General features: G+C 43.8%; 1 protein-coding gene across 2 annotated transcripts; it reads left to right on the top strand.

The window, feature by feature from the left end:
* Positions 1-30437: 30437 nt before the first annotated feature.
* Positions 30438-70715, top strand: LOC137335742 (receptor expression-enhancing protein 1-like). 2 transcript variants are annotated; one of them, XM_068001071.1, is made up of 8 exons: positions 30438-31009; positions 52813-52885; positions 58523-58599; positions 59711-59831; positions 62510-62623; positions 65287-65440; positions 67096-67286; positions 68289-70715. In XM_068001071.1, the coding sequence occupies exons 1-8, from the start codon at positions 30978-30980 to the stop codon at positions 68355-68357; spliced, it is 831 nt and encodes a 276-aa protein (XP_067857172.1). In that variant the 5' UTR covers positions 30438-30977; the 3' UTR covers positions 68358-70715. The 2 variants fall into 2 exon arrangements, with proteins under 2 accessions (XP_067857172.1, XP_067857173.1); XM_068001072.1 differs by lacking the exon at positions 52813-52885 and having other exon boundaries at positions 30439-31009.
* The last annotated feature ends 1374 nt before the right edge of the window (positions 70716-72089 follow it).

Below are 72089 nucleotides of genomic sequence, written 5' to 3'. Positions count from 1 at the left end.
CTTATCCTGCGACTATGACCCCTAGTTCTAGACTCTCCAGCCAGGGGAAACATCCTCTCCACATCTACTCTGTCAAGCCCTCTAAGAATTTTATACATTTCAATGCGATCACTTCTCATTCTTCTAAACTCCAGAGAGTATAGACCCATTTTACTTCGTCTCTCATCATAAGACAACCCTCTCATCCCAGGAATCAATCTAGTGAACCTCCGTTACGCCACCTCTAAAGCAAGTGTATCCTTCCTTCGGAAAGGAGACCAAAACTGTACACAGTGCTCCAGGTGTGGTCTCACCAAAGCACTGTACAATTGCAGCAAAACTTCCTTTCTCTTATACTCCAACCCCCTTGCAATAAAGGCCAACACACCATTTGCCTTCCTAATTGCTTGCTGTACCTGCATGTTAACTTTCTGTGTTTCTTGTACCAGGACAAACAGATCTCTCTGTACACCGACACTTAATAGATTCTCACCATTTAAAAATATTCTGTTTTTCTATTCTTCAAGTCACAAATAAATGGAAAGCACATGTTTCTTACTGAGCGGTCATATTTATCCAGATCTCAGCCATCCCTGAGGAGTTGTTCTAAACCTGTATCTAATAATCACAGCATTGTGTGCTGTGGTAACTGTGACATCTGAGGATAGGTATTAAATGTTCCAGAATCTCATTAGGGGAAAGGAAGTTGCAGAAGAACTGAAGATTCCAGCTCCTCGACTGATAGTGCTGTACTAAATTTGACACATTCATTTTTCTCTGACAATGCATTACGTTGCTGATACAGCAGCAGCTCGGAGGGACTCCTGTCATCGGTAACCTAATTCACCAGCAACTAATTGTTGTCGCACCTCAGCAAGGACAGTCTCATGATCTGAACCAATCTTCTCTTTTCTTGCCTCTTGCTGCCTTTCAGTTCCTGGCCCAACTGGCCATTCTTTCCATGTGAGCCTTGATGGGGAAGTCATTACAAATAAGTACGATCCTGTCCTCCAACCCCCTTAGACCCATACATTTTCTACCAGGGGAACTGAGGCCCATTAAGATGCTCCAACTGTCAACCGTTGCTCAGTTGGTAGCACTCCCCACTCTGAGGCAGAAGATTGTGGGTTCAAGTTCCACTCCAGAGACTTGAGCGTAAAAATCTAGGCTGACACTCCAGTGCAGTACCGAGGGAGTGCTGCACTGTCGGAGGTACCGTCTTTCAGATGAGTCGTTAAACCAAGGCCCCAACTGCCCTCTCAGGTGGACGTAAAAGATCCCATGGCACTATTTCGAAGAAGAACAGGAAAGTTCTGTCCGGTGTCCTGGCCAATATTTATCCTTTAACCAACATCACTCAAAAACAGATTATCTGGTCATTATTTGTGCACAAATTGGCTGCCGCATTTCCTACATTACAACAGTGACTACGCTTTCATTGGCTGTAAAGCGCTTTGGGACGTCCTGAGGTTGTGAAAGGTGCTTTATAAATGCAAGTCTTTCTCCTTTAACTGCAGTTCCAGTTGAGATAAGTACAGGCCAGGAATGAAAGCTGGGACCTTCCTGGTCTGTATAGCTCGATAGCACATCAGGCGATGCATTTGGTGGCACAGCTGTGGGGTGAGCCATGTAGATCCAAACATGTCAGTGATAATCAGTGATTATCTTGGAAATAGTCGGAGCAACCAAGCTCAACTCACTGCACAGGTAAAATGTAAGTAACTAACTAGGAATATCAGAACAAAGTTTACAGAGATATGACTGGAGAGGCCAGTGATTGCTTCCCAAAGGAACTGGCATATCTTCAGAAAGGACAAATAACCAAGACAGTTGGAAAACAATCTGTTCACCTCTGTGAAATGCCTTGGTGCATGTATCCCACGACTTCTATTCGATTGTAGCAACATTAAGAACACTGACCTTTCAACTCTAGGACCAGGGACTGGTGGGAATCTCTGCCAGCTTTCGGGGTTATAGTGAGATGACTTTGGAGCAGTCTCAGTACAGTTTCAAACAGATATCTGTGCAGAGCACAGAAGTGCCTCCAGTTTAGCACTACATTGGCCATCTCAGTCAGAGAGAGACGACAGGGTGGCAGCTGTGGGAAATGGAAAAATGTCACTCTGGTGCAGTCCATGGTACTAATCAGAGGTTGAGATTGACGTTCATTGTTGGATCAGAACAGACACTTTCAATCTGCATCTAACCCGTGCTTTACCTCACCTGGGAGTAATTGATGGAATAGTGTAGAGATAGATTTACTCCGCATGTCACCTGAACTGTAACTGATCTGGGAGTGCTCGTTGGGGTAGCGTAGAAGTAGCTTCACCCTACGTCTAACCCGTGCTGTAACAGACCTGGGAGTGTTTGATGGGACAGTGTAGAGGGAGCTTCACTCTGTATCTAACCCATGCTGTACCTGACCTGGGAGTGTTTGATGGGACAGTGTAGAGGGAGCTTCACTCTGTATCTCACCTGTGCTGTCCCTGACCTGGGAGTGTTTGATGGGACAGTGTAGAGGGAGCTTTACTCTGTATCTAATCCGTGCTGTACCTGACCTGGGAGTGTTTGGTGGGACAGTGTAGAGGGAGCTTCACTCTGTATCTCACCTGTGCTGTACCTGACCTGGGAGTGTTTGATGGGACAGTGTAGAGGGAGCTTCACTCTGTATCTCACCTGTGCTGTACCTGACCTGGGAGTGTTTGATGGGACAGTGTAGAGGGAGCTTTACTCTGTATCTAACCCATGCTGTACCTGACCTGGGAGTGTTTGATGGGCAGTGTAGAGGGAGCTTTACTCTGTATCAAATCCGTGCTGTACCTGCCCTGAGAGTGGTGGGGCAGTGTAGAGAGAGCTTTACTCTGTATCTAACCCATGCTGTACCTGACCTGGGAGTGTTTGGTGGGGCAGTGCAGAGGGAGCTTTACTCTGTATCTAATCCGTGCTGTACCTGACCTGGGAGTGTTTGGTTGTTCAGTGCAGAGGGAGCTTTACCACAGTAAGAGAAAAACCAAGAAAACATTTGCAAATCCCACTGCCAACCAGGCTATGAAGTGAGAAAGAGAAATGCAGAAAAAAAGTGAGGTAAAATGAAATTGAAACAAAAAGAGAGTAGGAATGAGAGAAAAAGAATATATTCTTGCCACTTAGTGCCCCTTGCAGCCCAAGGAGATGCAGCTTTTTTATTTTGTTTTTATCTCCATAGGCACACAATCCACGGCTGAAAATATCAGCCCTTGGATTTGCCCAATGGTGACGAGCTGTAATTCAGGCTCCCCATCACTCTGCTGAGTCACACACCTGTCTTTCATGAGTCAAGTCATTGGCTCGTGTCTCACTATCCTGCTCCCAGTTAATGCCCAAAAAACAGAGAGAGCCCCTTTCAGGACCTACTTGCAAATTTATTCTGCTCACCTGTTGAGGAAGCAGTATTAAATTAGTTTCTTTCCAATTGCGGTTCAAGAACGGAAACTGAGCCTCGTCTCAATTTAGTATTTAAAGAACATCTTTTGATTCCGATTAACATATTTTATCCTCTTTATTTTTTTATGAAAGTAATAGTTTTTTTGTGAATTTTATGTTCATCAAGTGTTGGGTATTGGTACACTTTCCACTGCCGCCATCAAACTCTCCAAGCTCAGTACAGAAAGGCTTAAATACAGAGTGAAGCTCCCTCTGCACTGACCCATCAAACACTCTCAGGTCAGGTACAGCACGGGTTAGATTCAGAGTAAAACTCCCTCTACACTGTCCCATCAAACACTCCCAGGTCAGGTACAGCACGGGTTAAATACAGAGTGAAGATCCCTCCACGCTGTCCCATCAAACACTCCCAGATCAGGAACAGCACGGGTTAGATTCAGAGTGAAACTCCCTCTACACTGTCCCATCAAACACTCTCAGGTCAGGTACACTGCGGGTTAGATACAGAGTAAAGTTTCCTCTACACTGTCCCATCAAACACTCCCAGGGCAGGTACAGCACGGGTTAGATACAGAGTGAAGCTCCCTCGATACTGTCCCATCAAATACTCACAGGGTAGGTACGGCATGGGTTAGATACAGAGTAAAGCTCCCCCCACACTGTCCCATCAAACACTCCCAGATCAGGAACAGCACGGGTTAGATACAGAGTAAAGCTCCCTCTACACTGTCACATCAAACACTCCCAGGTCAGGTACAGCACGGGTTAGATACAGAGTTAAGCTCCCTCCACACTGTCCCATCAAACACTCCCAGGTCAGGTACAGTGCGGGTTAGATACAGAGTAAAACTCCCTTTACACTGTCCCATCAAACACTCCCAGGGCAGGTACAGCATGGGTTAGATACAGAGTAAAGCTCCCTCTACACTGTCCCGTCAAACACTCCCAGGGCAGGTACAGCACGGGTTAGATACAGAGTAAAGCTCCCTCTACACTGTCCCGTCAAACACTCCCAGGGCAGGTACAGCACGGGTTAGATACAGAGTGAAGCTCCCTCTACACTGTCCCATCAAACACTCCCAGGGCAGGTACAGCACGGGTTAGATACAGAGTAAAGCTCCCTCTACACTGTCCCATCAAACACTCCCAGATCAGGTACAGCACGGGTTAGATACAGAGTAAAGCTCCCTCTACACTGTCACATCAAACACTCCCAGATCAGGTACAGCACGGGTTAGATACAGAGTAAAGCTCCCTCTACACTGTCCCATCAAACACTCCCAGATCAGGTACAGCATGGGTTAGATACAGAGTAAAGCTCCCTCTACATTGTCCCATCAAACACTCCCAGATCAGGTACAGCACGGGTTAGATACAGAGTAAAGCTCCCTCTACACTGTCCCATCAAGCACTCCTAGGTCAGGTACTGTGCGGCTAATATTTAGCTCTGTCTGCTTGCTGATCCTCTCGCCTCTGAGTCGGGGGACTGTGGATTCGAGTCCACTCCAGAGACTTGAACACAGAGTTTACATTGACATTCCAGTGTAGTGCTGAGGGAGTGCTGCACTGTCAGAGATGCTTTCCTTTGTATGAGGCATTAAACCAGGGTCCTGTCTGCTTGTTCTGCAGTTCCTGTGGGTGTTAAAAGAAATCATATCACCTGCTGTCCTGGCCAATATTCCTTCCTCCGCCAACACCACCAGAGGCAGATGAACTGCTGGTTGTGCTGTGCACAAATTGACTGCCATGTTTGCCTATGGAACAAAAGCCCCCGCAATTAGAGGTGATTGATTGTAAGTGCAGTATAACTCAAGTCTTTCAAAGTATATGGGACAAGAATTCCAAGTGAGGACACTTGCTGGGAGAGAGGGCCGTGGAAGTGGTGCATGAATACAAAAGTGTGTGATGCCCTCTGTAGAGGAGTAGCCAGCTTTCACTTACTAACTCGGAGCCACACATGAAGAATAACCACTTGAGTTGGATGTTGGATACATGGAATTATGCTCAGCAAAGGGAGAAAAAGAAAAAGGTTAAACCAATTTGGGAGCAGATTTTGGAAATGAATAACACATCACGAAGTGGGCCACAAGAAATAGCAGTGGAGAAAAAGATTTCTTGCCTCAATTTTGCAATCAGATGAATCATGCAAGTCCTGAATAAGCAGGACTTGTCAAAACACTGTCAGTGCGTCCCACCTGTGATGTTTGACCGTTGCAACGCTGATTTGGTAACACGCTGTGAGACACTGGTGACGCTGGCAAATTTCATTCAGTTCGCAGGGCCAGACTGCAACTGCCCGCAGACAGCTCCGCATTAAATATTCATCAAACTGAGTATAGTTTGCCTGCCATTGAGCTTTGGGAAATTAAACAGGTTTCTCATTTTTGTTTGAAGCTTGACAATTTAATTATAACAAAGCCTTTAAGCGTGCTGCTCACAATTCTAAATTTATTCTATCTTTTCATTCTCATTCAGAAAATGATGACGGCACGATTTTTTCCCCCCTTCTAAGGTGTCATGACTATTTGTGGGATCTTGCTGTGTGCAAGTTGCCCGCCACAGTTCCCTACATTACAACGATGACGACACTTCAAAAGTACTCCATTGGCTGTGTAGCGCTTTAGGGGTGTCCTGAGGTTGTAAAAACCTCAATGAAGTATTTTCTATTTTCTTTGCAATTGTCCTCTGCTCCTGAAGACGCTGACACTTGCTGTATGACTGTTCCTCGCCCAAGTGATTACGCTTCATGTATAAGCGTAGACAGCGAGTGCTCGCAGGCATTTCCCCCATGGAAGTCATTATAGCCAAGCCAGTTTGCCCGTGGAAGCCATTATTTCCCTGTGAATATACTCAATGATTATTTCGTTGGGAGCTGTCTGCAAGTGCCCTCCAGCCTGGCCCTTTGTTATAACTTTCCCCTGCCCAGCAATGTTGAGGAATTCCATGATTTCCCATGGAATTTTAGGCCATTCACTCTGGATCGGAGAGAATTTTAATCAATCAACCTGTGCCTTTACTTAAGTTTGCCTTTTCCATTCCATACTGTTGTCATTGCCTTATACATGGGCCAATTAAATAATGCCACCCCTCAGCCTGATTTACCAAATTACACCTTACAGCAGCCAGCTGGGGAGTTCCAGAGATAAAGAAACAAGTTACACTTGTGGGTGTGGCACTTTTCGAGACCAAAGCACATTTCCAGATTTGGCGTTCACTCACTGTCTTCCTCGATCTTCCTGCGTTGGTCAGCATCTCTTTCTAGTTTGCCTTCTTTCTTCCTCTTTTTCTCTCAGTCTTGGTTTCACTCTATCCATCTGCCCTTCTTTGTCCTTTTCTCTGTCTCTGTCTTTCTCTCTCTCTATCTCTCACTCTCGCTTTGTTTCTTTGTCTCCCTCTGTCTTTTTATTCTTTCTTTATGTGCTCTCCTGTCTCCCTGTGGGTCATTCTCCCTATCACGGTTTTTTGTCTGTCCATTTTTGTTTTGCCTCTTTCTCTGTGCCATTTGCAAATGCCAAGGACTGGGGTGTCTGTAGAAATTGGGAGTCAGAGGAGCAAGTATACATCTTCATAATGATGATCCGGATTCTTTCCCCTCAGTCTGGTTCAGTAAAAACTGAAGTCGAATACATTTTAAAGTTCATCACAACTTTAATAATGTGGAGATGCCGGTGATGGACTGGGGTTGACAATTGTAAACAATTTTACAACACCAGGTTATAGTCCAGCAATTTTATTTTAAATTCACAAGCTTTCGGAGGCTTCCTCCTTCCTCAGGTGAACGTTGTTGGAAACTTTAATAGCAGGGTTCTTAGTCTGCAGCATTGATTTGGACTCCTGATAGAGTCCCTCTATGCTGGCAAAGCAAGAACAAAAACATACAGAAATCCACACGTTTTTATACAAATCAATAGGGGTTGGAACATACTTAACGAGGGTCAACACCAATCATAAGCCGGGCATAGGTTGCCATGCGAGGTTACATTATTGCCGGCCAATCATAAATCGTCCATGTGCTGACCATGTTGCTGTTAGACATCAAAGGGGATACTTCCTCACCTTCCAACCTGGAATGTTCTTCCCTGTTCCTTCTGTTCCTTATCTCCCAACCTGGAATGTCTTTCAACTTTGGCTAAGCTCGTTACCTATATTGATCTGCCATAAACTTGGAGACATTCAGACCAGTCCTTGAATCACATCAAAGACTCTACATTGATAAGACCATGCAAACCTGCTGACTACGCAAACATATGGCCCAGCAGGAGGCCAGGCCACCTGTACCAATCTCAGTTACTAACTAATTAACCCTTTCTAACCATTTTGCATTCTGCTTCTTTGCCATGTAGGCATTTTAATATTTTACCAAAAACTGACCACGTAGGGATTCTCATTGCCTGATCCTGAGTCTCTTCAGTTTATACTTTGCAGCGGAGTGATATGGGTTACATTTCTCCATCTGATGACGGGATGACAGAGAATACAGGGATGATGAACGAATGTCACCACATACACTTTAGGCTTGATTTAGTCTGCTGATAGCATTTGGTGGAAATAAAATTCACTGTTTGATGATGCCATGCATAGAGCAATGACTCAGACATAATATAGTATTTTTGCTGCAAAATATAATCTCCACAACTGAGTGGGCCAATGCATTTCTCAATGGTGAACCATTGGATTAACCAGGCTTGGTGGATTAACCATCCAGTTTGGCCAGTTACATCCCAATTACTAGTGGGCATGGGCCTAATACATCTGTCCCTTAGTATGGCACTAAATTAGTAATCATGCTCAGAGAGGCCGCAGAATGGCTGGTGTGGGAAATGGACAAATGTTTCACTGTAGTTTGGGGCATGCTTCTGAGATTATGGTTGAGGTTTAGGTGTCAGCCTTGGCTCAGTCGGTAGCACTCCCCACTCTGAGTCACAAGGACGTGGGTTCATCGTCCTACTCCAGGGACTTGAGCACCAAAATCTAGGCTAACACTCCAGTGCAGTACTGGGGGAGTGCTGCACTCTTGGAGGTGCCGACTTTCGGATGAGACATTAAACCGAGGCCCCATCTGCCCTCTCAGGTGGATGTAAAAGATCCCATGGCACTATTCGAATTAGAACAGCGGAATTCTCCCGGTGTTCTGGCCAATATTTATCCCTCAACTAACACCGAAAACAGATTATCTGGTCATTATCACATTGCTGTTTGTGGGATCCTGCTATGCACAAATTTGGCTGCCATGTTTCCTACATTACAACAGTGACTGCACTTCAGAAGTACTTAATTGGCGCTTTGGGATGTCCTGAAGTCATGAAAGGTTCTATATAAATGCAAGTCTTTCTTTTCTGAGAGTTTTATTCTGACTCATGTTGTACCTGATCTGGGAGTACTTGGTGTCTGAAATGGAAAGCTTACCATTCCCCAGTATTCACAGCTCTCATCTTGATCGGCACAAAAAGTAGTTTTTAAAGGAGGAAAAATGTGTACGTGCATCAAAGTAAAACACAGCCTGTACCCAGAAAGAACTGGGCTGTGATTTCGAACTGTTTCACTTCGGATCCTCACCAGGCCATCATTCTGGCCCGGATTCAAACCCAGGTCCCAGAGATGAAATGATGACCTCTGACCTACTGCATTGACCAATCCACACAATTCTCAGTCTTTCATTGGTTTGTTATACTGTCAGTTACCAGCGAAAGTCCAATGACTATTGAGATCTCAAGATGACGATAAAGTGATGAACATACATATGTATGATATATTGTTCATTTATACACTCGAGTTTTGTTGTTAAGTGTACTGAGAGAGAGCTCTGACCCATTATATAGTAGTCTTCAATCCATCGCAAAATAGCATTTGCAGAATCAATGGTATTTATCAACAGGGAGACATACTTCACAACAGAGGTTAGCTTCTTTCTGTCTGTCTTGCTAACAGTTGAACTGTCCTGATTGGGATAGGCTTTCCAGAGACAGTTCTTCACACAATCTTCAGTTCTACTGACTTCCGAAGAAGATGGGGTCCTGTGGCAGTACAGTACAATTTGCACGATCCAACATGGTGTCGAATGGGTACAGACCATTCTTCAAACTATACACTTCCTTGTAAGTAGAGTCTCTTCCGAAAAAAAATATAAGGACGCAAGATGTTTTTGGAACAGGAAAAGGCTGTTCAACCCTTTTTGGTAAATGTCAACCCCACCTACTTAACTTCCGCTCTGGAGAAAGAAATCCAGTTGTCTTTTGAATCAAGTTGCACTGTCTCCTTCAAAGGCCTTCTGATGTGACTTATTCCACAACTCTACTGACCTCTGGATGAAGAACTTCTTACTCCGAACTCTCTAATGTTCAGCTTGTGCTCCCAGTATTTAAAATTTTCATCACAGTCAACAGTTTACCTGGGTCAATTTTCTTTATTCCTTTCATAATCTTGAAGATTTCAATTAGGTCACCTCAAAGCCTTCTCTTTTCCCAAGAAGTGCAATCTCCTTAACCGTTCCTCATAAGTTAAATTCCTGATATCTTTTTATGTGTCTCAGTACCCTCTGAAAGACAGTGTATGTTGGCTTCTTAGTTTGAACGATGTCATAGCAGAGAACGCCAAGGGATGTAACTGTAGAACTTAATGGTCTCAGTTATATTCCCACGGAATTCCAGGTCAGGGTGCAGAGCAAATGTTGAAGAATGACCAGCAGGGTTAGAGTTGGCTGTGATGCCCTGTGTCGTGGAATAGCCTGCTGACACTCGCTGTCTGGGCATGAGCATGAAGAATGGTCAGTAGGCGAGGTAGCTGGGAAACTGAATATCAACACGACTTGGGAGAGCAAGGACGAAGATTGAGGAATAAAGAGAAGCTGATGTCTTCATTTATCGGCGAGTTTTGTGACTGATGTCTGTGCTTTGAAATGATATGCATCATTACAGAACCAATCTTTGAACATGCCCACTCAGAGTCAAGAATCCCTGTTCATCCATCCTGTTGGACAATGCGCTTGTGATTGTCTTGTGTCCCATTGGAGCTGACCTGTGTTCAATTCTGTAAAGCACACAGTTTCTTTATAAATCATCTGAGTCACCAGCATTTTGTACTTCATTGCATGATCAAATATTGGCCCTCTGCTGTGCAAACTGTGGGAATGTCCCCATGGAAAGCAAATGACCAGGCTTGAAGAACAGAGATGTTCTATGGATACCACCTGTTTTGCACTACCCCAAGACAAATTTACATCCCATTATGTTTCTTGACTCCCCTTCCCTCCCCTCCATGGCTCAGTGAGTAAACGCACCACATGTTGTGAACCCTGAGGCACACACACACAGCCAGAAGACCCTTGATCTCCACCAGGATGGTAACGCTGGTTCTATGACCATCACCAATGCCCCACACCTGTGGCTTTCAAATTGATGTGTGTGGGAGACCCCCTGCGAATAATGGCACACTCCCAGAGCCCTCCGCCCACCCTGAAAATATTCACACATTCCCAGGAACCCCTGCAAATCTTAACACGCTCCTAAGTACCCTCCACAAATATCAACACATAGCCAGGGATCTCCTGCAGACAGTAACACACCTCGGTACCAGCGGCAAATGTTGACACACTGCTGGGAACCCCCTGTTAACACTGGCACACTCCCCTGTCCTGAAATCAGTATTATTATAGGATATAGCAACAGAAATGAAGTGCTAGTAAGTCCATCAATATTGAAATCTGATCCCCATGGCAAGCCACGTAGCACCCCCCCCTCCCCCCATCACCCCCAGTTTGAAAACCTATGTCCTGGGCCAAAGAGGAGGGGGAATACTCATCCAGGGTTTCTGCTCCTAATTGCGAACCAGTCGCTGTTACTGAGGAAGTGTGTGGAGACTGTGTGAGCTCGGGGTAGAGCTCGCCTGTAATGGCCCACACGGCCTGCTAGCCTGCCGACACTCATCGTCCAGATTTACACATGAAGCATGTGAGAAAATCTTTGCCCTGATTTGCGCCCCTCCTGCCTAAATGATGCATCTCGTTGAATCACACGTAACTCCAGATCCACACAACTTGGTGTAGACTTGAACCAGAGGCAGTAACAGTCAGAAATTAATTTACAAAACTCTGAGAGAGCCTTTAAATATTAAAATGACTCCAGTGTTTCAACGCATTACTTTGTGTAAATCATCGCTGAATCATCAAATATTAAAAAGCCAATTATAAAATATTCCGCTTGTTATTACATTTAAAAGCAAACTAATTTTATGAGTGTTTGTCAAACCAATCTCCCCTCTGCTCATTTTCTAAGCAGGTGAAGCGATATGTAAATTGTATCAGAACACATCGCCGCATCACACCATTATGGCGAAAATTGAATTTTCTGCTTCTTCTGAAGAAAATCAAAATCTTGGGAATGGATAAAGGCCAATAGACCCAACGAGTGCCTCACTTTCTCAAAGATCAATCCCATGTACTCATTCTCTCACATGTCCCTCCATCCCTTCTCTCTCTCTTGAACCTATTTATATTGTTGGCTTCAATGACCTTCCCTGGAAATGTATTCCACAACTCTGTTCTCCTTTGGGTGAAAATTTTCTCGCAAGCTTCCCTCCCTACTCCCAACCTCTGAATTCTTAACTTGTGTCCCATCATATTTGACCCCTTCACAATAGGGAACCATTTGCCTGGGTCAGCATTGTGAATTCCTTTTCATCAACTTAAAGACTTCAATTAAGTCACCTAAAATCTCCCTTTTGCCAAATAAAATAAGCCCAACTTCATTAGTCTATTCTCGCCTCTGACTCAGCAGGTTGTGGGTTCAAGTCCCGCTCCAGAGACTTGAGAACATACTCCAGGCTGACACTCCCAGTGCAGTACTGAGGGGGTGCTGCACTGTCGGAGGTGCCGTCTTTTGGATGAGACGTTAAACCGAGGCCCTACCTGGCCTCTCAAGTGGACACAAAAGATCCCATGGCACTATTTTGAAGAAGGGCAGGGGAGTTCAATATTTATCCCTCAAACCGACATCACTAAAAAAACAGATTATTTGGTCATTATCACATTGCAGTCTGTGGGACCTTGCTATGTGCAAATTGGCTGTCGCCTTTCCTACATTGTTACAGTAGCTAAACTTCAAACGTACTTAATTGGCTGAAAAGCACTTTGGGATGCCCAGAGGTTGTGAAAGGCGCTATATAAATGCAAATTTTTCTTCTAATTTTCCTCATAAGTTAAATGCCCGATTCCGGGAATCATCTTTATTGCTTACCTCAGTAACCCTCTGGAGGGTAAAATCCTCAATATTATTCCCCTTCCCTCCCTCTCTCCCAGAAAAAGGTTTCCCAAACATTACATGAAGATGGTGTCCCTTTAAAAGTTAGCATGGTGAAAGTGAGAGTAATTGGGCAATTCAGAGCTTTACTATTATTCCTGAACCTTTGGTGAAGACAAGGCACGTACACCATGATTGCCACTTAATGTCAGGAATGCAACTTTATTTTTTAACCTCAATTACTCAGCGAGATATTCACCTCACAGCTTGAGCATTCTGTTGAGAGAAGGAAAAGACTATTTGTCTTCAGTCGAATAGTCTGTGACCAGAAATTAATTTTTATTTCTGGGGAAGGGGGCCGATGTCTTTCTGTCAGAGAATCTAGCAATCTAGCCTTTAAATATAATGAAGACAAATCCATCAGGAGTTGTTTAATGAAAGACGATGTCATTGTAAATTAATTGGTTCAGTCTCGGTATTATATTCTTAACCACCATTATATTCTTAACCACCGTTATTAATTACTGGCTATTGCATCTATCTGACGTTATTGCAATACAAAGTTGTCAGCTTGGCTTAATTGCTAGCGCTCTCGACTCTGAGCTGGAAGGTTGTGCGATCTAGCCCCACTCTGGGACTTGTGCACATTATCTGGACTAACACTTGAGCTGAGGGGCTGCTGCACCATCAGAGATGCTGTCTTTTGCATGAGGCCCTGTCTGCCTATTCAGATGGATGTCAGAGATCCCATGGCCTTTTTTTTTGAAGGAGAGTAGGAAGTTCTCGTGGCCAACACCTGTCCCTCAACCAGTACCGGCGAAAATGGACAAACTGGTCATTTATCTCATTTGCTTTATGTGGGACCTTGCTCTGCACATATTGGCCGTTGCGTTTGTCTACGTAACACCAATGACTACATTTCAAAAGTCATTAATTGACTGAAGCGCTTTGGGACGTCCTGAGGTTGTGAAAGGCGCAATGTACATGCAAGTTCTTTCCTTTCTTTTTGCTTTCTTTAGTTCTGCGTCCATTTTTTTTTCTGATTACACCTTGGGACGTTTTTCTACATTAAAGGTGCTCGATGAATGTGAGTCATTGGTGCCTTACTTCATGAAATTCAACATCTGGTAGGCGGGCGCCAGCAAAGTCAGTTTCTTGGTGATTTCCTTCACCTTGTCCCCTATGGATAGTCATCATCACTGTCCTGTGATAGGATGGTGGTGTATCTTACAGGCACTAGTGGGTCTCCCGTGGCATTGCTCACAGTGAGTCAAAGGAAACGCTGTTTCACAAGGACAAGATCTGATGAAGGGGCCACAGGCCAAACATTATAAACTTGTCTTTCCTCTTCAAAAATGCAGGCCGACTTGCTGTAGATTTCCAGAATTTGTAGGTTTTCTTATTATTTTCCCAAATGTATCATTCTGCTGCCGAGGTGGTTCTGTCTCTAATTGGTCCATCTCTTGAAGGCCACAAGGTCTAGTTACTGTCCATGGGAAGGTCCTGGGGGTAATTGCTTCTCTGCAGATTGGCAGCTGGTTCTAAATCCCTGGCTTTTTACCCCGAGGTCAGAAAAACCAACAGGAAATGATTGGATTCCTTTCTCTTTTCTTAAAAAATTATTATTTTGCCGCTGTCACAATGTGATGGCGTCTGGAGTGAGAGAGGCTGTAAAATTCATATGTAAATCTGCTCTCGCCATTGCCTCTCCCCCTGCCTTACTTTCTCTAGAGCTCACCCTCCCTTGGCTCCCTCCCTCCTTTCTCTCTGTCACTCTCAACTTTCCTCATTGAGAGAGTGGCAGCAAAGAAGGAGACCATCCAACAATAAACTTGCATTTGTATAGCACTTGTAACGTGGAAAAGTGTTCCATAGTGCTTCTCAGAAAGCAAAATGGACGCCAAGTGGCGGTATATGGCTGTTCAACTGGACCCATCTACTCTAATCCAAATTCTTCGCTTATTCTTCCTAAAGACCTGCAACGTTTGAGAACGAGAAGCCTTTCGAAGCGATAGGTCTTCAGAGTGAGCCTTCAGGCCCGTGGGCTGCACCAGACTGAAATTGAGAAAGCCTTGCAGTGAAGTTAAGAGAGAAGGTACTTGGGCTTAAAATGAAAAAACACCTCATCTTGTTACAACAGCGCCTTAGGAGTCATTCAAGAGGCAGTTCGGTGCTGCGACAGAGGGAGCAGAGGTTTCTGTAAAATGGTGCACCGAATCCCCTCCCTCAGCTGTATTTGTCTTTGTGGTCGGTTTGCATTTTTAGCACACTGGGTGATCCATTTACCAGCTGAGGCACTGGGGACTACCCTCTGAGTGCTTTAAAATGAATTATTAAGATTTATGACCTTACATTTGTAAACCTATTAGGTTGGAAATGTCCCATTGTGTTTCTCCTCAGCGGAGTATTCATATCTGAGCAAATATTTATTGGACAGAAAGAGATGCAAATATTTGGAGACTGATTGCAATTCTGCATTTAACCCCCGTTGTTGCAGAGACTCCCTGGTACATTTGTGAAGATTATCATTTCACTGTTCTGCACCTCAGGCGGCAGCTGGATTTGTGATATAACCAACGCTTTTAAAGGAAGCGCTGCCGTTTGTGAACAGATGTTTGCCAAAAGCTGGTTTTCCTCTGTCGGCGGGTGTCCTTCTTCTCAAGTATGTTGACCCTGACTGACTTTGCATTTTGGGTTTGAACTGAGAAAACAAGGAGTTGCAAACAGGAACGCAGCTGTTGACCTTGGACCCGGGGCCGGCTGAGGGTTGCCAACTCTGGGTGGACGTATTCCTGGTAGCTTCATCACATGACACCCCCGACCCCTCCTGCTCCCAACTCGGTCAAACAGCCTTTTTTTCCCCCCTTCTCCGATATTTTTATAACTAATAAACAAAAGTGTTAAATGAAAATGAAAAATAAACACACCATTTTTTTTAATGCCTCTGTGCTTTTTCTCCCGCGATGTCCAGGAGACTAATCTTTCATTCCTGGTGATCTGAGGACGATCCTGGAGGGTTGGCAACCCTAGGCCTGATGGTGTGCTGGGATCCTGAAACAAAGACGAGGCCCCTCACTTTATGCTGCTTGCTGCCTGGCCCCTTGGTCTCAGAGGCCTCCACATGCAAGGCCCAGCACCAGTTTCCTGGGGTACCCCTGGAAATCAGCACCTCACGGACATGAACAGCCCCTCCCGTCTCATTACCATAGCAACGCTGGGCCCGCACTTACGGTAGATGCAGGCTCACCCTTCGAGGGAGCAATAGAAAGAGGGGGAAAACCTGGCATCACGCGCTCACCCCCTCTTTGATGTTGAGGGAATTGGCATTCATGGGGCAAAGGTGAAGTGAACTGGCCATATTATTTTTTTAAACATACTACCTGGTTTGCCACGGTGTTGCACATGGGCCGTGTGGAGCATGGTTGCATTGTTTAGCTACTAACCTGGCCTGTCCCCTTTAAACCACTCTTTAGTTACTGCATGTGGTCCATACAGGTCCTGAAGTTAGTTAGAGGCTAATTATCATTGATAGTTTCTCTACGTTGGCAGCTGCCTGGTTCCTCTCCTCATCTCAGCAATCTCGCCAGGTTATCTCAAGATCAGAGCAAGTAGCAAGAAATAACTGGGGTTCTTTTGCTTGTTTAGTTCATGGTTTGTTGGTGCTTCACACAGAGTTCGAAACCTTTATACTAATATAGGCGAGTGGATCTCCTGTGCTGTTGCTGACTATGAGTTACAGGTTGTGTTTGTTGCAGGTTCATTTTGTGTTTTATAGGAGAGCTCAGAAGTCGCAAACAGACTGTAGGATTTGGAAAATATTTTGTGAGAGATGTGTTCAGATGTAGTAGGCGTTAAAAGTATTTTTGGACTAGTTCCTAGGAAATCTGAGCCAATTGGAAAAATATGACACATTTTTTGCGCTACAGACACATTTAAAGGTCGACATTTCATCTGCAAAGACTTTTATTATATTAATACTGGACCTTCGATGGCATTGCTCACAGGTGGGCTGGGAATCTGCAGCACAGTTGTGATTCTCAGCTCCTAACCTTGTCTGTCACTTTAATGGCAGCACTGGTCAGATCCTCCCTGTGGGGAATTGCTCTAAATAGGCACTTCATGAGGTCAGTTAGAGGCTGATTTGTGTTGCTGTTGGAAGTTTCTCCAGAATGGCAGCTGCTTAGTTCTTCATGTTTGGGAAGGAAATGTTATCTCAAGGTGAGAAAAACCCAGTAGGGAATAACTGGCTTCAGTATATTCTTTCTCAGATTGTTCGGTTGTGACTTGCTGGTATTACTGTACAAACTGCGACATCTGAAGTGTGACGCCTGAAGTATGCATTAGCAGCAAGACTTTTTAAACGGATGGATAGATAGATATGAATTGTACTATGAATGGCTAACTAACTTGGGTCAAAAGGGCCTGCGCCCTGCAGTGGTGTGTGTAATACATAGAAATCGAGCATGTCGGAGGAAAACCCAACCAAAACCACTTTCTTGTGACTTCCTAGGCAGTTGAAAGAATATATCATGTGCGTTCACGCTCTCTGTCAGCGAATGGCAGCTGTTACCAATGGTGAGAGCTTCTCCCACATGCTTGATGCTCGCTGCACAGCTGATGCACATAAATAGCTTACACTGCGTGAGGCTATCTGGCAAGGATAGACCGCGATTTCACCCCCACTCCCCCCACTATAGCCTGGCAACACTCACTTGTCAGGCTCGCACCTGACAACCTGGGTGAGGTACTGGAAAAAAACAATAGGACCAGGCTGCAGTTTGGAGTCAGCACCTTCAGCACAGACAATTGGGTTGGTGGAACCCACGCACAGCGTTGGAAGTGTGGTGGCACATGTGCGGTTTCTCACCGTTGCACATTGCCTGAGGCGGCCAAGTGGCAATTTGAGCAGCAGGTTCAGCTTCAGTGCTGACGCCGACAGGACATTCCTTGTATTAACAGCAGGTGGCCGTAGGAAAGCACTTTAACATCCGCTAAACGTCAATGGGCGGGGGGGGGGGGGGGTCGAGTTTCCGCCGGGTTGCGTTGGTTTTATCAGCGCAATGCGCCCGAGCCCGCGGTAAAACAAGCGTAAGTTACATCAAGCGTAAATCGAGTTTCCGCGATGTTTCGCGCTGGGTCAAAAAATCATTGCGCCTGAAGCTGGCCCCGCCCACAAAACTGGCCAATCCCCCAGATTGAAATAACGAGGATGGCGAGTTTCTACGATTGCGCCCGTTCGAGGTGGGTCTTCAAATCAAGCTCGTTTCCTTAGATGCACAGGGACTAGTGGGAACGTTAACAGGAGGAAAGCTGTAGACTGCAGGAAGATATCAGTGGACTGGTCAGATGGGCAGAAAAGTGACAAATGGAATTCAACCCGGAGAAGTGTGAGGTAATGCATTTGGGGAGGGCAAACAAGGTAAGGGAGTACACAATAAACGGGAGGATACTGAGAGGTGTAGAGGAACAGAGGGAGCTTGGAGTACATGTTCACAGATCCCTGAAGGTAGCAGAACAGGTAGGTAAGGTGGTTAAAAAGGCATACGGGATACTTTCCTTTATTAGCCGAGGCATAGGATAAAAGAGCAGGGAGTTTATGCTGGAACTGTATGAAACATTGGTTAGGCCACAGCTTGAGTATTGTGTACAGTTCTGGTCACCACATTACAGGAAAGATGTGATTGCACTAGGGAGAGTACAGAGGAGATTTACGAAGATGTTGCCAGGGCTGGAGAATTTTAGCAATGAGAAAAGATTGGATAGGCTGGGGTTGTTTTCTTTGGAACAAAGGAGGCTGAGGGGAGATTTAATTGATTTAATTGAGGTATGACTGGACTAGATAGAGTGGATAGGGAGGACCTATTTCCTTGAGTGATTAGGGGGCATAGATTTGAAGTAATTGTTTGAAAGATTAGAGGGGAGTTGAGGAGAATTTTTTTCACCCAGAGGGTGGGGGTCTGGAACTCACTGCCTGAAAGGGTGGTAGAGGCAGAAACCCTCAACTCATTTAAAAAGTATTTGGATGTGCACTTGAAGTGCTGTAACCTACAGGGCTACGGACCAAGTGCTGGAAAGTGGGATTAAGCTGGATACATCTTCTTCAGCCGGCACGGACACGATGGGCCGAAAGGCCTCCTTCTGTGCTGTAACGTTCTATGATTTTTACATATTGAAAAATATTTAATTTACTAAGAAACTGACTAGTGTACATCAGTGAAACTAGTAAATGGTTCAGTCTAGTTCTTTAAGTCATTTTCAGTGGTTTAAAATCAGGTTGGTCACAGGTGGAGGACTGGACACCTTTATTAAAAATGCTTATTGTTTGTGATAAATCCATTTTCGGCTGTATTAATAAATACATCAAAGAATATTTTTTTAAAGCAAAAGCAAAAAGAAACAATTACATTCTACTACACTGCCTGATTGCGCTGGTTCATGGAAGATTTAACGGGCGCTAAATTGGGCCGTGTCGCGCCCGTTGTTTCAGCGCTACACGGCCTCTCCAACGTCCAAGATGGCATCTTGGATGCGCACGCACGTTTCCAGCGTGACGTGCGTGAGACGCCATTTTGGTATAGGGGTTAGCGCAGACGCAGTTAACGACCACTGAGATCATGAAAAGTAGGGAGAAAATGGCTTCAATCAGTGTGCAACGCTGATTTAAAGTGATAGACCCCATTTTGGGACTTAACGCTCAACTCAACGCACAGTCTTAACCCTGACCATCTGAACATGTCTTAGAGTGCCAGGAGGACCCCCACCAGCGGAATTTAAAGGGACCATGCAGGATTTACAGATTAGTGGCTGGATTATTGCTTCTGGCTGCCTAGACATTTGTAACTGTTTTTGGAGGTCTCCTAGACTTGAATACTAGGACGCGGGGACATAGCCTAACATTTAGAGCCAGGACGTGCAGGAATGAAGTTAGATAATGCTTCTACACGCGAAGGGTGAGAGATGTTTGGAACGCTCTTCTGCAGATGGCAGTTGATGCGAGCTCACTTGTGAAAGTTAAATCTGAGATTGATAGATTTCTGTGAACCAAAGGTATTAAGGGATATGGGGCTAATATGGGTATATGGAGTTTGGTCACAGGTCCACCATGATCTGATTGAATGGTGGAACAGGCTCGAGGAGCTAAATGCCACTGCCACTTGCTGCCTCTTGATATGCGCTACCTTCTCCTGCAAGAAAGCAGGACGTGTGTCTGGGTGATGTGCCTGTCATGGTTGAATAGCTGCCAGTGTGTGTGTGTCCTGTGAGTTGTGGGTGGGTAGCTTGAAACAGTGGTAATGTGTAAGGGGGAGAGGAAGCATCTGATTGGAAGAGTTGAGTACTGATGTAAAGAGTTTGTTGGTAAGTGGGGTTTGGGGGGTGCAGTGTGTGGTGCAGTTGGTCGGAGACGACACTTGACAGTTGACCTCACTCATCTTGACCAGTCATGGCAAAGCATTGAACTTCTTCCTGCACTGCACCATGTTCATGATGCTGTGCTCCTGGCATTGACTTCATCCCCTACTGCCTCCCACTGCCTTTTCAGTATATGTCTGGAGGGTCTCTTGCCCCCCTCCCCACTCTGGATATAGGATGTCCCCCTTTCTGTCCAGCTCTTGCACCAAGGCCCCTGGTGTATCAGCAGAGAGCCTTGCTGCACACACTCTCACAGGCCTGGTACAAGCTCAGATCGGCAGATTGGTGAGGTCTGGCGTGCAGACTGGAGGATGTGGGATTTAATGGTGTGCAACCTTTATTCAATGTTTTAACATAACTCATCAGTGTGTAAACATAGGGATGGGACCTGCATCTGTGCTTTACGTGTGCGATTTCTGATCTCCGTTCAGACTCTGTGCAGACAGCAGACTGTTACTTTCAGCAAATAACAGGTACCAGCTACCTTTAAGAGATTTCGAACAGACAGCCTGCCTTTAAGAGATTGGAGCTCCCCCTGCTGGTGGAAAGTGTGAATTGCATTGAATCCGAGTTCAACGCTGATTTCCAACGCAGATTGCAGGTAAGTCCTCAGGTGTGACGAAAGTCTCGTCCTGCTTGCGCAGGGGCCATTGGGCGCGGGGTAATAGCGGATCGTGCTACCCCCGCCCAAAAACAGGCCCGATCCAAATTTCCCCCCCAACGGTTGTGATTATGCAGATCATTTGTGATTCTGCAAATGCATTTTAGTGGAAACTTGAACTTTAACCTAACCAGTGCAATTTGCACCCAATTTCCTGATTGTGCCCAAAGCGGAATTCTACCTCCATGCGGTTTCTCCGCAAGATGCTTTACACTCTAGCACCACCTGCTGGTTGTCAGTGCACTTTGCTCTTTTTCTCACTCAGTGACAAAGCTCCATGTCTGGATGTGGCCTGAAGACAGGATCAGGCTGTGTTGTGGTGCACTCACAGTCTCAAATCTGTGATCGATTTTTGTTCGGCACAGGCATTAGGGTTACGATACCAAGGCGAGTAGATGGAGTTAAGATACAGATCAGCCATGATTAAATTGAATGGCGGATCAGGCTCCTGTTCTTATGTTCCTAAAAGCCCGTTCTGGTCCTTTGTGGTAAGTGGCTGCATCAAGGTATTCTGCCATCATTATTGCTGGCATCATCCCCTCGTCACATCATCAGGAAGTTGCAAGCCCGCTATGATTACCACATGACGTGGCTCGATATCTCAAACGACTGCTGAAGACAAAAAAAAAAGAACTTCAAAAGTAAAAGCTGGAAACACTCAGCAGGTCTGGTAACATCTGTGGAGAGAACAGGCAGGTTAACGTTTCAGGCTGTGACCTTTCATCAGAACTGTGGGGGGAAAAAAAGAGAAATGAACAAGCCTTTCAATAGAATCAGAACTAAGAGGAGACAAAAGAAAAAAAAGCAGCAGAGAGGAAGTGGAACGACCTGTAATTGGCTGAAAAGAGGAACGGGAGCTTGTTAGCTCGCTGAGAATATCCTTACCTCCGGCAAAGGAAAGAAGCATGTGAGAGAAACCAAGGACTAGGGCAGTAGGAGGCAACCCAAGGAAAAGATGGATACAAAGCCTATACGTTGGGTCTGGAAATTAGGAACAGAGGAAGGAACATTGGAACAGGAATAGGCCATTCAGCCCCTTGAGCCTGTTCTGCCATTGCTGATATCTATGTTAACTCCGTCTGCCCGCATTGGTTCCGTTTTAATTAAAACAGGAGGAGCTGGCAAAATGGAGTGGGGTCCGACGGCCCACAAGAGCAAAGCAGGCCGACAACACGGACACAGACTCGTCTACCAACACCGTGTTCCGACCTAGAGTCTCCACCCCAGGCCTCTGAAGACAGTCGGTGGTTCGAAGTACCTTACAGGGCACTCCTATTAAAAGCACTAACAGGCCAACCAACCCCTGCGGCCCACGTGAAAGACAGATTTGTTAAAGACGTCACTCTTACTGGCACGAGGTAGTCGGGACACGACTGCCAATCTCCCGACCTGGGATTGCCTGACGGTGACGGCCCTGTTCACACCAGCTGTAGTCAATTATATTTTGGAAGCTTGTTTGTCAGAATATCGCAACAGTTTCATGAGTGATGTTGAGTTGTGTTAGAGGCACACGGGGAAATGGTGAAAAGCCAGCATGAGGTGCGGGGAAATATGCATTATGGAAGGAAGGGCGATCTGGGGGGAGGGGGACGCGGGGGGGTGCTGGTGAGGAAAAGAAAAGAAGCCAAACGTTGTGAGGCATTTTTGGACACGGTTCCAAAAGGAATCCAATCCAATTGCACTTGATTCCAACACCTCCCAAGGAAATTCCTGATCCCTTTCCCAACATTGCAGTACTGTCTCCTGACCACAGCACCACCCATCCACATAAATATGATCTGTGTCAGCAAAATATGTGCCGCTGAGGGTTTGGAGATATCAGCAGCTGCAGAGCACATCATCCTTGTGCTCCCTCCCAACCATCACGAAACTGATGATGATGATGATCTTCCCCGAGTCTAACTCTCCTTGGTGGATAGATACCAGGTGGTGTTGGGGGGGTGTCGCAGATGGCGATCACTTACCAATTCTGTATACACCACAGAATGATCTTAACCTGTAACTTAGCGGTGGGAAAGTGCCGGTAATCCAGTCAGAAGCCTAGACTGCACTTTACACCCCTACAGTATCTGCATTAGGCGGGTAGTTTTATTTTATTATTTGTTCTTGGGATGTGGGTGACACTGGTAAGGCAGCCCATCCCTAGATGCCCTGAGGGCATTAAGAGTCAACCACATAGTGTGGGACTGAGGTCCCGTGTAGGCCGGACCAGATAGGGTTGGCAGGTTCCGTTCCCTAAAAGGCGTTCGTTAATCAGTTGGGTCTCCGTGACAATCAGGTACATTGTCCACTCCATCCACCACCTTAAACATTCACTCCTTCCACCAACGGCGCACCGTGGCTGCAGTGTGTACCATCTACAGGATGCACTGCAACAACTCGCCAAGGCTTCTTCGGCAGCACCTCCCAAATCCACGACCCCTACCACCTAGAAGGACAAGGGCAGCAGGCACATGGGAACAACACCACCTCCAAGTTCCCAAGCCACCGACTCCATCCCCCTCCCTCTTCCCAGCCACTGCCTGAGGCTGATCCAGACAGTTCACAACCTTGGCATCCTATTTGACCCTGAGATGAGCTTCCGACCTCTATAGCCTCTCCATCACCCTGACCACCTACTTCCACCTCCGTAACATTGTCCATCTCCGCCCCGCCTCAGCTCATCTGCTGAAACCCTCAACCATGCCACTGTTAACTCCAGACTCGACTATTCCAATGCTCTCCTGGCCGACCTCCCGTCTTCCGCCCTCCGTAAAGTTGAGCTCATCCAAAACTCTCCTGCCTTCGCAAATATACCTTCGTCGACAGTGCTTTAAATCTGTCAAGTAACTGCATAGCACCTGATGAACCATGCTCCCAAATCTTTGCAAGAACAGTTTTAATGTAAAGCCATATATGTGTGTGTAACTTTGTCTCGTGTGTGTTTCTGTGCTCTACGAGTTAACTGAGGAAGCGTGTATATGTAAATTATATCGTAACTCGCACCAAGTCCCATTCACCCATTACCCCTGTGCTCGATGACCTACATTGGCTTCTGGCCCGGCTAACTCTTTGACCAAGCTTTTGGTCACCTGTCTTAAAAGCTCCTTACGTGGCTCAGTGTCAAATTTTGTTTGACAATTGCTCCTGTTAAGTGCCTTGGGACGTTTTACTCCGTTAAAGTTGCTGTATAAATGCAAGTTGTTGTTGTTCAGAACTAGCAGAATGGAAGCATACACAAGGACAACTATTCAGAGCAGAGCAGTGAGTTCCCTTGGTGTCTTGTCAACATTTCTTTCTCAACGACCAGAAGCTGGCCATTCATTTCATTTGCTGTTTGTGGGATCTTGCTGGGCACAAATTGGCCGCTGCATTTAAATATATAACAACAGTGACTACACTTCAAAAGTAATTCATTGGCAGTGAAGCAGTTAAGAACAGCCTGAGGACTTGGTAAGACACTTTATAAATGCTAGTTCTTTCTTTACTAATCACCTTTGCAAAGTGCAAAACGATGTAGAAGGCAGGATAGGAGTGAGATGGGGGTGGGGAAGATGCGGCTCGAGCTCTGCGATTTTTCTTTCCTCCTGGAAAAACATCACTGAAAATTCCAAAACCTTTAATAATTAATGTCCCATGAGAGACAGATGTGAATAGGGGAAAAAAATGGACATTTTATTTTAAAATCCAATCTTTTTGGTTTACCTTCCAGAAATGTTGAAATAGCAGGCTCAAGAACTGGAGTACCCGGTCCAAAATTGGACAGGTCACCCTGGGCCCATGTGTTGCAGTGACATTTTGGGAATGGTTGATCTACCTGCTATCTTAGGCTTCATCAGGGTGGCAGATGATGTTGGATGTTGGATGCTGGACTGATAATCCAGAGAACGCAAGTTCAAATCCCGCTATGGCCGTTTGTGAATTTGAGTTCAGTTATGAAATTTGGAATAAAAAGCTGATAGCAGGAGTGACCATGAAGCTGTTAGGGTGTTGTGAATATCTAACTGGTTCACTTATGTCCTTTAGGAAAGGAAACCTGCTGTCCTTACCCGGTCTGGCTTATATGTGACTCCAGTTCCATGCCAATGTCCTCTGACCTCTGAAATGGCCTAGCAAGACGTTCAGGTCACCGTCACATTTTCATGGCAACTAGGGATGGGCAATAAATGCCGGCCTAACCAGCGACACCCACATCCAGAGAATGAATTTTTAAAAAAGATAGGGCAGATAATATAACGGTGGACGTCTGAGACGCTTCAATGCACCGGGCGCCTGCTGCCCATATTAACAGCGTAAAGGCCTAGTGTGCCCCAATGCAAGCAGGGCACAGGTTGTAAGCTTGGCTCTTTTGGGCCCCAGTTTTGATTTAAATTAAGCGACCACCCCATAATGTGTAGTGGTGCAGCCAGACAGCACCTGTTGGGAACGGACACTGAAGGGGACACTGAGTTTTTTGCGTCCAGCAGTTCCTCAACACATATGCTGCTTACCCAGTGCCCTCCGACTGTTGCCACCTTCATGTCTTGAGGCAGAATGAGCAGCCAGTAGCTTTTCAGCTGCTGGTGCCTGACATTGTGGTTGTGGTCAAAGATGTAATTTGTACAAAGCAATTAATGGGACCTGTGCTGTGTGCAAATTGGCTGTCATGTTTCCTACATTACAGTAGTGAATTTAATTCAAAAGTACTCCATTGGCCGTAAGTTGCTTTGGGACGGCCTGAAGTCCTAAAATATAAATCCAAGTTCTTTCTGCTTGCTCAGAGTATTGTGTGCAGTTTTGGACACACACAGGTGAGGTGCCTGAAGATTGGAGGGTAGCAAATGTTGCGCCTTTGTTTAAGAAGGGCGGCAGGGAAAAGCCTGGGAACTACAGACCGGTGAGCCTGACATCTGTAGTGGGTAAGTTGTTAGAGGGTATTCTGAGAGACAGGATCTACAGGCATTTGGAGAGGCAGGGACTGATTAGGAACAGTCAGCATGGTTTTGTGAGTGGAAAATCATGTCTCACGAATTTGATTGAGTTTTTTGAAGGGGTAACCAAGAAGATAGATGAGGGCTGCGCAGTAGACGTGGTCTACATGGACTTTAGCAAAGCCTTTGACAAGGTACCGCATGGTAGGTTGTTACATAAGGTTAAATCTCACGGGATCCAAGGTGAAGTAGCCAATTGGATACAAAATTGGATTGACGACAGAAGACAGAGGGTGGTTGTAGAGGGTTGTTTTTCAAACTGGAGGCCTGTGACCAGCGGTGTGCCTCAGGGATCGGTGCTGGGTCCACTGTTATTTGTTATTTATATTAATGATTTGGATGAGAATTTAGGAGGCATGGTTAGTAAGTTTGCAGATGACACCAAGATTGGTGGCATTGTGGACAGTGAAGAAGGTTATCCAGGATTGCAACGGGATCTTGATAAATTGGGCCAGTGGGCCGATGAATGGCAGATGGAGTTTAATTTAGATAAATGTGAGGTGATGCATTTTGATAGATCGAATCAGGCCAGGACCTACTCCATTAATGGTAGGGCGTTGGGGAGAGTTATAGAACAAAGAGATCTAGGAGTACAGGTTCATAGCTCCTTGAAAGTGGAGTCACAGGTGGATAGGGTGGTGAAGAAGGCATTCGGCATGCTTGGTTTCATTGGTCAGAACATTGAATACAGGAGTTGGGATGTCTTGTTGAAGTTGTACAAGACATTAGTAAGGCCACATTTGGAATACTGTGTACAGTTCTGGTCACCCTATTATAGAAAGGATATTAATAAACTAGAAAGAGTGCAGAAAAGATTTACTAGGATGCTACTGGGACTTGATGGTTTGACTTATAGGGAGAGGTTGGATAGACTGAGACTTTTTTCCCTGGAGAGTAGGAGGTTTAGGGGTGATCTTATAGAAGTCTATAAAATAATGAGGGGCATAGATAAGGTAGATAGTCAAAATCTTTTCCCAAAGGTAGGGGAGTCTATAACGAGGGGGCATAGATTTAAGGTGAGAGGGGAGAGATACAAAAGGGTCCAGAGGGGCAATTTTTTCACTCAAAGGGTGGTGAGTGTCTGGAACGAGCTGCCAGAGGCAGTAGTAGAGACGGGTACAATTTTGTCTTTTAAAAAGCATTTGGACAGTTACATGGGTAAGATGGGTATAGAGGGATATGGGCCAAGTGCAGGCAATTGGGACTAGCTTAGTGGTATAAACTGGGTGACATGGACATGTTGGGCCAAAGGGCCTGTTTCCATGTTGTTAACTTCTATGATTCTACCATTGTAGAACATTAAAGCCAGAGAGAGCATATGGTGTAGATTGACCAGGATAATACAAGTGTTGAGAAACTATAGTTATCTGTAAAGACTTGAGATATTGGGACTTTTTCTGCTAAAGCAAAGGAGGAGGAGATTTAATAGAGGTTTTTTAAATTGCAACGGGTCAATGGGGAAAGACTATTTTCCCTGTTTGGGGAGTCAGTGATGAGGGATCACCAACTTAAAATTACGATCAGAAGACTAAAGAGGCAAGCTAAGAGAAATGTTTTTACTCAGTGTGCAAGTTCAGTTATTTCCTTCAGGGAGCAACTGAGGCAGCGACCATGGCAATATTTAAGGGAAAAGCAGATAAATATATGAAGCACAAGGTGATCCAGGGCTAAGGGGCGAGAACAGGGCAGTGGGGTAAGTATTTGATTGTTCAAGTAAAGAACTAGCACACTCGCAGTGGGCTGACTGTAAACTAACAACGGTTCTGTTTGAACAACCTGGGCTAAGTTGCCTTAAAACCAAGAGCAGGAAGCTTGAGAAACTCGGCATCACCACCAGCAACGACCAAGCTTCCCCTGGTACCACGGTTGCAACCACAGGGAAGTCTATTGTCAATTTATCCGACCACACCCTTCAACCAGACGAAATCGAAGTTCTCAGCCGAGGGCTCAATTTCTGCCCCACTACCAAAATGGACCCCACTAGTCTCGCGGCGGACACAGAGGAATTCATCAGGAGAATGAGGCTCCGGGAATTCTACCACAAACCCCAAGATTTCAGCAGCGAACCCAATGAGACAATCGACGATCCGGAACAGCAGACAGAGGGATCCGCGGTACAGCAACCGAAGAGGAAAGAGTCAAACTGGACTCCTCCGGAGGGTCGCTGCCCTCAGCTGGACATGTATGCTCAAGCTGTCAGGAAATGCGTCAATGCCAGATTCATCAGCCGCACTCAGAAGACAGTCCAGAATGTCACCCGAGCACAACGCAACGCCATCAACGCTCTCAAGACCAACCGCAACATCGTCATCAAACCAGCGGACAAAGGAGGAGCCATAGTCATACAGAACAGAACAGACTATTGCAAAGAAGCATACCGACAACTGGACAACCAGGAACACTACAGACGGTTACCCGCAGATCCGACCAAAGAACACACCCACCAGCTCAACAAACTGATCAAGACCTTCGATCCAGACCTTCAAAGCATCCTACGCATTCTCATCCCACGTAATCCCCGCGTGGGAGACTTCTACTGCCTCCCAAAGATACACAAAGCCAACACACCCGGACGTCCCATCGTATCAGGCAACGGAACCCTGTGTGAGAACCTCTCTGGATACATCGAGGGCATCCTGAAACCCATCGTACAGGGAACCCCCAGCTTCTGTCGTGACACTACAGACTTCCTACAAAAACTCAGTACCCACGGACCGGTTGAACCAGGAACACTTCTCACCACGATGGACGTCTCGGCACTATACACCAGTATCCCCCACGATGACGGCATCGCTGCGACAGCATCAATACTCAACACCAACAACAGCCAATCTCCGGAAGCCATCCTACAACTCATCCGCTTCATCCTGGATCACAATGTCTTCACCTTCGATAACCAGTTCTTTACCCAAACACACGGAACAGCCATGGGGACCAAATTCGCACCCCAATACGCCAACATTTTCATGCACAAGTTCGAGCAGGACTTCTTCACTGCACAAGACCTCCAACCAACACTATACACCAGATACATCGACGACATTTTCTTTCTATGGACCCACGGCAAGGAATCACTAAAGAGACTACACGATAACATCAACAAGTTCCATCCCACCATCAAGCTCACCATGGACTACTCCTCAGAATCAGTTTCTTTCTTGGACACACGAATCTCCATCAAAGACGGGCACCTCAGCACCTCACTCTACCGCAAGCCCACGGACAACCTCACGATGCTCCACTTTTCCAGCTTCCACCCTAACCACGTCAAAGAGGCCATCCCCTATGGACAGGCCCTGCGAATACACAGGGTCTGCTCAGACGAGGAGGAACGCGATGGACACCTACAGACGCTGAAAGACGCCCTAGTAAGAACGGGATATGACGCTCGACTCATCGATCGACAGTTCCGACGGGCCACAGCAAAAAATCGCATAGACCTCCTCAGGAGACTAACACGGGACGCAACCAACAGAGTACCCTTTGTCGTCCAGTACTTCCCCGGAGCGGAGAAACTACGCCATGTTCTCCGCAGCCTTCAACATGTCATCAATGAGGACAAACACCTCGCTATGGCCATCCCCACACCTCCACTACTCGCCTTTAAACAGCCACCCAACCTCAAACAGACCATCGTTCGCAGCAAACTACCTAGCTTTCAAGAGAACAGCGTCCACGACGCCACACAACCCTGCCACGGTAACCTCTGCAAGACATGCCAGATCATCGACACAGATACCACCATCACACGAGATGACACCACCCACCAGGTGCATGGTTCATACTCCTGTGACTCAGCCAACGTTGTCTACCTCATACGTTGCAGGAAAGGATGCCCCAGAGCATGGTACATTGGCGAGACCATGCAGACGCTGCGACAACGGATGAACGGACACCGCGCAACAATCGCCAAACAGGAGGGTTCCCTCCCAGTCGGGGAACACTTCAGCAGTCATGGACATTCATCCACCGACCTTCGGGTAAGCGTACTCCAAGGCGGCCTTCGAGACACACGACAACGCAAAATTGTCGAGCAGAAATTGATAGCCAAGTTCCGCACCCATGAGGACGGCCTCAACCGGGATCTTGGGTTCATGTCACGCTACACGTTACCCCACCAGCGAACAAATGTTATCTGTTTTTAATATAATGGGTCATTTGCTGGCTCTCTCTGCCTTCCGGATGTTTCTGCCTCTCTCTGTGTTTTTTTTTCTCTGTTTTTTTTCCCTGTTTGTTTTTTTGTTGAATGTGTATTCGGAGGTTCTGCAGGTAACACCTCTCTGTCTGAACACGGTGATTGCCTTGGCAACGGGCAGTTGCAGGGGCAGTCTGTAAACACCATGTATTATTCAATATGTATAAATGCGTAGGCTTCAAGGAGATCTTGAAACATTTGCCTGAGGAAGGAGAAAATCTCCGAAAGCTTGTGAATTTAAAATAAAATTGCTGGACTATAACTTGGTGTTGTAAAATTGTTTACAATTGTCAACCCCAGTCCATCACCGGCATCTCCACATTAAGGAAGGGGCAAAGAGATGCTGCTTCATTCAGTACTTCACTGCTAATTCCAGTTTGCAGCAAAAAAAACCGCTCAATTTTCAGCCCAACTTGTTTGCCTGGCGCCGGGATCAGGTGCAGTTTAAAAACCTGATCAGAAAAGTCAACTTTTGCAACACGTCACTGTTCATTTTGAAGACAGAACAAACAACGCTTCCGATCACGTGCTCCCCAGCGCGCAGGCGCAGACAGGTGTTCGTCCCTGAAACAGTGTAAAAAAAATCAAAAGACAAAGCGGACCTGGTGGAAACAAGCGGGAGACGTGCGTTGGGTTGTGAGGAACGCGGACCGGTTAGAGGCAATTGGGGATAAACCTGCGCGCGCACACACCACGATCCCCCCCCCCCCCACCACCAAATCCAGAGAAAGCGGACGGGGGAGGAACAATCGGGAGGGTACTTTCTCCCTGCAGAAAGCGGACCGATTAGGGGAACTCGGGACACAACAACCGGCCCCATCCCCAAGAAAAAAAGTAATTGGGAGGCACAGTTCGTAGGGAAAGTGGTCAGAGACCACACCGTCTCCAAGAGGCGAGCGGGCGAAGAAAAAAAAGACAGCCCGCGTAAGCAGCTGCTGGGGGGGGGGGTGGAGGAAACTTTCCGGCAAAGCGGACCGGGTAGAACCAACCAATGCACTCATTCCCCCTTTGGTGAATGCGGACCGGGTAGAGGCGGCTGGGCCCGGGGATCCGCCTGGCGCGCGCCGTTTTCAAACTGCCGGGACGGTTGGTTTGCATTTTCAAAAATCACAAGAGACGGTGCAAGCATGGTGTCGTGGCTCATCTCCAGGCTGGTGGTGTGAGTATGGAGCTGTTCTTTTGTCATTGTGCTTTAAATTGTGAGGCAATGAGTGCAACCCCTGTCACTTTTTTAAAAATTAATAATAATAAAGTTATCACTTCCTATAAACTCTCAAGTTTGCTGTGGGGTTGAAATTGTTGAGGAAGTTGGGTGACAGACTTTTTTTTTAAAAAAACAATATATAATGTTAATTTGTTTCAATTATTATAAAACCAAATGCTTAAATGTTAAAAGTTTAATCACTTTCAAATCAATAAACTTGGTTTCACTGATATTTTTCCAGCACATTTGTCAGCCGTTATCCTTTTTTGCAGCTGCCACATGCTGGACACCAATCGAGTGGCTATCGACTTTAGAAATAACAAAAAAAACACCGTCTGAAAAATGTCTTTAACTTATTTAAAATGTTCAGCGGGAACTGGAACGTTGTGGTACCGGGTTAAGTACTTTCTGAGTAGCAGTGTTTCTGAAGTGCACTTGTCCTTCGAGGTCTCCATGTCAGTGGCGTCTGCCCACTTCATCAGAACTATTTTCTTTTAAATCGCCCCTTTTTTTTGCATTAAAATCCTCAATGGGCCTGTGCTTTTAGTTTTTTTTAAAGGGACCGACTGGTAACACCGTGCGGATTCAGTGGTTAGGGTTGTCACTCGACGCGTCCGGTTGAAATGTACAACCCTAATGCACTGCCCATAATGCAGGTCACCTCCAATATCCAAAAGCAGGTGAGAAAGATCAGATAAACCTGGAAGTTAGGCGAGACCTCGGGTTTTTGAAGGCCTGCGCTTTCTAGGAAGAAGCAAACAGCGTTGGTATGAACGAGAATGAGGCAAGTTTTTACATGGACGCATCTAGTGAATGTAGAGGCTTTCAAAAACCCCCACGCTTTGTGTCCCTTTACTTCCAGATTTATCGTGTCCTCTCACCAATTGGATATGGGCACATTGGCCACTTCTTTATTTCAAGAGTAATGTTGTGCTTGTTCTGTCAGACTTGATATCAGCACACCATGTCACAAGTCAATAAGTGGGCTAGTAAATGAATTACAGCCAGTGTTTATTGTGCAAGCTCAAAGCTGCATCTACAAACAGCTGTTTGTGTAAGGTCCCAGGAAAGCAACTTTGTTCATTTGAGTTACAGCACCTTTTTATTGCAGACCAGTGACATTTTTTAGGTTACTCATTCTGTTGAGTTGTTCTGCAACCCTGGGCCCTGGAGTATGACTTTTAAACTTGGTGTGCAATAGGGATCAAGTTGTAATTTCCAACATGAATGAACATTGCCTGATTAGCAGTGTCTTGACTCAGTGTTGATGAATTCAGCCAACAGTTCAAGGATAAACCCAGTAACTACAGGCCAATCAGTTTAACCTCAGTAGTGGAGAAACTTTTAGAAACGATAATCCGGGACAAAATTAACAGTCACTTGGACAAGTGTGGATTAATGAAGGAAAGCCGGCACGAATTTGTTAAAGGCAACGCGTGTTTAACCAACTTGATTGTGTTTTTTGATGAGGTAACAGAGGGTTGATAAGGGCATTGCGGTTGATGTGTATAAGGGTGTCCAAAAGTCATTTGATAAAGTGCCGTATAATAGGCTTGTCATGAATGTTGAAGCCTGTGAATTAAAGGGCGGAGCATGGATATGAAATTAGCTAAGTGATAGGAACCAGAGAGTAGTAGTGAATGGTTGGTTTTTTTTTTCAGACTGGAGGGAGGTATACAATGGTGTTCTCCAGGGGTCGGTACTAGGACTATTGCTTTTTCTGATATATATTAATGACTTAGACTTGGGTGTACAGGGCACAATTTCAAAATTTGCAGGTGACACAAAACTTGGAAGGGTAGTGAACAGTGAGGAGGATAGTGATAGACTTCGAGGATATAGACAGGCTGGCGGAATGGGCGGACGTGTGGCAGATGAAATTCAATGCAGAAAAGTGTGAAGTGATACATTAGGAAGAATGAGAGGCAATATAAACTAAAGGGTACAATTCTAAAAGGGGTGCAGGAACAAAGAGATCTGGGGGTATATGCGCATAAATCGTTAAAGGTGGCAGGCCACGTTAAGAAAGCATACAGGATCCTGGGCTTAATAAATAGAGGCATAAGAGTACAAAAGCAAGGAAGTTATGTTGAACCTTTATAAAACACAGTTCGGCCACAACTAGAGTATTGTGTTCCGTTCTGGGCTCCGCACTTTAGGAAGGATGTGAAGGCCTTGGAGAGGGTGCAGAAAAGATTTACTAGAATGATTCCAGAGATGGAGGGACTTCAGTTATGGGCATCAACTTTGAAGCTGGGTTGTTCTCCTTAGCGCAGAGAAGGTTGAGAGGAGATTTGAAAGAGGTATTCAAAATCATGAAGGGTCTGGACAGAGTAGGTGGAGAGAAACTGTTCCCAATGGCGGAAAGGTCAAGACCCAGAGGACATAGATTTATGATTGGCAAAAGAACCAAAGGCGACATGAGAAAAAACTTTGTTACACAGTGAGTGGTTGTGATCTGGAATGTACTGCCAGAGTGGGTGGTGGAGGCAGATTCAATCGTGGCTTTCAAAAGGGAATTGGATAAGTATGTGAAGGGAAAAAATTTGCGGGGCTGAGGGGATAGGGCAGGCAAGTGGGACTGACTGGATTGCTCTGCAGAGAGCTGGCATGGACTCGACGGGCCGAATGGCCTCCTTCCGTGCTGTAACCATTGTATAATTCTATTCTATGATTCACTGGGACCTATCAGTTTTGTTAAACTTTCAGCTGATCGATGAGTCATAGATTGTAAAAAGGTGATCTGGTCTCACCAGGTCCACGCTGCTTTTGTATTTGATAAAATATCAGCCAGTAAGTTTTTGTTTTTATCGCCTTCACAGTTAAACCTCCATTATCAAACTCCTGTCACTTGCTATTCTGGTGAAATCTACTATAATTTTTGCAGAACAGACCCTTTTTGTGAGACACTGCCTCATTGCACAGCTTTTGTTAGGTGTTGCACTTGCCTTCATTCCAATTTTTAGACTATTGATGTACCATATTGAGGGATCCTTGATCATCCACCAATTTTCATTATCCACTGTTGGCGAAGGGGAAATGAGGGAAGTGCCCTCTCGTAGTGTGTAACAGATGTTCCACCAAACCGTGAATGTGTTCAATCAGTAGATTTGAACTACTTGTATATATGAAACACCATGTTGTCACACAATTTGACAGTGGAGGCTCTGTCAATCATATACTCAGTCGTTAACAGTTGTGTGTTGATAAAAGAAAAGCTGCCTGATGGCAATCAGAAGAAAAACTACTTGCATTTATATAACTCCTTTTAACAACCTCAGGATAACCCAAAGCACTTTACATCCCATTAAGTACTTTTGCGGTAGGGTATAGGGCTAGAGGAGATTAGAGCTAGGAAGAGGTGAGTCCATAAAGCAATCTAAACATGGGGATGAGGATTTAAAATTTGAGGTGTTGAGTCTGGGAGCCAGTGTAGTTCAGACAGGGGTGGTGAGTGAGCAGCAGGGGCAGTTAAACTGATTGTGGATTTGGCACCAAGATTTAAAAAAAACAAACTCCTAACACGTCGGTGGTGAGTGGAGAGGGCTGCGAAGAGGGATTTAAGGACAAAGTGGAGAAAATAAACTGGTACTTTAGCTGTGCAGGATGATCCTAGAATAGTAGGTGGTTTTTGCAGAGGAGAATAAGTCCTTGTAGCGTTTGCCTGATCTGGCTGGACCAAATCAATGGATGGCTAAGCCAGTTACACTCAAGTCTGCACCTCTTGGACTTGAGGGAGCAAAATGGGTGCCATACCACTGGAATCGACAGTGATAGGATCCACTGACGGTTTTGCTGAGGATGAGGGCATCAAAGGTGGAAGTCAGGGTGTGGTTGAGCAAATGAATGGCTACAGAGTTGTTGTGGTGAATGGAGAGCCAAAGGCTGGGCAGTTGGGAGTTTGAAAGTGTGGTTGTAAATCAATTGGAGGAAAAGGTGTGTTCTTTTTTTTTTCCCCCTCCTCTTCCCTCTCACTTCCCCCCCCCCCCCCCCAGAAGTGGATGCAGAAGGAAATGGGGTTGGAAGGGGCTAGAGGGGTGAGCTTGGTGAGGGATACAAGAGTGGTCAGAAATGGCTGCACCAGTGAGTGAGACCACAGGAGATGGCCAGGTTGAGAGGGTGGCCATAAATATATGCATTTTTTTCTACAGAATATAGGTGTCAATACGGTACAGCATCTGTAAAGATTGTATGATCAGTGAACTTTTTGTTGCACTGGTGAGATATTTGCTTTCCCAACTTGCTTCTTTCTGCAGTCAAAAGCAAAGCACTGTGGATGTTGGAAATCTGAAATCAAAACAGAAAATGCTGCAAAGCCTCAGTATGACAGGCAGCATCGATGGAGAAAGAAACAGAGTTAACGTTTCAGGTCGAAGACCTTTCGGCAGAACCTTTGGCATTTCTGACGAAAGGTCTTTGACCTGAAACGTTAACTCTGTTGCTTTCTCCACAGATGCTGCCTGACTTGCTGAACTTTTCCAGCATTTTCTGTGTATTTCTTCAGTGCCTATTTTAAATAATTAGCTTGTACTGAAGGAGAAAACCAGCCATGTAAGTCCAAAAGTACTAAAATAATTCTCTAGCTTTCACAATGCAGACAGCTTTCAAGTGACAGTACACCTCCTCTAAATGTCATTTGGGCTATTATAATGTAAAATTATTTTGAATCAATAAATATCTTATCAACCGAAAAACTGCAGCTTGAACAATCTCCTGAAATAATTTGAATTGCTCAGACTAAGGTCATGCAGAATCTGGCTAAATAACATGTTAGAACTTTTTTTGTTCTCAGGGTTTTAACAGATCTGTTTCATTGGCCTCAGTCCTTCCCAAAAAACCCATTTTGTAACAGAAATCACTAAGATTATTAAAGGTTAAGTGTAGCTTCCAGCCCTGGTCTGTGCTGAGTTAGCTGATCTCAACTGGGACACCATTTTGGACATTTAAATCGGCCTGTGTGTCCCTGCACCAAAGAAGAGAAGAATCAGCCAAGGTTCTCAGTTCTGATGACTGTCCAGTTACACCTGCGGGTGTGGACATTGCTTGAGAACTCGCAATGGCATCCGCCATAGATGGTGACCTGGTGACAGTTAACTGAGCTCCCACATGAAGAATTGTTACTCGAGTGAGGTGCTGGAGGGCTGAGTATTGCACTGATTTGATGTTATGGGGAGAGATAATTCTAACTTCATCAGACTGCCTTATTTGGTTTGCTAGTGGACATGTTGTGTTCCTCTACCTGCTGAGAAATAAAGTTATGTCCCATTGTGAAAGAGGCGTGTTGCATGCAGCTTTCTGTAAGTAATCATGTTAGAGCATAATTTCATAAAAAGGGAGAACTGTAGAAAATGTCCCTCTGTCTTCCTCCAACCAGTAGTCCTAAAGTATAAATCTTGGCTGCAAAGTGGTGACCGAAATATGGTGTGACGTATTAAATACAACAAAACGATTGTGATCACCAAGTACCTTATGCCTTCCTCTGTTCAAGGTTGCTAAATAAATTTATTAACAGTGAGAATAAGTGCTCTGGTGCTATTTTTCATACTACATTCATTCTATGCAGTGGGAGTTGTTCTGTAATGTGAGACAGTCTCCCTAGTGCCAAATTTCCCCTTTTTATAATGCAACACTAATTTGACATGTTTGTTTCGTATAGTCACCTTTGCAACTTGATTCTGCTCTTGGAAGTTCTCCAATATCAAAGGAAGGTCCGTACAGGTGTACAATGTGGAAATTGCATTGCTGGCCTGTACAGGTGCGTTGACAGCTTAAGGAGCATCCAGTTCTACTATTGTGGGTCTGTGCCTTGATCATCTCCTTTTAAATCCAGCACTGCAATGCAAGGAGGCTGTTAGTTTCCAATGGTCTGGATGAAAAGTAAACTTTTCTCTTTCTGTAGTACAATTTTGAGCAATTTGCTGTAGGAAGAGTGTATATATGTAAACTGTCAACAACAACTTGCATCTGTAGAGCACTCTTCACATGAAAGGTTGCAAAGCACTATACAAAGCTGAAGGACAAAAGGGAGCAAAATTATGAGGCTTTTGAAGGCAAGGACAGGGGTAGTGACGAAAAGGGAATTGTTCTGAGGCTGGCTTCCCGGTAACGTTAATAAAAGACAACAGTCACAAAGCAACTCTTTATTTGAGGTCAGCACATTTTAACATTGTGGAGTAATGTTTATAGTCATTTGCCAGGAACCTATCTAGAGAATAATTTGGTAAATAGTTGCCAAAGCCATAACCAACATTGATATCCCCATGGGGCTTACTAGGCCTGTCTCCAAGCGTGAAAGATGCACCGGAAATGCACAGGTTGTGCAACTGTCACCAACAATATCCATCCCCTCATGGCTGAACTCCAGTGAATACACACACAGCCCAGCTGTATCAAGAGTAACACAATCCAAATGTACATTCTGGAGAGGGTGACATAGCTCCTCTTGGGCTGTGCTGCTAAATACTATACAATTAGACAGGTTTACCCACCTAAGAATGAGCCATGAAAATATTCACCGGTACTATATCAGTGTAATAATATACCCTGGTATTGTGTGACAATCTTTTTTATTGTTAAAATATTTTTTATGGCATTTTAAAAATAGTTTTACGTGCACCATTTAATTGTTAAATGTTTGCCAGCCACTTTTCTTGGTTGAAAACAGGTTGCAAGTTCAATGTTTGGTTTCTTGAAATAAAATGTGGCAGGGCGAGGGTGGAAAAGCCAATTAAGAAGCAAAATGTGTAGTTGCTTTTTTTGGCACAGCCTGTTGGTGTATCTGTGCACAAGTGGCAGGATTTAGATGTTTGCTTTTGTTGCTGATGTCAGCTGCACGGTTAGGATAATGCTGTTCAACGTAGTGTATCCTGAAGGAGTGAGAAAGTTGGCTGAGTTGCTGCCTCAAGTGGCATTGGGAGAAGCTTTGAAGCCAGTCCTTTACCCATTTTCTCGCTTGAAATGTTGCATGGTTTAGCAAAGAATGAATATTTGGTATCATCCACAAATCCCTAATCGTGGATCTCTGAATTATATCTTGACTTTAAAAAAAAATCCGGGCTTTTTAGTTGCCCTACAGTCTTCAGTTCCGTTCCTCACCATCAGGAAGTATGAAGTTTTTTTAAATCGGAGTTTGCAGTGTAATCAAGTTGATGGACATAGTGATAATGGGGCTGTAGTTGAGGATGCAAAATGCTGACACAAATAGAAAAATGTATAGAGTGGATCTTCCAGGTGATTTTTTTGCCAAAAAGCCTATTTTTATTCCTCACTATCGTAAAAGTGCTGACTTTTGCTGGGATATGGTTCTAGAAGTAGTGCTTGCCCTGGCACCTTGCCTGATTGGCCATTTTTCATGCTTTGACAGGCTAGTTTACTGGGAGAGCATCACAACTGAGCCTGATCAACCTCGCTTCCCAGCAAAAGCGAAAGTGATTTTTTTTAAACTATGGGAGGTTTAATTACATAGCTTTGTGGTATGAAGGTCGAATGGAAATCCAAGAGTATTAACAGCCTTTTTGAATGGTGAAATAAATGTTTGCACCTTGGAGTCATACTTCACTGAAAACAGGCCTGTAATATATGTGGTATAGATCACAGTGCGATTGGAATTGATATGGTCATACCTTAGCCGAGCCAATAGAAATTCTGTTTAGATTCAAAGTATCCAATTGAGCCGCCAAGTTTGTTCACAGGATATCCAAATCTAAACTGTCAGGCCATTAAGTTTCACCTCCTGTTTGATTTAATTGTTAACAACAGATCTCTCTTAAAATGCCTGGCTTAATGTCGCTTTGAGGTGGCCAAGTTGGTTGTATTCAAAAAGCTTACTCTGCATTAAAGACTATTGCACAGTTTAGCCCCCATGTTTCAGATGCCATTTAATTTTTGTGTATTCTGAGCCTGAAAATTAAGGCTGGTTTAAATCCAGGCGATTACTGACACTGCATTTCATATTTTGATTTTGAATAATGCTTTTTCTGTCCCCGCCACCGACTCCATTCCTCTCCCTGGCCACTGTCTGAGGCTGAACCAGACTGTTCGCAACCTCGGTGTCCTATTTGACTCTGATCTGAGCTGCTGACCCTGTATCCTCTAACATCAACATCACCAAGGCCGCCTACTTCCACCTCTGTAACATAGCTCATCTCTACCCCTGTTTCAGCTCATCTGCTGAAATCCTCATTCATGCCTTGGTTACCTCCAGACTCGACTATTCCAATGCTCTCATGGCCGGCCTGCCCCCTTACACCCTCTGTAAACTTGAATTCGTCCAAAACTCTGCCTGTATCCTAACTCACACCAAGTCCCATTCTGCTCGCTAAACTACATTGGCCCCTGGTCTGGGAACGTGTTGATTTAAAAAATTCTCATCCTTGTTTTCGAATCCTTCCATGGCTTTGCCCCTTCCTATCTTTGTAACTTCCTACAACCCTCTGAGTTCTCTGTGCTCCTTCAATTCTGGCCTCTTGCGCATCCCAGATTTTCATCGCTCCACCCTGGTGCCCGTGCCTTCAGCTGACTTGGCCCTTAGCTCTGGAATTCCCTCTCTAAACCTCACTGCCTCTCTCTACCTATCTCTCCTCATTTAAAACACTCCTTAAAACCTACCTCTTCGACCGAGCTTTTGGTCACCTGACCTAATACCTCCTTATGTGTCTCTCAAATTTTGTTTGATAACTCTCCTGTGAAGTTTCTTGAGACATTTTACTGAGTTAAGATGGTGTCTGAATTCAAGTTGCTTTTGTTTTATTTTGGTTAATTATTCCTTCTTCAAGTAAAAGTGGATTTCATAACTTTTTTGGTTGCATTTGAAGCCATTTCCTGTTTTATACACTGATGGAGCTGTAGCAGGGACTTCTTAGAATTATGAGAATATATTGGTACTAATGTGATTGCTGGATAAGTGATCATACAGGACCTAGCATTTAATGAAAAGTGACCTTGTTTCAGTGATGTTAAATGTTTTTTTTATGATTAGATTTTCTGTCTACTCAAATCAGTAAAGTTCTTGAACATTTGAGGCTAGCAGTCTGGCCACGTGACCTCTGCAAATGTTATTGCATTTATGTTGTAAATATTGGGACCCTGTTGTTGAGTATCTTTTCTTGTGGTTTTGCGCCAGCAGCTATTGTGTGAGAAGTTTCCACAACCAGGAGGACAGCCGTGAGCAGGCGAAGAAGGGAAATGGAGGGTGGGAAGAGGGAAAACTGGAGGTGGGAGGAACTTTGATTCCACCAGTTAGTAATTGGTGCAATTTCAGTGAGTTACAATAACTCATAATATAGCCAACAGTTTTTTTTTAAATGTTTTATTTGTTCATGGGATGTGGGCGTCCCTGGCAAGGCCAGCATTGTTGCCCATCCCTAATTGCCCTTGAGGAGGTGGTGGTGAGCTGCAATCCATGTGGTGAAGGTTCTCACATATTGTAATACAATAACTCGGTAATAATTTATATGTAACTGGTAGTAATAGATGTAATGCTCTGATATCCAAACTGTAACTGGTAGTAATTGTATAACCTGTTGATATTTCCCTCCAAAACTACAAGCAGAATCCCCCTGCACTGTACAAGCTGCAGTCAGGCTCTGCAGTCGATGCCACTTTCAACAGGCCTAATCTCTCTCCCTATCTGTTTGGACTTAGTTTCTGTGTGGAAAAAGTAAAAATAAAAAAAGACTTGCATTTATCGAGTGCCCTTAATGCTTGGCTTGGTGGGTAAGGGGAAAGGGGGGGTTGCAGCAGAGACAGCTGAATGCAGGGTCTCAATCTTGGTTACAAAGATGTCCATGAGCTCCTTGCACTTGTTGGAAGTGAGGGTGGAGGGGGTAAAAGAGACAGTTGGTACTGGAGAAAAGAAGCCGGGAGGTTATCTTTGCATTCCAGGATGATCCTGGAATAGTGAGCCGTTTTGGCAGAGGAGAACAGGGCTTGATGTGGTCCAAATCTGGTGGTGAATGGCGAAACCAGTTGTGCACTATAAACCTTCCATTCTGCATCCCTTGGACTTAAGGGAGCAAAGATGGGGGCCGTATCAAGGCGAACGCGCAGGCTTGGAGAGTAGGGTTTTACTGAGGACAGGGGCGTTAAAGGTGAGGGTGTGATTGAGCAGATCAATAGCTGCAGAAGTATTGTGGTGAATGGAGGGTCAAAGGCTCGACGGTTGGAAGTGGTGAGGGATGCAAGGAAATGGTCAGAGATAGCAAAAGATGGAACTTTTTCCCTTCACCTAGTATCACTAGTTACAGCTTCCTGAAACTTAGGACCCAAAATGCGACGGCAGGTATTTCAGTTGTCTCATTACTCAGGTGCTGACTTAATCCTGAAACTGACCGTAGCTGTTGGGTCAGCATTGGTTCAACAGTTCAGTGGTCACTACTTGAAAATTGACTTGTACTTCAGTGACTAAAGGTTAATATTACTACACTATAAAGAGAAATCAATAGCAATATATGTTGTTAGACTTCAGGACAGTCTGATTAACCCTTTCCTTACTGTGACCTTTAAGCAGGTCCAGAGAATATAAAGAGAAGCACTGTCTTTTTCCCCTCCGTGATGTGGAAATGCCAGTGATGGACTGGGGTGAACAAATGTAAGGAGTCGCACAACACCAGGTTATAGTCCAACAGCTCTATTTGAATTTCAAATAAAGCTGTTGGACTATAACCTGGTGTTGTGTGACTCCTTACATATATCCCCTCCAGCATACTCAAACCCTTTGCATTCCTCTTGTAATACATTGTTGGGATAATTATTCATGAGGAATGAGGATTAATGTTGATTGTGTTTGCTGTTAATTGGTCTCCTCATTTGAAGTTCTCCTCTTTCCACCGTCCAAAAATGAGGATGTTTTAAAGCTGGTTTCTGTACTGTGCTTAATCCTAATGACGACAATGGACTATCGTAGAATCATAGAAGTTTACAACATGGAAACAGGCCCTTCAGCCCAACATGTCCATGTCGCCCAGTTTATACCACTAAGCTAGTCCCAATTGCCTGCATTTGGCCCATATCCCTCTATACCCATATTACCCATGTAACTGTCCAAATGCTTTTTAAAAGACAAAATTGTACCCGCCTCTACTACTGCCTCTGGCAGCTCGTTCCAGACACTCACCACCCTTTGAGTGAAAAAATTGCCCCTCTGGACCCTTTTGTATCTCTCCCCTCTCACCTTAAATCTATGCCCCCTCGTTATAGTCTCCCCTACCTTTGGGAAAAGATTTTAACTATCTACCTTATCTATGCCCCTCATTATTTTATAGACTTCTATCAGATCACCCCTAAACCTCCTACTCTCCAGGGAAAAAAGTCTCCGTCTATCCAACCTCTCCCTATAAGTCAAACCTATATTAAAATTGGAACTTAACCTGATGCTGTAATGTGAGAATCCATTGCCTCCAATTGCTCCAATCACTACTACCACCAGTACATCACCCTAGTGTTAAAAGGCTGAAAATGCTTAGTGTGCACACAACCCAAGTTTAGGACAAAATGTATAATTTTACTGCTGGTTGTTTTTCCACAGTTGAAATGAGGAAGGTATGAAAACTGCACCTCCCACCATGACACATGACTGAAAAACTCATGGCAGTGCTGTGTAAATGTACCAGTTGTCCAAGTATGGCTGTTATATTTAAGTTTTAGAGCTGAAGTGTGGGACTCCGTCCAGTCCTGTCACCATATATCATGCTTGTGGCAATGCTGTTAATGTATGGCTTGTGACTAGCCTTGCTGAGCTCTAATTGTTGGCTGCAGGATTGTGTTTTGTAGGAAGGGTCCAGTTGTTCAGCCGCTGAATCCATAGAGTGCGCCCCTGCCGTTTGAGCGTACACCACAGTGACCTCCTTGGGCTTGGCATGCTCAGCGTCTGTGACCGCATTACCTGATCACATTCTCCGGGAAAACCTTCAGCATCCCGTGGGTCTCCTCGTAGATCAGACCCGAGATCCGCTTGATGCTGCCGCAGTGAGCCAGGTGGCAGATGGCTGGTTTGGTGATGTCCTGGATGTTATCACAAAGCACTCAAATCGCTGCTCAATTGCAGGATTGTGAATCTTGTGATTCTGCTGTTTAAGGTATTGTGGCTGCTTATGCAACACTGGGATTTCAGTGCAGACAGGCTGAAAGGAGCAGCAGCTACCAGTTTCCATCTACTTGCTGTCTGTTCCCTGTGTTGAAGGGAAAGGCTCAATAGGTTCACTGTTGTAACCTGTTACTTTAATTGACCTGGATAAAACTGGGCCGAGGCCAGGTTCAATGATTTTATTAAAGGAAAAAGAAGTATCAAAAAATGTAATTTGGTGGTAATTAGATTAGCACGACTCTCTAAGAATGAGAATTTGTGTGGACCAGGTGGTCACTGTAATAGTGTCCAAGGCTGTCTAGTGCTCTAATAGATGTAGTGTTCAAATTCTCTCTCTATTACAGCAGAAAGCTAAACTGACCTCAACACTGTTTTATTTCGGTTAACGTAATAAACAAGATACAAGTGAATTTATTGTGCCTCCCTGTCACCTGGAATTCAAGCAGTTTGATCAACACAAAGAAATCGCTCTCAATTTATAGAAATCATAATTTAAGCTGTACCTGATGGCTCAGTGGATACAGAGCTGTAGAAATTAAAAAGATCCCATCAATTGTCTGTGCTGATCTCGCCAAAGCTGTACTTCGGGTGATTCAATCCGCTTGACGAGGGAGAGGAAAAAAATTAGCCAGCATTCCTGCTACTGATTAGCATTACTATCACTAGCTGGCACATGAGCATCAAACTTGGCTGTGATGCCCTCTGCAGTTGAATAACCCGTTTACACTTCAAGATCTGTCACTTGGTTGAGGAGAATTTAAGAACAGCCAGTGTCCATGGAACCGTACCCCCAGTTTGAGTTGACAATGTCAGGAGGAGGAGGAAATTTGGAGGAAGAAATCCGATTTCAAGGATTTAAAAAAATCATTGATGCAATGTGTTGTGCACACTGCTCAATCTACAAGCCTCTGGGGTTTTCTCTCCAGTGATAGTTGCATTGGACAGGGTTTTGCTAGTTTGTGTTATAAAATTGTCTTGTGGCAGATGAGTCATTGATCATTTACTCTAACATTTACATTGGCTTGGGTTAGTCTCATTTTTAGTAGGTGACTTCCTTTCAGACAAGTAAACTGTTGGAATAGTTTTCTATTTATATGCTTGGAGGATTTTTTCCACAACCATTACTAACAAAAAGTGATGAAGGCATAATACAAGAGTAAGGTCCACAATATGTTGCTGACCACAATGGCGACCAATATAAGTTAGAAACAACTAATTAAATGTTAAATATAATTGTTTGTTCTAGTAGTGAACTGGAAGTAATCTAATTTGGACTATACATAAGCAGGAATAAAAACAGAAAATGCTAGAGAAGCTCAGCAAGTCAGGCAGCATCTGTGGAGAAAAAAACAGGTCGAAGACCTTTCATGAGAACAGAAGCAGGAGCTGGCCATACGGCCCATCGAGCTTGCTCTGCCATTCATTAAGATAATGGCTGATCTTCTAGCTCAACTCCACTTTCCTGCCTGATTCCCATATCCCTTGATTCCCTTACTGTCTCAAAACCCATCTATTGAATATACTCAATGACTGAGCACCCACAGCCCTCTGGGTAGAGAATTCCAAAGATTCACAACCCTCTGAGTGAAAAAATTGTTCCTCATCTTGGTCCTAAATGGCTAACTCCTTATCTTGAGACTATTATCCCTAGTTCTGGACTCTCCAGCCAGGGGAAACAGCTTCTCAGCATCTACCCTGTCAAGCCCTCTCAGAATTTTATGTTTCAATGAGATCACTTCTCATTCTTGGAAACTCCATAGAATATTGGCCCATTCTACTCAACCGCTCCTCATAGGACAACCCTCTCATCCCAGGAATCATCCTAGTGAACTTCGTTACGCCCCCTCCAAGGTAAGTATATCCTTCCTTAGGTGAGGAGACCAAAACTACACACAGTACTCCAGGTGTGGTCTCACCAGAGCCCTACATAATTGCAGCAAGACCTCCTTATTCTTATAGTTCAACCCTCGTGCAATAAAGGCTATCATACCATTTAGCATCCTAATTGCTTGCTGTACTTGCATGTTAACTTTCTGTGATTCGTGTACAAGGACACCCAAATCTTTCTGATTACCAACATTTCTTTGTCTCTCATCTTGTTTTTAAAAAAAATTCTGCTTTTCTATTCTTCCTACCAAACTGGTTAATTTCACATTTCCCCACATTATACTCCATCTGCCATCTTCTTACCTACTCATTTAACCTGTCTATGTCCCTTTGCATCCTCCTCACAGCTTACTTTCCCACCTAGCTTTTGTCAGCAAACTTGAAGGGAAACATTACACTCAGTCCCCTCGTCTAAGTCATTGATATATATTGTAAACAGCTGAGGCCCAAGCGCTGATCCTTGCGGCACCCCACTAGTTAAAACCTGCCAACCCTAAAATACTCTCCATTTTACTTCTGTACAGCACAGACTGAATACTTTTATTCTAATGAACCTTAAATCTCATTGTATGCCCAAGTTGCTGCTAAATGCCTACACTTGGCGATATTATTCATGCTGTGTCTTGGGTTGACGTTCATAGATTGTGAACTGTTAATTTTTGAGTGGTGTATACTTCAAGAAAGGAAGAGCTGTTGCTTCAGATAAATGGAAAGTTGGAATATGGGTATTTAGACAGGTGTAATTGAGTTCATAATTGTAGCAGGAAATGTTGAGTGCTTAATAAATTTCTGGGGGAGGGTACTACTTTTCACTCCAAATAAGAGACATGCTAGTTTTTAAAAGCAGTTTTGCTAACATTTGTCTGAACCACTATAAACTGAGCTTGATTGGTAATACACTTGACTGAGACCTACATGTTGAGCAACATGCTTGTGACCTTGAAGCTGTGATTAATGCACTGTTCTCCTGTTTAGTCATTTCAAAAACAGCACCCAACAAAATGGGCAGTTGCTTTCAAATGATACAATTTTTTGATGAACTGCTTCAGGGATATTTATAAAATGTTCTGGCAGTCTTGCTGCTCTGAGTGCCTCTTGCCTTCCTGCTGTTTTGACCATACTTTGGAAATTGGTATTGTTTCCATCTAATATTTTTATAGAAAGAATTTGCATTAATATAGTGCCTTTCACATCTTCGGGACATTCCAAAGTACAGAACAATTGCACTGCCTTGCATAGTTTAGTTTCAGGATTAGCTGTAATTTTCCACTGTAATACCCCAATCTTCAAGTCGTCAAGTGTGCCAAATAAGCAGCTTAAATATGAAAAAACAAAACACAAAAAAGCAGCAAATATTAAATATAGCTTAAATGAGCAGGGGCCTGTAAGTGCTTGATTATCTGTTCCATTTGTTTTTCCTGAAATATTGAGGAACTCTTTTAGAAATGAAGTCCCCAGATGGCAAAGGGATCAAACAGTTTAAATGTTTTTGATCCTTTTGAAACTGGACATAGAAACATAGAAAATAGGACAGTTTTTATGTCCCTGCTAGTTTACTCTCATACTCTTTTTTTTTTTCCCCCCTCTTAATCAATCTCTTTGTCCTCCTTTGCTGAATTCTGAACTGCTCCCATTCCTCAGGCTTGCTGCTTTTTCTGGCAATTTTATATGTCTCCTCTTTGGATCTAATACTATCCCTAATTTCTTTTGTAAGCCACGGTTGAGCCACCTTTCCTGTTTTATTTTTGCGCCAGACAGGAATGAATAATTGTTGTAATTCCTGCACACATTCTTTAAATATTAGCCATTGCCTATCCATCGTCATCCCTTTTAGTTCCCCAATCTATCATAGCCAACTCGTACCTCATACTTCCTTAATTTCCTTTATTTAGATTCAGGACCTGAGTTTTGGATTCAACTACTTCACTCTCCATCTTAATGAGGAATTCTATCATGTTATGGTCGCTCTTCCCTAAGGGACCCCGCACAACAAGATTGTTAATTAATCCTTTCTCATTAGACAATACCCAGTCTCGGATCGCCTGTTCCCTAGTTGGTTCCTCAACGTATTGGTCTAGAAAACCATCACTAATTCCTCCCCCACAGTATTATTGCTAATTTGGTTTGTCCAATCTATATGTAGATTAAAGTCACCCATGATTATAGTTGTACCCTTCTTGCATGCGTCACTAATTTCCTGTTTAATGCCCTCCCCTACATCTCCACTACTGTTTGGAGGCCTATGGACAACCCCCAACAATGTTTTCTGCCCCTTGGTGTTTCTTAGTTCCACCCATACAGATTCCACATCGTGATTTTTCAAGCCAATATCCTTCCTCACTATTGCATTGATTTCCTCCTTTACTAACAACGCTACCCCACCTCCTTTCCCTTTTTGCCTGTCCTTCCTAAATATTGAATACCCCGGATGTTCAGTTCCCATCCTTGGTCACCCTGCAGCCATGTCTCCATATCATAACCGTTAATATCTATCTGCGCTGTTAATTCATCTAGCTTATTGCGAATGCTCCGTGCATTAAGACACAATGCCTTTAGACTTGTCTTTTTAAGATTGCTAGTCATCTTGGTTTTATTTTGCACTATGGCCCTATTTGTTTTTCGCCCTTGTTTTCTCTGCCTTCCACTATTGCTTCTTCCCTTTCTGTCTTTTGTTTCTATCCTTGTTTCCCCCTCCTCTGACTCCCTGCTCAGATTCCCATCATAATTGTAGCAGGAAATGTTGAGTGCTTAATAAATTTCTGGGGGAGGGTACTACTTTTCATCAATTGATGTCATGAGATCACATCCAGATGTACAATTATCAGTGCTTAACAGTTTATAATTGAAGTGTACAAAGATTTTCATACACAATTTTCTACAGAAGCTAAGTTACATTCTCTCCATAGCTTGACACATTTACAGGTTACCAATCTATCTTGTTCAGGAAGACACATTTGGCTATTAGCATTGGAACAGTCATTTGTAATTTACCTCTTAACACTAATAACATAGGCACTGAGTACATCTTTAACAAGTCTGCATTTGTTGTTTCCAGCAAAAAGGTAAAGGAGTTCTATTAAGTTACATTTCCCACCTTCCATACAGCAAGTGGAAAAAACATCTTGCATTTATATAGCACCATTAACGTCGTAAAACGTCCCAGGCTGCTTCACAGGAGCATTATCAGACAAAATTTGATACAGCCACATGAGATATTACGACAGGTGACTAAATGCTTGGTCAGAGAGGTAAGTTTTAAGGAGTGTCTTCAAGGAGTAGAGAAGTGGAGAGGTTTAGGGTGGGAATTAGAGTTCCAGGCTTAGACAGCTGGAGGGGTGAAGCAAATCAGGGATTCTCAAGGCCAGAATTGGAAAAACGGAGTGTTCTTGGTGGGTTGTAGGGCTGGAGGAGGTTACAGAGATAGGGATGGGCGAGGCCTCAGAAGGAATTGGACATGGGATGAGAATTTTAAAATCAGTGTTGCCAGTCTGGGAGCCAATGTAAGTTAGCGAGCACAGGGGTGATGGATGAGCGGGGCTTGGTGCGAGCTAGGATATGAGCAGCAGAGTTTTGGATGAGCTCAAGGTTACGTTGGGGAGAAAGTGGAATGCTGGCCAGGAGAGCATTGTAATAGTCAAGTCTGGCAGTAAGAAAAGCATGGATGAGGGTTTTAGCAACAGATGGGCTGAGGCAGGGACAGAGACCGGCAATAATACGGAGGTGGCAGTAAGCGGTCTTGGTGATGGAGAGGATATGGGATCAGAAACTCGGCTCAGGGTTCAATAGGATGCGAACTCTCTGGTTACACCCAAGTCAGTGGCTAGGGAGTGTAGTTTATGGCAGGGGTCGAAGACAATGGCTTTGGTCTTCCCAATGTTTAATTGGAGGAAATTTCTGCTGATCCAATATTGAATATCTGACAACCAGTGTGACAAATCTCATGCAGTGGAGGAGTTGGGAGGTGGTGGTGAGGTAGAGCTGGATGTTGTCAGCATACACGTGGAATCTGACGTGTTTTCAGACGATGTCGCCGAGGGGTAGCATGTAGATGAGAAATAGGAGGGAGCCATTGATCCTTGCTAGAGTGGGAAGAGGAGCCATTGCAGGGTGATTCTCTGGCTATGACTGGATAGATAGGAATGGAACTAGGTGAGCGCAGTCCCACCCAGCTGGACACCTGAGAGGTGTCGGATGAGGATGGTGTGATCAACTGTGTCGAAGGCTGCAAACAGGTTGAGAAGCATGAGGAGGGATAGTACACCATGATCTCTCAGGATGTAATTTGTGACTTTGATAAGGACCGTTTCACTGCTGTCGCAGAGGCGAAAACCTGATGGGAAAGGTTCAAACATGAGAGTTGGGCACAGATTTGGGAGGCGACAACACAGTCAAGGACTTGAGAGGAAAGGGAGGTTCGAGATGTGATAGTTTGTAAGAACAGAGGGGTCGAGGGTGGGTTTTTTGAAGAGGGGGTTATGACGGCAGATTTGAAAAGGAAGGGTCATTACCAGAGGAGAGGGAACCATTAACAATATCAACTAGCATGGGGGCTAGGAATGGAAGTTGAGTGGTCAGCAGTTTAGTGGGAATAGTATGACGAGAGCAGGGGGTGGTTTTCATGGACAGGATGAGCTCTGAGGGGAGATAGGAGAGAAACTAGAGAAAGATGTGAGTTCAGGACTAGGGCGGGGAACCTTGGGGGAAGTTTGGTTTGGTGGACATGGGGAAGGGAGGGATGCAGCAGAGGCATGGTCGGGTGACCATGAACGGATGGTCTCAATCTTGGCAACAAAGTCGTCCATTTTAAAAGGGCCCTTTTAAAATAAAACTGTGGAATGCAGTTATTGCTCTTGTGTTTAGTTCCCTTCCAGTAAGGAAGTGCCTGGCCTCCACTTGGCGACTGCTCGCAGTAGCATGATTGAAATCAGGAGCTCAAAAAGTGAAGAAACAGCAGACCTATGTCCTTTGCTTCATAAGCATTCCTAAGAATGGATGTTGATCTGGATTGTGGCCCAAGAAAATATTGGGCGGCACTCGCATAAACTGAAGCTAGCAGTCTCGGTCATGTCATTTATTGTTGATCCCTGAACGCACTAACCAGTGCAGTGAGTTGGTAAATCATGAGTTCACTGGGCCTCTTTTAGACCAGTGTCAAAATAAAAACAAACATGCCTATGCCACAGTTTTGGCATATCTTGCCAACTGTTACATGCTTGTGGGTTTTGTGTATGCAAAAAGAAACTGAAGGAGAGATTCTGAAAGGGAGTAGAATGTTGCTGCTGTGATGTGCAACATGTTGCTTAGAAATGTGAATCAGTGGCAGTTGTCAAGATTGCTGAACTGCTGTTATGTTTGAACTTATATGAAGTAGGGGTTAAGAGTTTCTTTTTAAAAACAAAAAGGAAGTTGGAGCCAAATGAAAGTTGGTGCCACTTGCTGGCCTTGTCAAGATCTTCCTATGAAAATTATGATAGAGCCTCTTTGTATTTGATGGGTAAACAATTGGAAAGCTTACCCAAAATGGGAGTGCACAGATCTTTAACCACAAAATGAAGGATCGTAACTGAAAGCCTTTTCGCAGCAGCTGCTGTTCAGCCGATTGCATGTTTCAAATGCTGCCTGTTAAAAGCACGCTATCATATTTTTTGCGTCCACGTAGTGCAGTAATGAGGTGTTCCGTTACTTCCCTCCTAGCCCCAATTAGGACTTCATTTGGGATTCTTTCACAAGTACAGAGTAGTAAAGCTTCAACAAAAATTTTTTAGTTGAGTGCCCTTTAAGGCAGCGTACTATCGTATCTGTTCAATAATTGCTTATGGTGGCACAAGGTCAGTAGACCTAAATTACGTACCTTGCACTGAACTCCCTTGCCAGTATCTATTTTTAATGTTGAAGCACCTTTTGAACAATTGACATTCTACAATTAAGAAGGTTAGAAATTAACTTTTTTTAAAACTTTGAATTATGCTGCAGTAGGTGTGTGTATGAACATACAAATTAAGAGCAGGAGTAGGCCATTCGGCCCCTTGAATCTGCTGTGCCATTTGATAAGATGGCTGATCTGATTGTGGCCTCAACCCTACTTTCCCATCTACCTACTATAACCTTCAACTCCCTTGTTAATCAGGAATCTATCTAACTCAGCCTGAAAAATGTTCAGTGACCCTGCCTCTGCCACTCTCTGGGGAAGGGAGTTCCACAGACCCACGAGCCTGAGAGAAAAAATTTCTCCTCATCTGTCTTAAATGGGAGACCCCTTATTTTAAACTGTGTCCCTTAGTTCTAGTCTCTCCCACAAGGGGAAGCATCCTCTCAGCATCTACCCCTTCTAGTCCCCTCAGGATTTTATGTTTCAATTAAATCACCTCTCATTCTTCTAAACTCCAGTGTATACAGGCCCAACTTGTCCAACCTTTCCTCATAAGATAACCCCCTCATCCCATGAATCAGTCGAGTAAACCTTCTCTGAACCGCCTCCAAAGCAATTATGTGCTTTCTTAAATAAGGAGACCAAAACTGCGCACACTATTCTAGATGTGGTCTACCAAGGTGCTGTACAACTGTAGCAAAACACCTCTAGTTTTATATTCCATTCCCCTTGCAATAAATGACTTGCTGTCACTTCCTAATCACTTGCTGTACCTGCGTTCTAAATTTTTGTGATTCATGTACTAGGACACCCAGATCCCTCTGTACCTCAGAGTTCTGCAATCTCTCCCCATTTAAATAATATACTGCTTTTCTAATCCTCCTGCCAAAATGGACAAGTTCACATTTTCCCACATTATACTCTATCTGCCAAATTTTTGCCCACTCACTTAACCTATCTATATCCCTTTGCAGATTCCTTATGTCCTCTTCACAACTTACTTTCCTATCTACCTTTGTCATCAACAAATTTAGCAACCATACATTTGGTCCCTTCATCCAAGTCACTGATATAGATTATAAATAGTTGAGGCCCCAGCACTGATCCCTGTGGCACTCCACTCGTTACATCTTGCCAGCCTGAAAATGACCCATTTATGCCTACACTCTCTTTCCTGTTAGCCAACCAATCCTTTATCCATGCTAATATGTTACCCCTATACCATGAGCTCTTATTTTGTGTAGTCGCCTTTGATGTGGCACCTTGTCAAAAGCCTTCTGGAAATCCAAGTACACCACGTCCACAAGATCCCCTTTATCCACGTTGCTTGTTACTTCCTCATAGAACTCTAATAAATTAGTCAAACACTATTTCCCTTTCACAAAGCCATGTTGACTCTGCCTGATTGCATTGAGATTTTCGAAGTGCCCTGCTATAACCTCCTTAATAATAGATTTCAGCATTTTCCCTATGACTGATGTTAAGCTAACTGGCCTGTAGTTTCCTGCTTTCTGTCTCCCTCCTTTCTTGAATAGAGGAGTTACATTTGCTATTTTCCAATCTGATGGGACCCTTCCAGAATCTAGAGAATTTTTGAATATTAATATTAATGCATCTAGTAAAAGATCATTTTGAAACTGAGCACTGCAGTTATTACAGTGGAGTGTTCTTTATCAGTGTAGGTGTAATACTTTGTACATGTTATAAGGCATAGTGCAGCTGCTGTCAGCTCCTGTATATCTACAGTAAGCAGCAGGTAAAAGGAAACGATTCACTGCCGTCTGGAACTGCACGGCTCGTGTGTGCCTTGAGCCATGGTCTCCAAGCTTCACTTTATTTTAATCTTGTTGGAACTATGCTGTTAATTTGGTATCTTTTATGTATCTTTTAAACTTATCTCTTTTTTAAAAAAAATAACAGGCTTGCGTTTGGTACTTTGTATCCTGCCTACACATCCTATAAAGCTGTCAAGACAAAAAATGTGAAGGAATATGTGAGTACTGTGTATTTGTCAAGTTACTTTTCCGTAACCGTACTGTGTGAATCACTCAAATCGAAGTTGGCTAAGAGTGACGTAAAGCTAGTTGTTCAATGCTGCCTTGCAGTTTTAACTGTTGCCATGCCTTGACTGAAGTTAGACAGACTGGGACTTTTTTCCCTGGAGAGTAGGAGGTTAAGGGGTGATCTTATAGAAGTCTATAAAATAATGAGGGGCATAGATAAGGTCGATAGTCAAAATCTTTTCCCAAAGGTAGGGGAGTCTATAACGAGGGGGCATAGATTTAAGGTGAGAGGGGAGAGATACAAAAGGGTCCAGAGGGGCAATTTTTTCACTCAAAGGGTGGTGAGTGTCTGGAACGAACTGCCAGAGGCAGTAGTAGAGGCGGGTACAATTTTGTCTTTTAAAAAGCATTTGGACAGTTACATGGGTAATATGGGTATAGAGGGATATGGGCCAAGTGCAGGCAATTGGGACTAGCTTAGTGGTATAAACTGGGCGACATGGACATGATGGGCCGAAGGGCCTGTTTCCATGTTGTAACTTCTATGAAGTAATGCTAGCTGAGTCTTAAAGAGCAAGACAGTCCCAGGATCTCTCCCTAGTCTCAGCTGACTTAGTGGGCCTCAACACCTCTTCATTGGATACACAAAACATAAGCCAGGTTTCTTGCCCTTAATGGTTATCCAGCAATTCTTGCTGCAGGTATATTAATGAAATCAGGTCATGACTGGTTCTGGTTTGGCCACTTGGGTGAGGTGCCTATTGAATTATGTCAGCAAGAGACAGCACCTTCAATGTAGGAAGGGAGAAGATTTGGGAGGGAAAATTAACTAATGGTCAATGTGGTGATGTCAGTTTGCATGACAGATTTTCAGATCTGTTCACAGTCCAACTTTTTGACTTCCTTCTATCTGCCACGTCATGCTTGGCATGATTGCAGTCTCTTGGGGATTGTTTGCTGTTACCGGTCATGTGAAAATGCACTATTTGAAACACAAAATTATATTGCTGTCTCATGAAAGCAGTCATTTTGCTCTGTTGTTTTGAAGTGGTGATTGAATAACAACATGGTGTGTACTGTATTAGGTGAGACTGAGCCAAGACTGGGTAATTTGTAAGATGTGAACTTTAAGAGTGTTTAGAAATGGCAGAAGACTCTTGAGCCCAATTAGCCCCTTTTTTTAAATGAACTAAGCCCCAGCTACCTGCCATTTTACTATACCCCTAAATGGCCTTTGACCTGAAACGTGTCCAGTTCTTTCGTGAAGCTGCAATAGTCTTCACTGGTAACTTATTGCACACGTATATTATCCTTTTGGGTGAATAACTTCCAGTTGATTATACTCCTTACTCAAAATATATGCTGCCTGGTGTTTGAGCCCTTTATAAATGACCAGTTGTTTGTTTATACCCTTTTTTCCCCCAAAAGAACAAATATGCCTCCCTCAACCTTCCTCATAACTTAGATAATACCCTGAAAAACAATTGCTGCTATAAACACAAAATTGGAGCCAAGGAACAAAATGCTGGAAATTCTGGCATGGACAGTGATGTTCTGGCTCCTGTTAAAATAAACTGCGGTGTAAAAGCTGCTTTAAGTAACAGAAGTTCGGGTCTTTGAACACAGCTGCGTGTGAGGGATCCATATCTGCAGGTTTGAGCATGTAATTGGCTCTTCAATTGTAGCACCTTTTTCTGTATTTCATCTATTTCAGTATCCAATTTATTGCAAAACTGTATTGTTTACTTTCCCAATGATTTACTGCACACCTCACCTGACATTTGTTGGTGTGACATTACCTGTAGGGACCAGTATACTGAAATAAAAGTCAGCTGCCAGTAATATTTAATGCTGTCATTCCCCAATTTGCAATGGGACTTGACTACAAGGTGCAGCAGGCAGCCAGTTGCAACACTGCTCCATTACCAACAGCTGAGGGATGTTGCACTGAATCTACAGTTAACAGATTGTTAAAGCAGTTTAAAGGGAAAGGTAATCTACAGTAACTTTTCTTTCTTCAAGATGCTTCCTCAGTGTGTGTGCGCGCACGTGAGGACATGTAGTAAAATATTATTGGAATTATAAAAGATCCAATTTTCTTTTATGTGATGGAGACTTACCATACTGGATACCCCAGCCTTCAGTGACTAGGAGGAGCCTAAGTCACTCAGTGGTTCCAATAATCTTGTTGGTGGGTGGTAGGGCTACTACTTTGGACTGGGCTGAGAGCTGAATCGAAGCCATCCGACTGTGAGGAAAATGGGTTGGTGGCATATCTAAGTTTAGTTGAGTAATGTCTGAAATGATAACTTCGCTGAACATGCAGGCTAAACCCCAACTTTTCACAGTTGGCCTATGTTTTAGTTGTGGCCTCCTCCGTCTAAGTATGAATAAACCTTAAAATCTATTTTTAAAGCTGTGCAGGTATTATGTAGTTCAAGGGTTGAAGTAGTTGATGTGCAGACCTTGTGAGCTTTCTTGTAGTTTGACTTCAATTGTTGTCTATAGTTTTCACTATATAAATGTATAATCTTTGTAGTTTGAAGTAGAAGTTGCCTGCTTGGGACACAAACTTGCACCTGAGGATTAGAGAAATCAGCTGGTTGGAAGGTATGGGTTCCACCCTGCTGGAGGCCCTCAAAAGGGACTTCCTGGGTGAAGCATCTCAGAGCACCTCCCTGAAATTTCCCTGATTAGTGAAATTAGTAACTCAAGCAAATATGCTGCATACACCCAAAAAAAAACATACAGCTTATTTTGAAATGTTGTACAGTGCATGGGGAAACTCAAGTCCAACATCGCTTCCTTGGAATGAAAGGGAGGGGGAGAAACGGCAATGGTGAAACCTTTTACTCTAACATTTTTTTTCCCATTTGTTTCTCTCTGCCCCCACCTCCCACTGTGAGGTGCCAGTGTAGCCTTATTATGGTAAGATAGGGTTAACAGCAAAAAGTACTCCAGCGAGCCAGATATGAACATGTGACTGTCATGCACCTGATTTTAACAGCAGAACCAATCTGAATCAGAAGTGCAGGGAGTCATTGAATTGCTATTAATTATCTCTTTGGCAAACCCTTCTGACAGTATGTGAAAAGAAAGGAAGATTCAGAGTCTTTGTCTTCAACATACAACCCCAGGATTTTTCCAGCTGACATGCTACATGATGCTCTTCTGTTTTCATTCTTCAATAGACTCTTTTTAACATCCAGCATTCCCACTGATGGGCCCCTGTATTTACGGGGAGGTTGCAGGGAGCGCAGGGACAATCCGACAGGACCTCATTATAATTTTTTTTACTCTTGCGCAGCCAGCCAAATTGACAGGCTGGCCGGCTGCTGGGTGGGAAAACCAGCAGCAAGGGACCCCTGGGGACGGTCCCTAGCAATCATTGGGGGAGAGTGAGTGAGAGATCAGGGCTTTAGGAATGGGTGGCGGGGAGGAGAAAGAGAGGTGATCGCGGGAGGGAGAGATCAGGGCTTTGTGAGGGGGGGGTGGGTTCAGAGGAGGAGGTCGGCGGGGGGAAAGAGAGAGGCCATGATCGACAGAGGGAAGACCAAAGGCTTCTTTGAAGGGTTGGGAGGAGCTTACCACCTCCTAGCCCACAAGGAATGCTGTAAAAGGCACTTACCTTCTTGAGCCAGCAGTTCCCACCTCCCTCGCAGTGGCAACTGTTAAATTTAAATCAGGCTTCCAATTGCATTGTGGGATCCTTGTTAAATATGTTAATGAGTTTCGACTGCAGGACACTTGCCTGCCGCGCAACCAGGCGCATACACAGTGGGATGGGGGCGCCTGCCCCGTTTTTAAATTTCCCCCTTCCCACGGACTCTCTTCCACCTGTCGTGGGGGTGGTAATATCCAGGCCATGGAGTTCTACACTTCAGTGATTGCAATGTAATTTAACTGAGGTTGCTAAGCTTCCTCCAATGACATTGTTTTTCCTGCATCAATGGAGGTAACAGTGGTTGCTGCTTTTTGTGCAGCTGTTGAGCAACAGAGGAGTGCAAAGCAGGAGGTTGGGAGGTAAAGGACGACATAACTGGCCCCTACCATCAAATAATATGTTTTTTTACATTGCTGAGATTGCAAGGTTTAGTGACGAGAACTGAAAAGCTGCAATCATTGAGGTTCAGCAGTTGCTTTGTGCTCTTAGTGCTGTGAAATCTGCCCTACAATATAGAGTTTGAATTCCTGGAGCTAAGACAAAACAATCATTTTCACCTGTGTGGCATGTAAATGCACGATACAACAACTTCAGTTGTAGGCACTTCAAAATTTAGGAAAACTGAATATCATTGAAGCTTGAATTTCAAACTTTTAACCATACGTTTTTTTTTAAATGTACATTTACTTTAGTGTTGCCATGATATGTATTTGGTTTTATACCTGTTGACACATATTTGTATGAATGTTTAAAGGGAAGAGAAAAAATAATTGGCATTCTTCATTCAGACAATTTCCATGTTGCAATCCAGCACTTCGTCTGGTGAAGATGACAAAGGAGCGACATCCCCTAAAGATATCTCAATACTGGGCGTACTACAATATGGGTCTTCCCATGTGGTATACAAGGGTCGACAATATCCAGCGTACCCATTCACTTCTCAGTTAGTGAAGGTTGTCTTAGTGGTAAACTTGTTCATGTACTCTGCATCTTCATCAAGTGACATTTAACAACTCCCAACAAATTTGATTTTAAACACTGCTTGCAATGCTTCCTGCCTGATGGCTATTGTCAGTTGTCTTCATTGTCCTTCACACAAGTTTAGACAGTGAGTGTGGGCTATTCAATTTCATGCACCACAGCAAAGCCTGATGCTGTCCTCGCCCCATGTCCGCACATGTGCTATACAGCAGGGAGTCACTGGATAACCGTTTTCTTTCTCACCCACCCCCATTACCGAAGGGTTCTGAGACTAATTACAAAGCCCAGGCTGAAATCAGCTAACTCCACACAAACCTGGGACTGTCTGGTTTGCCTGGCACACTCTTTTTGGATGGTGGAATTAGTCAATTAAGCATGTTTCCAAGTTTGGTACAGTGTGCTATAGTGTAGTAGTAAATGATATACGTTTAAGCTGTGCGATTGCTTAATGAATACATGAGCTTTTATATATTAAAAATAAAAATTTGTATAAATATTGAAGAAAATGAAAACTGCAACGGTTGCACCCTGTGGTTGGATACATTTTAAGTTCATTTATTCAAATAATCTTTTTTCCACCCCCCCAACTTCCCAGAAAGGTGCTCGCTGTTGCTGGTCTTCAATTTCAATAATTGCCTTCTGTTCGCTTGCCCAGGGCCATATGATCTCAACTAATGGCTCTTGGCAAACAATTTGACTGTTTTGTGTATTTTGTTAATTTGTTATATTTGCCTTTTCGGGAGGGGGATGGGGTGGGGGGTGGGTGTTAATCTCACTACAGCAGTAATTTGGAGCTGGAGCATCATTGACCTCTTTTATTCCTTCGAAAAATCCCCTTCAAAGTTGTTTGCTTTTCTCCTGCTTTCCACTTCCTTGTTGTAACCTTACAATTCATGAAAGTAGTAAGTTGGGCACTGGTATGTATGTCTTGTGTTCTGGTGACACTGCAGCTTAAGTCATTGTGCATCTGATTTCTTCTTAGGTCCGGTGGATGATGTATTGGATCGTGTTTGCAATCTTCACTACTATAGAAACCTTCACAGACATATTTATTTCGTGGTAAGTTGCCAACCATCTCCAACATGAAGGAAGATGATTTGATAGTTTAATAGACATTTTATAGTGATTTGCTGAAGTGAGGATTGAAGAAATAATGGGGGTAATTTTAAACCCAAGAATGGGGGGTTGGGGACAGGTGGGAGTTAAAAATAATTGTTTTTTGGGTCGCGACTGCAACCCGGCTTTATTCCCGGGTTTAGCGTCTGCGTGGAAAAGTACAGGCTTCCCACTGGGAATGCAAAGTCCAAAAATTTTGCAGTTGCGACCCAAAAAAAAACTATCTTCAACTCCTACCCGCCCCCAACCCACCTATTCTTGGTGTTTAAAATCACCCCCAATGTGTGTGCAGCAGTAGGGGGAGGGGGTTGTGGTGTGTGTATAGAGCAGAGAGAGAGAGCTTTCATCTCAGTGATGCTGAATGTTGTGATTGTAAACTAAGCTATCCAAACTCCCTGCAGTTTGAAATGGAGTGATCTTGACTCCATTTTGTCATTTATTTTGCATTTTAGGTGGTTAACATATCAATCTAGCTTCAAAAACGTGGTGGGATTTACAGTGGATGTGCACATGGATTCATTCCCGGATAGGTGGACAGGCACCAAGTAAATTAGTGTTGTCTGCCTCAAGTGAATTTGATCCCTACCTTCAGAGGCATAGGCCTGCTACCACTAAAGTAAAGAGTCAATGCCAGTGCTACTTTTTTTTTCTGGCTGCAGCTCTCCACCCAGATACAAGGCCAGCAATGTGAATTTTGACATTACTAGCCTATACAGACTCTTCTCTTTCGCATCCTTTCTTGCCTCCCCTTTGACGTGTAAACAATTGCACATGCACAAAACCTGTTAAATAAAGTTGTTCCATTGTAGCTGTCAGTAAACAGGATGAATCCTGAACCCAGGAATTGGGGTTCTATATATATTAACCTAAACTGGTTGTTAGATTCTATGTTGTAGGAGATTCTAAATAGATATTCTTGCAACCAGTGTCTGATGCTGATCAGACCTGTCCCATAGGCCGTTGCAGTGGAGATTGTAGAATGTGTTCGTACAGTTTCAGTACTCTGTATTTGTTGTTCACTGACTGACTGTGATAAATTCTCTCCAACCTGCAGGTTCCCATTCTATTATGAGATCAAGGTTGCATTTGTTGTTTGGCTTTTGTCCCCATACACTAAGGGTGCCAGCATGCTTTATAGGAAGTTCATTCACCCCACCCTTTCTTCAAAAGAGAAGGTAAAGAAAAGGGGTTACATCTCTTGAGGATTGTATTGGGCTACAGTATTCAATAACCTATTTCATGAAAGATTTCTCCTGAAGATTTTTAAAAGCTTATCAATGTTTCTTTAAAAAAAATAGGTACAACAATAGTAAAATAGATTATTTTGCTGGTGCCAATTTTTCTTGTTTGCAACTTCAGTTAAGACTGAAAAGAAGGAAGTGCACTATCTTTTATTTTTAAAAAAGAGGAAGTTTTGACTTGAGAGTGTTTGATTGGATAGAGTACAAGGAGCTTTCCCTTGCATCTAACCTGTGCTCTACTAGATTCTAGAACGGTCCGTGTGGATTGGAAGGTAGCAAATGTAACCTCTATTCAAGAAAAGAGGGAGAGATAAAACAGAACTACTGGCCAGTCCATCTACAATCATAGCTGATCTACTCGATCTATTATTAGGGACGTGCTAACAGTGCACTTAGAAAATCATAACATGATTAGACAGAGTCAGCACAATTTTATGAAAGGGAACTAGTGCTTGGCAAATCTTAGTTTGTTTTTTGAGGGTGTAACTAGCAGGGCAGATAAGGGGGAGCCAGTGGATGTAGTATATTTGGATTATCAAAAGGCATCCACAGGATGCACTGCAGCAACTCGCCAAGGCTTCTTGGACAGCACCTCCCAAACCCGCGACCTCTACCACCTAGAAGGACAAGGGCAGCAGGTACGTGGGAACAACACCACCTGCACGTTCCCCTCCAAGTCGCACACCATCCCGACTTAGAAATATATTGCCATTCCTTCATCATCGCTGGGTCAAAATCCTGGAACTCCCTTCCTAACAGCACTGTGGGAGAACCTTCACCACGCGGACTGCAGCGGTTCAAGAAGACGGCTCACCCCAACCTTCTCGAAGGCAATTAGGGGTGGGCAATAAATGCTGGCCTTGCCAGCGACGCCCACATCCCATGAACGAATTTTTAAAAAAAGGTACCACACAAGGTTGTTGCACAAGATTGGGGGTAATATCTTAGCTTGAGGATTAGTTAACAGACAAAAAACAGTCAGTATAAATGGGTCATTTTTGGGTTGGCAGGTTATAACTAGTGGGATGCTGCAAGGATCAGTGCTTGGGCCTCAGCTGTTTACAATCTTTATCAATGACTTAGGTGAGGGGTCCAATTGTAATGTATCAAAGTTTGTTAATGATACAAAGCTAGGTTGGAAAGGAAGCTGTGAGGAGGACACGAAGAGGCTGCAAAGGGATATAGACAGGTTAAATGAGTGGGTGAGAAGATGGCAGATGGAGTATAACTTGGAGAGATGTGAAATTAACCATTTTGGCAGGAAGAATAGAAAAGCAGAATTTTTTTTAAAAGGTGAGGGGGATTTGGATGTCCTTGTACATGAATCACAAAGTTAACATGCAGGTACAGCAAGCAATTAGGAAATGGTATGTTGGCCTTTCTTGCTGTTCATGCGTATACGTTTGCCAGCAGAAGTCACAAGCTAACAGCCAGGAACATGAAATCTAGTGTAATTGAGGAAAAATTGAAAACAGAATTGCAATCTTGTTTTAAAATCCTGAATAGTAATAGTATTGCTACTGTAAAATGAAATGTCTGATATAAAGGAGTAGTTATCTCAAGACTGTAAAGCCCACCGCCATTTCTATGATCAGTTCCCTGATGCGTTTCCACTTTTGGCCATGCCATGGAAAGCAAGAACTTAGATTTATATTGCACCCTTTCTGAAGTGCAATCACTATTATGTCAGCAAATGCAGCAGCAAATCTGCTCACAGCAAGTCTCCTAAATAGCAAATGAATGACCACATAGTAGGTTTTGGTGGTATTGGTTTAGGGAGGATTGGTGGCCTGGATGTCAGAAGAACTCCTTGTTCTTCAAATAGTTTGGTGGTATCTTTTATGTCCACCTCAAGTCAGGTGGGGCCTCAGTTTGGAGTCCAGGCTGAAAAACAGCACCTCTAATTCTACAGTCCTCCCTCAGTACTGCATTGGAGTGTCAGCCTAGATTCAGGCTTCAAACCCTAATGAGGTTCTTGAGCCCACGCCTCTGGCAGTGTTACTAAGTCAGCCACACAGCATGGTCGAATGAATGCTTTTCTTGAAGGAAAAGGACAAGGGCTCAGCTGAGTCTGACTGTGTGTCGACGCCTTAACCACTAAAGTGAATGAGGTTCTGAAACAAGGAAGTGGGAGGAGAAAAGAATTTATAAAAAGCAAAGTAGCTAAGTGTCAATTCGGAATGAATCAGTGTATTTAGAAAGCAGTCTGGTGAGTGAGGGTCTGTTCATTGTGTACCTGTCACCTCTTCCAGTGCATTTGACCTGACGCTATTGCTGGCTGTCATTGTGATGCCCTTTTTATTTTTAAAGATATGCAACCATCTCGCATTTCAGTGATCATCAAATTAATTTATTGTATTTTAAAGTGATTGTTAGCTTCCAATTTTTCAGATATTGAGTGTTTGATACAAACCATGTAATCGTGCAGAAAAAAAATGCTTTACAGTCAATACACTGTTGTACGTCAGAAATGAACAAAAACTACTGGAGATACACATGTTTGTCATGGAGAGGAAAGATGATATGTTTGAGTTGAAGGGCGTTTGGCTTATTTTTCAGGTAATGAGGAAGCAGCTGCTTTACTTTTTATTTTATGCCTTCCCTCTCTTTAGGAAATTGATTGCTACATTATTCAAGCCAAAGAGCGTAGCTATGAAACCATGGTGAATTTTGGCAGGAAAGGACTAAACATGGCAGCAACTGCTGCCGTAAGTGCTGCTGCGAAGGCAAGTATTAGAACACTTGGACTGCCTCGTATTCAAATTACACAGTTAACAGTTCTTGTGGTTTTTCAAAATAAAGTAATCTTGTATGGATCACAGCACCAACGGGCCATGAAATTTGAGTGTTAACCTTAATCCTGGAAAACTATATGTTTAGCTATCTGGGTTCTCGGGTGATAGTGGAGCACATTTGGTGGGAAGTATTCTCATGTCTCCCACCTGTCTTATGTGCAGAAAACTGGTCAAAAGCAGCTTTTTGTAACTATTTAGAGTCGGGGCAGAACTCTGCTTTTGAACAAGCTGTAGAGAAGTCCAGAAGCAAGTGGCCTTTGGGAGATGATTGCTTCTTGCAGTTCTGTGTGCTCCCTATCCCCCTGAAATGGAGAAACAGAAATCCTGTGCTGGGGAATTTCAGGCAAATCTGTATCTGGCCGTTCTGCTGGAATTGAATTTGCTTTCTTGAAATTGGTATCGAGAAGTAATGCAATTTCCTCAATTTAAACAAGTCAATGCAGTTTTTTTAATGTTGCTGCTGATAATTACATTCATGTACAAAATTATTGCTCTGTTCATGCTGCCTGTAGCTTGCAACAAACAAAGATCCCTTAAAATCTCCTTGGTTGATTCTCCAAGGGAAAGTAAGCAAGACAGTTGTGTGAACTGGTTCCTTACTCTTAAAGGAGCAGACTTTGGAACCCACTTAATTTCTGTCTTTAATGTTTACAATAGCCTTAAGGTTTTGTTAAGAATTCTGACCACTTTGTGGTTTTACCAATGGTTGCAGTTGGTAGAGACTGCACTTAATAAATTGATTGTGTTTAATAGCAAAACATACATTGCAAGATTTATAAAATAAGGTGCAGTGAATAGGAAACGTTACGCAAAATAGCCAACAAGGGGCTACATTTTCCTCTGGCTTATCACTGATCTACTGCACCCAAAGCAATACATTCAGTTAGGGACCACTGAAGATATTGACTAGTCTAGTGAATAGATGAATTTCCAGTACCCACAGACTGCATTGTTTCTCCTTGATGAAATAGCCACTTGGGTGATCTGCTGGAGGCCTGACAGCAGCCATGAAGTTGCACCAAATGTCTTCGGGAGAAAGTTGAACAGGCAAATGAGCAGCATGACATGACATGACAAAAGCTATTCAATTCATCGAGCCAGCTTCTTCTGCGGAGCCATTTACAATTGATGTACCCTATGATAGATTCTACCCCACGCATTTGATCTGAGTAAGATCTGATCTGCAACAGCCTCTTAGTAAAACTCTAATATTCATCCAACCTTCTATCTCCACTCTTTTTTTACCATGGCTCACTGCTTTGCACCACCCTATAATAAGTAGGGACGATGTGATGGCTGTAGCTATGTCTCCCTTTAAAGCAGAAATTGCTTACCAGTCCTGATTTGAGCTTCTGCATGTTCTCTTGTGAGATTGTCAATCACCTACAATGTACAAAATGTAATCTGGGAGAAGAGAAAGTTAAGAGGGAAACAACCAAGATATTTTCCCCATAAATAATGAAAGCACTTAGGTTGCCTGAGTCTCACTCCCCCTTCAGACCTAATACTAGACTGCAGTTTGGACCACTGCATCATTGGGACTGTCTCAGTAAGAATTACCGAGTAGAATACGACCTTGTCGCAGAGCACGAAGGAAACACCAAACCAAATTATCTGGAGCAGTGTGCAGATTTGTGACTGGCGAGAGCCGTTTGTCTTTATTTGTTCTCGTGATGTGTGACATTGGCAAGGCTGCATTTATTTCCCATCCCTAGTTACCCTGAAGGTGGTGATGGGCTGCCTTCTACAATTGAGTGGCCTGTTATGCCATTCAGAAGGTGTTTGAGAGTCAAGCATTTAGTGTGGGACTTCAGTCACACGTAGGAAAGGTGGGGGAAGGCAAGTTCCCTTCTCTGAAGAACATTATTTTAAAGAAAAAAACTCAGCTTTCATGGCCACAAATGACCAGATTTATAGACTTCAGTTTCACAACTTGCCATGGTGGAATTTGAATTTGCAGGCTCTGTCCAGTACCATAACCACTATGCTTACATACTTGTGAAGTAGTGTTTGATTGTTAGGTGTACACATATATGGTATTCATTTATCCATGTCTAATATTGGCTTGTGAATGTGTTCAACGTGGGCTGGTGATCGATTGCCTGGGGGATGCTGGACCACCCTTTTAACAGGGTTGTACATTTCAAGATAAACTGTATACTGGAATACACATTTAATCACAGACTGGATACCATTTGGTCCATGGCAAGTTTCTCTTGCAGCTTGGCAACACTTCATTAATGTTGCTTGATTGACAAAGTTTCAAAACAGAATGCAGTAGAAGTATTGCTGAACAATGAGACTACTTCCAGGGTAATGTTTCCTATGATATGGAGGTGAAAAGAGGAATGAGACTGGAAATGCACAAGAGGTCTGACAACTTTTATTGTCTTGATGACCTGACCTATCAGCTGACAATTTTCAGTTCCACTGTAGGGTCACCCTTGAAATGTTGATAACTTGTTCTCTTTCAAATGCTGACCTACTGTGTATTTCCATCAACATTTGTTTTTATTTCACTGTAATATACCAGTCTGACTGTTCCCCCTTGGGTCTCACTGTTGGAGTGAAGTGTCTTTCTTGCTTCCCTGCAGAGTCAGGGAGCTATCGCTGGACGCCTGCGCAGTTTCAGCATGCAGGATTTAACTAGCATTCAGGGTGATGAACCAGCACATTACAGAGACCCTCTTTATCCTGAAGAAGTGCTGATGGGAAGGAAACCCATCTCTGCAGCAAGAGGAGAGTATTGTGAGTCTCTACTATTTTTGTTGAAGTGGTATTGAGGAAATGTGGGCCAATACAGCATAATTTGAAGACAAAGTTAGCTTTATTCCCTGTGCAAAGGTTAAAAGGGAAATAGGTCGCATGATCTTATAACTGAAGAGACAGCTCTACTATACACCATAAAAGCTAGCAGCCAATAAATGCAGTGTTCAGAAGATTGTTCAGTTTGACAAAGGTCATGTCCCTGTAGAATTTGGAGTTTTAATTCAGTTTTCTAAAACTCTTGCAGTTATTCTGCAGGTAACGAACACCTAGATGAATGTTTCAGGGCTACCCTATATACTTGTGTATTCCATCAGTTATTCATGCCACTATCTGGGGGATTGAAATAGGAACGGCTGATTTGTACCTAGGCATGAAACCTTGACTGGAAGCTTGCAGATTGAGCACTTGATGACTGTGTTTAACATGCTATGGCTGTTCCTGGCCTGTATTTGGCTCTTCCCTCTGTCCTCTGTAAGCAAGTTTAGCACTGACCTACCAATTGTATTTGCAGTGCTATGGCTGAACACTGAGTGAATCACAGCCATAATATTGCAATTACAGTTGACAAGTTCATTGTCTAACCCACACCGAAGTACTAAGTGGCAGTTGAATACAAAGTAAAACCCAACCACATCACAAACCTATTGTAATGGCATTCTAAACTGCAAAACTGAAGCACTAGCAGTTTTATTAATGTCATTAGAACTCCAAGATTGAATTATGTGTATCCAGTCCGCCTTAAGTTTATTAAAGCTTCTTTCAGTTACCTATAGTGTTTAGATAACTTTGAGTACAAAACACTGTCTACAGATCCAATGTAGGCAAATTAAGCTCTCATTTTAGAGTGATCCAGGAGAATATGGTCTGAAGTGGTGGTCTCCAATTGCCTTGCCCCTTCAGGACAGCTCTTGGTCTTTGTATTGCAGTGGGGGCACTGATTTCTTTTCCTGTATTGTCTTTGCACTGGAAACTTGAGGTAATGGCAACCCACGTATGACTTCTGTGTGGTAGATGAAACTGTTTCTGTTATCAGCACCAAGTTGTTGTAAAACATGTATGGAGTGAGGGTGGCACAGCTGGAATGCTGATATGTGGGACTCTGTTGTGGTGAGAAGCAAAGTAGAGACCAGAGGCTGGGGGGGGGAATTTGAGAGCGAGTTACTGTTGGATGTAGTTTCACACCTCAAGTGGCATTGATGGAAACTCCAGAGAAAACCCAAAGAGATAAAGGTCCTGAGCTGTGCAGACCAGGAACGTTCAAAGTTCTATCCCTGTTCCCTAGTCAATCAGCTGATCTCATCAAGTGCAGTGGTACACGTGGCATCAGTTCTCTTGGTTAGAGAAGAGGTTCCCACACCTTATGACTATTCAATGCTGCCCACCAGAAAGTGCTCATTTCTGGGCAACAGATCTGGGCTGCACTGAGGAGTCAGGGTAGCTTGCTGTGTCACTGTGACCTCACACATGGAGAATGGCCACTTGGGTGAGATAGTGGTCAGCAGCTGTATACCAGCAAAGGTCAGTGTCTTAAAGAGGAGAGAGGACATGATAATTGTTTGTATTGAAGTATTGTTTGGAAGGTGAAACCAGTGTTTCTGTTCCAAGTTCAGTTTTAATATTGCTTTTTATCTCAGCTCAAAGACTCCCAGTGACTGCGCTAAACCGTCAGTATGTAGACGAGAGTGATTCACAGGATGAGTGCAAATCTGACGGGGAGGCAGAAAACCAAAGGAGTTCATTACGTCTTCATGAAGTGCAACATTCCAGACGGCCCAGACGAGTCCAGAGCCAACACGTGCCCAGGAAAAAACTGCAGAGCAAAGAGGTAAAAACCTTAAAACTTACTCAAGACCCATTCAAATGACAGGGAATGGAAGTGTGTTTTATTTTCTGGATGGATGAGCCAAGTTGAGCCAAATGGCCCTCTTCATCTCACCTGTTTTTGTCCTAAGTGATGAAACAGAAAGTCATTTTTTTAATACAGGACTTAAAGCCATGTCGAGTCATTGAAGAAAATTGAGATGAATCCAGAGGGCATCCTGACCTGTCAGTACTGCACAGTGGAGAAGGGCATAGTGTCTTGACTGAAGCTCCCTCTGCCTTGTGCTTTTACTATCCAGAATTGCTTGTGGTAGCATTGTATTTCTCTTTGGCTTAAACACCGTACTGGTCATAATCATACTTGTACTGTTTATAACTGACAGCTTGCATGTTTATCCATTTTATGGTATAAACTTGTCTTGCTTTTCTTTTTCCTAATTTCAACTTTTTTTACTTTATTCAGGGCTTGGAGTTTGTGTTTACTTTCAATTTATATATTTTTCTGTATCTCCCAGTCTTGCAGTTTTGTGGAGGTGGTGCTCATTGTGGGCTTCTGGGTTGGATAATTTTGAGTTTTAAGCACTAAAGATGGTGACCCACCGCGCTGGCTGTATTGTCATCCTGTGTAACTAGGGATTTTCTTGGCTTGAATTAGGTTGTGTTTTTATTGCAGCTTTATTTTGCTCCTTAATAGATTCATTTCATTGAAACATTGGGTTGCAGCCCTCCAAAAGCGATTGCTGAAGTTTGGACCTGTTGAAATTGCAGTCGCAGCAGGTTGCTTTTTACGCAATGCTTTGAGGGCCTCCAGTGGATGAAAATGGGAACTGCATTCCAGTTTGACTTAATACCCAGTCTTTGCTGGAGAGAAGGGTGCAGCCTGATCTGGAAAGCACCTGACGTACCAGTGATGAGTCAAAGCCTATGGTTTTGATATGCAGTTAGAATGTTTTTTAAAAAAATCCAGTTTTCATACTGTGTAAAATATCAACTTCTCTGTTTCTAGGGTGTGATAAAACCAGTAAAAGTTAGGCCAAAGAAGAAGGCTGTGCAGTCTAATTTTGACACTTTGTGAACTACAGAAAAGAGCATGCCGACATTCATCAAAAGCACTGAGCTGCACAAACTTCGTGGGTAAAAATCGCCACTGCTATTTTTAATCACTTGCAATTTTAAAATGGCCAAATGTTGTAATTGTTTGTGAAACTGGGTCTAACTTTCTGCTTATTGTTGCATGGCCCTATTATAGGGGTAACTGTTCTGTAGACATGGCGCCACAGATTGGACCAACATTAAAGACAGTCGCCCATCTTAAGCCAAAGAGTGTTGTGACCTAGTCTGTAATTGAATTGACAAATGAGAATGTGAAGAGGCACCTGATGTGATGTTTCTTTTTAAAAGAAATTTATTTGACCCCACTCCCCAAGGTAGGAGAATGCTTGGCATGGCTTGTTCTGAGGGAGTCTGGAACTCCTTAGTTAGATTCCGAATATAAACCTGCCACATTTGTGAATTGCTCTTAATTTGGCAGGCCAGAGCAAAATATGAGCTTATTGAACCCCATCCTCTGCCTTTTACTCACTTAATTGCAGCTGGGAATCCCTAAATCGACACGACTCTAAAACATTTGAGTTTAAGCTCCTCTTAATGTTACATCTTCTCACAGGCACAATCTCAGTGGATATAGCACTCTGCCTGTGGGATAAATGTAAATACAATACGCAAGAGAAAAAGTGTGCATTTTTTGGCCTATATATATTTTTGTAATGTAAACACTGTATCATCAAAACAAAGGGCCTCCTTTTACCAAAGGCAAGGCTGCTGAGTTGCGTCACTTGAAATTCCATGTTTGTACGAGAGAAGTTGATATGCTGTATGCTTGTTAGAATGTACTATTACGATATCAGTAGTGCAGCGTCCTGAGTTGAAGACCAGAGTGAAGCTTAATGTGGATGGCAATTCAAGAGACTGTTCAAAATACTTTCTCTTGATTTTTTTTTTCCCCCTCCCTCCCACCACCCACATGGAAATTTGAAATATTCCCCAACCTCCAATACACATTGAAAGAACATATTTGTAAAAATATATTTCTTTTTTTTTAAAAAAAAAACTCATCTGCACCACAAATCTCAGCTTCTCATTTCATTACCACTGGCTACTTTACGCTGACACCAACATGGTGCTGTCCTAGAACAGCTCCATTAACAGTAGCGAGACTGCAACTTTGGGCCAGCCTGGCAGCTGAATTGGAACTACCTGATTCAAGAGCGACCACATTCCCAGCTGGGTACAGCAGATAAGTCCAAAGTCAACCACGTTGCATTGGGTGGAGCAGTTCTGGGGTGTCACCACATTGGAGCCATCAGTGCTGTCCTGTGGGTCTCGGTTAGAGGTGAAGGTTTTGGAATTTTTGCACTGCTCAAAACTTTGATTTTTTTTCTACTTTTACAATAGGCAGGGTAGTGGGAGAAATAATCTGAGCAAAAAGGGCTCCACATACGCTTTGCTTGTCCTTTTAAGCAGTTCATATAATTCACGAGTGCCCTGAGACTTACTGCTTCAGACTCCTGCCAAAGAAATTCCTTGTGATCTGCTGCAGCTTATTTCAGTAATTGTTGGTGTTTTGTTTGAATGTCAATACATTGGATCATGCAGTTTATCAACAGTTTCCACCCACAATAATATCTATTAAAACAGAAATACCCATAAAACTGGATCGAAGTTACACAAAATAGAAAATCTGCACGAGAAACTCTAGCAGATAACGAGGTTTCAATCTAATTTCTGTTATCTGGTAACTGCTAAAAGCAGCATCCGTCCTTTATTTTCGGTTTAAGATGACACCTGAGCCTCCATTACTTTCGATCATCTGACTCCCAGGTTTCCATTGTTCACTGTTTGACAGCTAGGAGAAAATCCCAATGATTTGTTCCTCAAACTCCCGTAATGTGACAACATGAGCGTTACTGGTAGTTGTTGAAGTCACTTTCCAAGCCAAGTGGACTTTCATGCCGATAGTTCAGGGTTCTGCAACTGGTGTATTTTCTATTCTTTGAATAATGGTAGCTTTTTAGATGATTTGTTGTTAAATGATATCTCGAAACACATGGACACTGAATTAGCTGTTTGGGCTGTCAATGCACTCTATGAAGATCAGTGGAAATGAGCAGGATTCATTTAAAATGGACATTTCAATGAAATATGGGGAGTTGACTGCAAGCTGAATGTGAAGTTCCCCTCCATCGAATTACATACTTGACAAATTGCAGTGGAGTGAAACTGTCGGTCACTTCGAATCCTCCTCGTGTCAAAACCTCCTGATAACCGCATCTCTCCTTGCTGTTGCTGTATGGTGTCCATTGCTTTTTAATCCTTTACAAGTGAGTTTTTTAAGTGAGTTTTGTTCTCACAATAAAATTGTTGGCTAATGATAGCTGTTTTTGCCTTGTTTGTAATTTGTGTCTGCTTTCATTCTAGTCATTGATCTGTCCAGCAACAGCTAATCTAATTCTGGAGGCTGAGTCCCCTCACTCTTGTTGTCTTAGCTGCCTTAAGCTCATGATTTGAAGTTCCAGGAATGGCTGTCACTCAGACATGCTCTCCTCAAATGGCTGAGTTGTCATGTCTCCACTGGGCCACTGGATGGCACCATCACAGTAAAAATCAAGGTTGTGTGGAATAGACAGGAATGAGCATCAACTGGGAAGTTGACAATTGGCTTGTTCACCTAACATCTTACATGAAAGGTGTTGTATAAATCTAACACAACACTGAGGGTATTCTTCACTGATTATGGGATTGGACCTGATAGTTCCACTTGCCGGCCTGGGGAATTGGGACAGCTCGAGGAAGTAAACTTGTTTCGAGGAGAGACGGTGAAATAAATGAAGTCGTTGTGATTGGGCAATACCAAGTGTAACTTTTAAAGATTGCATCTGGAAGGGAAGGCTAAGGAACATGAGCTCACAATTTTGAGGTCCTGGGAAAGAATGAGTTAGACTCTGAGATGGAGTAATGGCCCTTCTCTTCCATCGTGCTTTCACCCACCCCTTTCCCCTCTTCACCTTAGTTCCTTTAACTTTTTTTCTTTCCTGCTCGTTGTCCATCTTGGGGATACAGTTCTGCACGTAGTGACCCCTTTGTAATTGCTAGAGAAGATGCATGATACAAGGCTGCTGAAATTTGTCGTATCTGATCTATGCTCTGGTGTATTCGGAGCTTAGAAGGAAGCAGAGAGGGGAGTTCACAGGCAATAGAAAGACTGATGCAATAGAGATAGACCATGAAAGGCTGTGACAAGAGATTTGGCAGGCTAGATCTTGGCAACACGGTGGTATCATTCTGTCATTCTCTGAATCTTTAAAACTACCTTTCTCCCACACATCTTTAAATGAAGTTTGGCTCGTAACTTTAATCTTCCCCCTCAGGATAGGGAGATATTTGCCATTCATTGGTGTTTAGTTCGGCACAGACACCAACCCTGGCAAGCTGCTGCATTACAGCCCCTGCAGACTGGAGCCCGACTGAGAAACATTTCTTCCTTTAATAGGTGTTCGGGAAGGGAAAGGCTGCTGATGGGGGGGTGGGGGGGGTTCTGTGTGCTTCATATGAGCTACTCTGCGTTGCAGGTTGAAACCCAGGAAGTTGGGGCCGCTTCAGAGGAGGACATAAACTGAAAGCGTTTTTCTCTTGCACTACTGGTTTAAAAACCGGTCTCGGCGAGTCCTGACTTTCATGCTCAGGTGGTGGTTGGCAACTGTTTCGCATGAGACGGAGCTGGAACCATTTGTACCATATACAAGTGCCT

This window comes from Heptranchias perlo, chromosome 20 (assembly GCF_035084215.1).
Source record: "Heptranchias perlo isolate sHepPer1 chromosome 20, sHepPer1.hap1, whole genome shotgun sequence".
In the NCBI taxonomy this organism is placed as follows: Eukaryota; Metazoa; Chordata; class Chondrichthyes; order Hexanchiformes; family Hexanchidae; genus Heptranchias; species Heptranchias perlo.
Note: the sequence above shows the minus strand (reverse complement) of the source record. Positions and strands in the feature narration are given on the sequence as shown.

Excerpts from the sequence above, each read along its gene's own strand:
- LOC137335742 (XM_068001071.1), top strand. The coding sequence starts at position 30,978 with ATGGTGTCGTGGCTCATCTCCAGGCTGGTGGT. Across the intron at positions 59,832-62,509 it reads CCCTTTCTTCAAAAGAGAAG|GAAATTGATTGCTACATTAT; the intron begins GTAAAGAAAAGG and ends CCCTCTCTTTAG. Across the intron at positions 67,287-68,288 it reads AAAAACTGCAGAGCAAAGAG|GGTGTGATAAAACCAGTAAA; the intron begins GTAAAAACCTTA and ends CTCTGTTTCTAG.